Source organism: Argopecten irradians, chromosome 2 (genome assembly GCF_041381155.1).
Source record: "Argopecten irradians isolate NY chromosome 2, Ai_NY, whole genome shotgun sequence".
NCBI classification, from domain to species: domain Eukaryota; kingdom Metazoa; phylum Mollusca; class Bivalvia; order Pectinida; family Pectinidae; genus Argopecten; species Argopecten irradians.
Genome location: NC_091135.1, coordinates 71,111 through 143,199, shown reverse-complemented (window position 1 = coordinate 143,199; position 72,089 = coordinate 71,111). Strand labels below are relative to the sequence as shown.

General features: G+C 34.7%; 3 protein-coding genes and 1 long non-coding RNA gene across 4 annotated transcripts in view; 2 read left to right on the top strand and 2 right to left on the bottom strand.

Moving 5' to 3' along the window:
- The first annotated feature begins 14,816 nt into the window (after positions 1-14,816).
- On the top strand, positions 14,817-16,302 carry LOC138313870 (uncharacterized). The gene is made up of 2 exons (XR_011207280.1): positions 14,817-15,297; positions 16,061-16,302. It is a non-coding gene; the product is annotated as an uncharacterized lncRNA (long non-coding RNA).
- Positions 16,303-27,699: 11,397 nt separating this feature from the next.
- On the bottom strand, positions 27,700-49,080 carry LOC138312992 (G-protein coupled receptor GRL101-like). The gene is given in 19 exon segments (XM_069253683.1): positions 27,700-28,407; positions 29,239-29,465; positions 30,201-30,228; positions 33,341-33,355; positions 35,932-36,062; positions 36,381-37,958; positions 38,190-38,306; positions 39,111-39,260; positions 39,817-39,968; positions 40,412-40,772; positions 41,670-41,876; positions 41,980-42,105; positions 44,391-44,501; positions 45,159-45,320; positions 46,154-46,305; positions 46,770-46,848; positions 47,656-47,813; positions 48,073-48,118; positions 48,820-49,080. Coding segments are annotated over 19 exon segments (4,173 nt in total). The 5' UTR covers positions 49,067-49,080; the 3' UTR covers positions 27,700-28,281.
- Positions 49,081-55,875: 6,795 nt separating this feature from the next.
- On the bottom strand, positions 55,876-58,508 carry LOC138313860 (uncharacterized). The gene has a single exon (XM_069254124.1). It carries the CDS (start codon positions 57,239-57,241, stop codon positions 55,892-55,894), a length of 1,350 nt encoding a protein of 449 aa, XP_069110225.1. The 5' UTR covers positions 57,242-58,508; the 3' UTR covers positions 55,876-55,891.
- A 5,762-nt stretch (positions 58,509-64,270) lies between these two features.
- The window catches only part of LOC138313853 (adenylosuccinate lyase-like), an 11,699-nt gene continuing 3,880 nt past the window's right edge, over positions 64,271-72,089 (top strand). The window contains exons 1-6 of the mRNA XM_069254119.1: positions 64,271-64,990; positions 66,501-66,704; positions 66,955-66,999; positions 70,604-70,683; positions 70,925-71,096; positions 71,488-71,534. Coding sequence (XP_069110220.1) covers positions 64,760-64,990; positions 66,501-66,704; positions 66,955-66,999; positions 70,604-70,683; positions 70,925-71,096; positions 71,488-71,534 — 779 coding nt within the window. The 5' untranslated portion in view covers positions 64,271-64,759. The remainder of the gene's footprint in view (positions 64,991-66,500; positions 66,705-66,954; positions 67,000-70,603; positions 70,684-70,924; positions 71,097-71,487; positions 71,535-72,089) is intronic.

Below are 72,089 nucleotides of genomic sequence, written 5' to 3'. Positions count from 1 at the left end.
TCCATTTCTATATATTGATAGGATGACGGGATTTCATGAGATGATGCTGCTGACGTTGAACATGAATGATCTCTTGTTTTCTTTGACGTCAGGTTGTGTTCTATGTAAAAATCAAAAACAGAGTTCAAAAGATCCTTTGTTCCAATATTAGATATTTTTCCTTCTCCCAACTTCATTTTGATAGAATCCATTTTGTTAAAAATATGGCACTTTTCTGCTTCATCTTTACACATAAACTCAAATCTGGTTCGTACTTTAGTGGAGTGTTGTTCTTTTCTTTTCTTATTTCGTTCGTGCTGATCTTGCGGATTATCACTTGGCCTCTTTTTCCTTGGATTCATTTCGCGATTGATGTCTCTTATCCTACTTGTTTCTGCCATATTTGAAAATAATATAAGCACTGAAAGAATTTAGCATTCTAATCATGAAATAATGAACAGTAGGACTATGTCATTTGGAGGGGTCAGAGGATGACATTTCTGCACTAATTGGTTTGTATCAATTGTTATCTATATCAAATATCACGTCCAATCATATTTTGTTTGTAACTCGTTTGATTAAAATGTAACATACATAAGGTGTTTCATTAAAAACATTCAAGCTAATTTGGTTGTCTTCAATGAAGGTATGATGTCCCCTTTACTCAGAATAGACTGTCTCTCTGACAAAAACAAAGAATTTCTAGTCCCCTGTACTTCAGAAGGGGACGGATAGGTAATTTCCAATTCATTATTTTTTTGTGTTATCAAAAGAAAGATGTGGTAAGTTAACTATTGTGAACATTGTAAAAATCCATGTCAATAATTCATTACAGTTACATTGTTCTGATGTGTTGGTGATAATTAGAAATAAATAAATATATATGTTGTCCCCTTTAACGACTTTAACGAGCCTTGTTCTATCAAGGTATAGCATAAAACCCATTTGTCACACCCGGCCCAGTCCCCCGCCACTCATTTGGTCCCGCTCATTCTTCAGCTTGGATTTTTGTGACTGAAAGTGATTATGGATAGTAATGCAGAAAATAGCCATTTAATTTTGACCATTAGATTGACTTCATTAATTACAAGACAAACTCACTGAATGCCAGTTGAACAACTATGTCGGTGACACTAGTAGAACCGCTATCTTGTGTTATGTCTTCAAAAGCAATTTCCTGCCACCGGCTGTATTCCACAGACTCCTCTCAGCATGTCTCTCCAAATATCCAGTAGCAAAACAAGGGTCACAATTCCTGATGTTTTGTGGCTGTGGGATCTTTGATCTAAATGGGGAAATGACACGACTTGTGGTAGCGTTCTACGATAACATCATTCAAATAGGGCTTTAACCGATTCAGTCTAAACAAATATCCACCCGACGCTACTACATGTACGTCAGTACAAAAATTCGCGGACGGAGACATTGAAGCGCATTCTCGGCAGATATTGCATGAATCTACTCTACCATTCACTCTGTGCTTGAAGTGTGAAAGAAGTCCTTTGCTTTCTACCGAGGGCTTGCTGTCTGTGGACGACTTAGCGACAACAGGCGAGGAAATGGCGTGTCATGGTCATGCCAATAAAAGTCACGTCATCAACAAATATCGCCACCTACAGGGATGGTATTCCCGATAAGGTAAATTATTTATTATTAATAATCAAGCTTAATTATTTAAAAATATTTGTCTTCAGCTTCATGATTTGCAGAAAGTAAAATCTGATACTGATGGAAATTCAAATAAAAATGCATGACATCAGATCAGTTTCCTTCAAGAACGCGGAGGGATTTATAAGTGTGCTACAAAGAAATTCTTTTTACTTTCAGATACCATCTAATGATACCAAATCTAAGCACACGAAGGTAAGGCATTATAATTATATAAAATGGGTGTGTTTCTTCTTGCTCTCAAAGCCAAACAATGGTAAATTTAATTATTTATCATTTGGATAATTTTTCACTTTTGTGTTACCGTGTCTTACGTAGAGTGTTTTTACAGATCGTCAGGTGGAATCTGTCATCTTTGGACATCTTGATGCTGTCCCAGATAACCAAGAGCTCAATCGGATGTCTGCCAGAATTGGAAAAGAGTTTGAAACTCTTGCGTATTATCTCGGTATGGATGCTGCAGAGATTTTCCAGATTCGGTCAGATCACTACTTTGACACCAGATACCCAGATTTATCATATACTTACTCCGATGGAAGCAGAAATCCGGGAAGAATGCTACATATCGGTGCTTAGAGGAAGCGTTTAGACAATCTGAAATCGATGTTGATGTTCTCTTTGGATCATGAAAACATCTTGTCAGTTTTTCATTCCATTGCCTATGCCATGATCATCTACAAATACCCCAAAGCTTTGAACTAAATTGGCAAGCTTTTGGATTTTGATTACACAAAATCATATCTAATAATAGAAAATATACAACCTGTTTGTGCTAGCTCTCTGTGTAAAGCAATGTGTTTACTAAATTAATGGAGGCCCCCAATGGCCAGTTGGAGCTATTATAATACGCTCAGATAGAAACGATCAATATGATTTGTTTTCAGTATAGAGTCCAGAACATTTATTAAGTGATCAGATTTGAAATATTTTACTCAAACGTAATAGTTTTGATCCCTGGAAAGGGTACCCTCATATATATATATTCCAGAAATGTGTCCAAATGATGACCTTATGTTAAGCGTTATAAACAGTACTAATTTGATGTCTCCGATAATATATTCTTTAGTATTAAGTGATAATTTTAGTAGTAAGTGTTAGCCGAATGGAGGAAACAAGCACAAGACTTCACTGCTTGTAACTCAAATGTTCCAATTCTCATGGAGATTTTTTTATCCTTGTCTGGCATAAATGGGTTTGTTTTAACCTAGAATATCCTTTCCAGTATACGCTTGACGTCACTAATACCGTTACCAAATTACAACCAAATGTTTCAGTACATTTCCATCAACGTAATTCTTTTAAGGCTCGTAGCTACCTACTTTCATATGACGGAGCTCTAACCGCAAATTGACGTCAACAAGATATTAATTCTTGTCGAATGTAAACACATGTACAAGGTCTGTGAAATCCACATCAGACAGTGGTATCGTTGTATAATGAGGTGTGTACTTTTTTGACATCAACTTCCATTGTCAGCTTTGAAGTAAAATTTGACTGAGCTAACTGCATTCGCTTCCTTCCAATAATTAAAGAAACATTGAGGCGATATCTGTTTCTTTTATCACTTATCTTCAGTTCATTGTGAAATAACGGGATGTACAACTCAAAATTAAATAGCAATTTGACGTGGCTTATTAGTAAAATAACATAAAACATGCTCATTAGACAAATAACAAAACCATCAGCTGATCAAAATATTTACTAAAAGTGGCCAAGGTAGATCTCTATAGAAATACCTAGATCATTAAAAGCACATATAGAGCACAATTAAGTACATTTTAATGAAAATATACCTCAATCTGGTTGGATCACATGTTAAATTTTATTGAAAATTTTAGATTAATTACTCATAATTTTTGCATTATTTTTTCAACGCCAATTATTTCGAACAATTGTTATTTTTGGCATGTTAAAATTTGATACGAGGCAGAAGTTTCCGAAAAGGAGAATACCAGGTTTATCGATTGCAATTATAATGCCAGAACATCTATATCGATAGCCTAAGATGAAGTTAAAAACATTATACAAATGCACAATTCCCTGTATAAATGTTTGTTGTGCTTAAAATTGTTCAGGAAGTTATGATAAATGCATTGTATAATATCAACGGTAAGCTTATAAGAAGAATGAAAACATACCTGGAGTGAAACAGACATGTTTATTGACGTAAAAACCATTTTTAAGCAACTGCGGGGCCATTCCATATATTATAATAAATCACTTTCATTATTTACATTACGATTTTATATACTTGATTAAAACTCATGACATTACACTTGGTTTACACACCGATGAATTTCTATTTTCGGTGGAAATAATTTGTGGAATGCTAATTAACACAAATGACGTTTTTATCAACTTGTGTGGTTATATATCTCGGTAATTTCCATTCTACTTTTCTACTATTTGATTTTACACACATAATAAATATTAAGTTAAAATATAATAATGTGTCGTTGGAATCACAAAAAAATAGACAGTTCAGGTTTTAGTCTTCAAAACAGGTTTCGAGTTTCATTGTTGATAAATTAACTTGTTGTCAACTTACACATGGAATATATTTTCAGCGACAAACCTTATCAGGATGTGCAGGACAAGATTCGAATCATAGTTTTGCAGACAGAAAATCATAACGCGCGCTATTACAATGTAATGCGTTTCCACGCATTATGAAGTTTGTCTGCAAAGCTCAAACGCCTAGACAGACCATAGATTCCATAAAAAGACAATGCTTAGATATTGTATATGGCAAAATTATATAAATATAAATAAATACTTAATGAAACAGTACCAAAACCATCTCAACCAAATATTGCTATTAAAGAGAGAAGTCACTGGTAAAAGTTAACACCTATTCAAGCAGGTTTGACGAGCAATTAGCCCTGTAACATTACCTCTCTGTAATTAATAGTGACTCATGAATACATGGTCTATTGTTTCATTCAACAATGGCAGCTGGAAACATAGTTATGTACAATGTTACACTTTTAAGGTAATTAATACTCAGAATTTCCTTCGAATGTGACACGCGTTTTCTTTTGAAACGCGTTTTAGGTTAGATGCTGATCACGCATACACTTAAATACTCTTCCACAAATGTTTTGGTTAACATTGTATATATTCAGTGCACTTTCCATCCTATGTCATCGCCAATTCAGCAGATTTTCACACAGTCTTCGACACATTATTATCGAGCTAAATATATTCCTTCGTCTTTCGCCACACCCATAAACAAAATGGCGACACCTTCTGGTTTCTGCATCGTATCCGTACCACGACAGACGAGAACTGCATATTTCTTGTTCGGTAGGAAGTGGCAACATGCACAAATCAACTGAAAACAAGATAAATTTAAATATTTACTACATCATGCATTTATAATAAAGTATGTGGATTATATTCAACGCCTATGGTATCAGAATACAATACATGTATACCACACGCGGTATGAATTATCAATTAACCTTTTACAACATTTTGATTGGTGGACAGTGACCTTTGATAAGGATAGCATTTGCATCTTAACTTAATCCAATGCATCTTTTGACTGTAGAAACATACTGTACAGTTGTTGAACTTTTTGCAGGTGTTAAATTTCGCGATTGTTTAGAACAGGTACACGCCGTGATGAGGTCGCACTTTCGTGATAATAGCTACATGCATACTAAAGTTACGTACAAAATGCGCAAGCAAATATTAGCGCAAACTGTTTAGCACGAAAAGCGGTAAAATATTGTCACCGCTAAATTATATGCGCTTACGGTATTCGCATGGAGTTATTCTCACGAATCATCTTTTTAGAGTATATTTGGAAGCGTCATTCACATGAGTGTTACACTCATTTCTAATGGTAAGATGTTTGACATTATTTTGTCGTACCCCGTAATTCAATTTTGTTTGTAACAAGCTAATTTTCATTGCTTAAAACTATTTTTGTCAGCCAAGAAAGGAAAAAAATATAATGGCATTGTCAGTTTTCATCCTGTATCTGATTTGCTTAAATAACGGCGTATTGATTTTATAGAAAAAGAGTCCAAAAATTAATCTAGAGATTATAAGTAAATTGAATTAAAGGAATTACTTTTAATAGATTACCAGGTCCTCTGACCATGGTGACCTATTGCGGTAGTCTTTTGTCCGTCGTCGTCCGTCGTCCGTTAACATTTCCTTGTGAACGCGATAACTTGAGTAAATATAAACCGAGCTTAATGAAACTTTGTATGTAGACTAACATTGGAAAGATCTCGGACGGTTTGAAACTCAGCTTGATTCAATTGTAACTTACGGAGTTATTGCCCTTTGCAATTATAATTATTGAATCTGGTGAACATGACAACTTGAGTAAATATGATCCGAGCTAAATGAAACTTCGCATATAGACTATATGGCTGATATTGGAAATATCTTGAACAATTATGAAAATAAGCTTGAATCGACTCGAACTTATTTATGGAAATATTACCCTTTGCAATAATAATTATTGAACCTTGTAAACAAGATAATGTGAGTAAATATGCACCAAGCTTAATGACACTTAGTATGTAGACCTAAGATGCATTTTCGTGAACAAAAGACATCAGCTGGCTAGTAAATTACGTAACTAATTTGTATCAAATACCAGGTGACCGTTAAGGTTCATGGGCGTCTTGTTTATATTCTGGAGTTATATAATACAAAACGCTGAGAGTCTATGACTTCGTAAACCCAAATAATATTTGAAAGAATGCTTGATTAACGAGTTCAAACTAAATGTTAATTTTAATTGTAATTCGAAGGATTTACACAGTAACCCATGCTATAAAGGACACATCTAGATAGAGGATACCTTACTATACAGACTCAATTACTACTTAATGGACATCTATATATAGGACACCTGTCTATTACTGATATTTTGTTTTTGTATTCTTTATAGACAGGTTTATCTGTAAGTTTTATATACTTTAAACATATCACGGGAGGTAACCGACATGTGAAATGTTTGAATTTGAATATCGATACATACTAAGGACCTCCTGTAGGCTGGGATCGTTATCCGCATGTACTGAGATGGAGAAGATTCCTAGGGTCAGGTAGAGAAATAGAAATGTCTTCATTCTGCTTATATAACACACTCTGTAAAAACAAATTTGTGTAATTTTGGTGTGGTTCATAATCTACACATGTATACACTATAGGTATATATACTGTAATATTAAATAAAACAACATTGAGAAATTCATCAAAACTAATGGTTTTCAATAGATTACTGAAGAAAAATCACGTCGCCCGTTTATGGCACATATAACTTTAATGTTTGATCCTAATTGCACGATTATTCAAATGAATCAAATTATTATTATAAACCGTATGGACTTATCCGTTTAACACACTGAATCCGCTATCCGTCTACCATCTTATAAAATGTTACTGATAAACCTGCGTCTATTTACGTTTACGTTGGAAATGACAAAGTTTAAATAACCAAAAATAATTATATTTTGATGTACAGAGCTTAAAGATGCTCCACCGCCGACAGAGCATAAATGATATTCATCATTTGAACAATAATTGGTGTTTAATCGTGTATATATATGCCTAATTAACACAAAAAAATAACATGAAATAATTTATTTCGCCTTTGATGCATGCACAATTACTTCATTCCATATAAGATATAGTGCCACGGAATTTTTTCGGGATGCAATTAATTATTTTTCATATTTTTAACTTTAAGTAAAATTAGAAGTTCAAACTTTTTCATGGTGGTAATGATGTAAAGTAAGTAACTTTTGTACTCGAAGAAAAATACTAAATCGTCAGCTCTTGTTTTTGATAGAGAAGAAATACCATTTGTCAGCGGTGGAGCATCTTTAACGGGTTTTCTTTGTCGTGAATCACATTATAGGTGCCGCTGTTTTCATACTGACAAATTTCGAAGAGTTTTGCATGTTATTCACACCTAAATGTCACCGATATTTTGATAACTACAATACTTACAATGCATAGGTTTTTAATTTTATAAAGACAAATAAGAGCTAAAATTATTGCGCGATATTTACGGTTATAGTGCAGTGAAACGAGAACATATGATCGAACAATGAAACCAACTTCGGTCTGCAATTTCATTTCACATGATATGCTTTCACCTGGACATAGATAAAACATTAAAAGAAGAACGTTCTCAGTGTAAAACTTCTATTTTGTAGCTATTGCATATAAGGCATCATACATTTTGTCTGTTTTATATGGGTTTCACAGCTTTTAAATTCGTGAAAGCTTTGATTTGAAAAGAAATAAAATAGCATGTCAAAATTTTCTTAATTATAGATAAACATAAATTCTTATAACCACGTCAGAATTTGTATACATCATGTTTTATTACAATAATTAAATATTGCTATACATATAGTTCAGGTTTGAATTTGAATGTTGTCAAATAAACAAAATATATCATTACCTATATAATAGACAAAGTTTGAAAAATCAAAATGTATCAAGGAAATATCAGCGTAAATAGCAGTTGTAAACAGTAAACAAATATGCTTACCTCAATGCCGACTGGAAGGCTGACCGAGATAACGCATTAATCACGAGAACTAACTTCCCACGATATATAGTGAATGGACAAATTTAAGCAGTACGTCTTTGTTGTACAACTGTATAAACGTCTTGCTCCGTACTAGATTTCATTTGAATTTTGCTGGTGTATATACACATGGAGTCATTGTCATACAGGCACAAGGACGTCTGCCATTGGCGCTTTTGGCGACAAACATGATGACAATGTATAAAATCTGAATATTTTTCATTCAGAACTTTATCTAATTATAGCGAATAACACTGTAAGTGGGACTGTAGATATATACTTGTATATATAGCTTATTATAATAATAATTTACATAAACATAGCGTCTTTATTTATGGTACAAAGACGGGCAATGGTTTGGATTAATCAATACGCCTTATTATCAATGATTGTTCGGTTTTTCATTCATATAGTATTTTTCTACAGAAGAATGTTACGTTATATAACGACATATACCCTTACGTTTATTCCTTATTATGCTTAATATATGATTTTAATATTTGACTTATTCTACGGTATCCTAACCAGGATGTAGTTTCATCAACTTCCCTTGGCTTTAAGTGATCCCATTACGTTTCATTGAAACGCATTACAGAAGACAATTAAAGATGCCAATAGAGCATATAGTATACTCATCATTTGAACAATAATTGGTGTTTAATCATGTTTATAATGTTTACTTGACACAAAATAAAATATAAAATATTTCATTTTGCGTTTGATGCATGCGCAATCAGTACTTCATTCCATATAGGACATAGATCCACGGACTTTTTTCGGGTGTAATTCATTGTTTTTAATATTTTTACCTTGAAGTCAAATTAGAAGCTCAAACTTTTCAATTGTGGCAACGGTGAAACGTAAGTAACTTTTGTAACTGAAGAAAAAAAATGCCTGTTCCTGTTTGATCGAGCAAATAATATTATTTGTCAGCGGTGGAGCAGCTTTAAGGCAACCATCTTAAGTTAATAAGTTATCCTTAACTTAGGCACTGCATTCCTATGAAAAACGTTAAGTTAAAGAATGTTGGTGAAACTGTACCCGTGGTTCAATATTCACTAGCTATCTTTAAGGAGTTTCCTAACTTAATATTCTCCGTCTGAAAAAAAGCATTGCAGAAGTTACTTAAGAGATAAGACATGCATCTGAAGAAGATGAGCTTTCCATATCTTCTGCAATGCTTTCCTTTAATTTGGCAAATATTATGTAAAGCAGTTCATTACTTAAAATGGACTTAAGCGTCACACACAGTCACGCATGTTGTTACGATATATAATCGATGTGTCAACAAAACCTGCCTACAACGAAAATGGTGAGTATTCAGGCGAAGATGGAATATTTAGTATGAATTGGAATATATTTTATAACAGTTGAATTTTATAGTTATAGCAATCATCAAACAAACCCGGAACCTAAACATAAACTACGACACGTGTAAACAAAATTATGTATTTTAATTATGCAAGAAAGCAGGCGTTGGCTATTTCATCAAGGACATTAAATTAACAAGTATAACGGAAATCGACTGGATTCAGATTTCAGATGTCTTTATTGCTTTCAGACACACCTATGTGTGTTACAAGAGGTCAAATAAACAATATCATATATTTAGCTCAATGACAAAACGAGACGATGCTTGACTTTCCTGTGAGAACACACGCACCCAACGTCTGCATCTGAGTTTATCGGTCTCATTGTAATAATTATTACAGAGATATGATTGCGCATTATTTTGTTACCTAATGAACTGATTACATTATATATCTTAATCTTTTCAATAATTACAATATTATTCTGCAAATATTTCTTCTTAATGATTTGAAACGTAGCATTAAATCCATTATCAAATTATGTTTTGTTTTCAATGTTAATTGATGTAGTCATTAACAAGGATATTTGTCGCTACATGTACATACAGTATATGTATAACGTTAAAATAATGTTGTTGTATTTCTCAATGTTGGTAAAGCCATTAACACCGTTGTTCTTAACGATTTTAACATACATATAATTTCATTTTCGAGATGTATAATCGCATAATTGTTTGCTTGGTTTTTTTTCTCATTGATAATATGAATATTTTTCCATGTTAATGATGCTTTTTAAGCAGTGCTATGCCTAATACATTATTTCTAGAAAGTAGGTTTAATATCTCCAAAGAACATTCATTTAAAAACTCGGTCATCTTTAAATAAAGCACTTTTAAAAAATCTACGGTTCAAAATGACTTTTTTTTGTAAACATTCCATAATGAATATAAAAACAGTTTTTAGAATTGTGTCTAAATCTTGCAAATCTATTTGTAATATAAAGTTTATACACTGGCTTGAATTAATGTTATGGAGTAACTGAGTGCTGGTTTGACGCACTGAATGACGTTTTACCCATGGTTGTACGTACTGTAAGATAGGTATATATACTGTATAAGTCGGTCTGGGCCGCAGTCTACGTCACTCATTCATTAAGTTGTTTACAATGAAACTGACATCTTATATGTTTCATTACTAGGAAAACAGGTGCAGACATTAAGATAGTTCGGTATCAGGGAATGTAAATTAATTTATGATAATGTATGTATCTCACTTTTGGGATGAATTTATACTTATAGTGACCATTATTTAGTTAGCTTTCGATATTCATTTGGCTTTGTTATATTTTATTTACTGTTTAACACTAACACAAGTTTTTAAGGCCATTTTTGCATACATAAGAAATGTATAAGTATATTACAATAGTGCTTGCCCCTTCGGTAAAGTGCTAAGATATTTTTTCTCTCTCTCATTAAGTTTTTTTCTTCTTTTTTATGTTAGAGTGAAACTATGACAAATGATAACGACGCCTCAAAACATTTACCACATAAAGTTTAGAGAAAGAATATGTCAATGCCAAAGTATTAATAATTTCTATTATCGTCAAATTCTTTTGAATTTTGAATATTGGAATATCCATGCATCATCTTTGTGTTATTGGGAAAGCTGCCTTATTTTCAGAGCCTTCTGTTTCGCTTGGTACGAAGTAATTACTATATGGTGATGCACTGGAAAAGATACACAAGTCTATAGATAAGCTTAAAGTTATATGTGCCGTATTTTTCATACTCACGAATCAAGATGAGCTTTTAATATGTTATTCAGCACCACAAATTACCAACTTTTTGAAAATTATAGTGCTTTCAATGCATAGGTTTTAATTTTACATGTACAAGTAAGAGCTGAAAATGATTTTTGGCAGTACTGCCAAAAATCATTTATTTACATCAATAGTGAAGTGAAATGAGTACATACGGTGAGACCATGAAGCCAAAGTGTGGTCTACAATTTCATTACACATTTTTACAATGTTTTTAGTAATTGTAAAGTGACTTCTGCAGGTATGTTTTTATTTAAACATACTTAAGGAATAAAAATAACAATTTTACAGTACAAAATGTCTGTGTTATAACTAAAGTTTATAAGTCATCTGAAGCCATTTGAATGATTTTTACAGCTTTATTCATCAAACTTTATGGTTTTTAATAAATAAATAATGAAAAAATGGCATATCAAAATTATCGCCCAGTAACGGCACATATAACTTTAAAGGTCATTAAATAAGAAAAGGACTGAATAACCTAGATATCTGACCGAGAAAAAACATAATTTGACTCGCCGATGGAAGTCCTTCAAACTTTCCATGGGGCGGTTACAGGTAATTTTCATCAACCACAAAGGTCATTCAAAATACAATTAGATGCAAATCGCCTTGTTGGGTTTTAATTTCGCAGGAAATTAATTTGTTTTATTATTGCTTGTCACATCATTTCATTCATTTCGGGCGTTATACATTCCTAGACTATCTACGCATTTCATTCACGTTATTTTTCAAGCACGTCTAACTGTCAGTAGCGTTTATATATAGAACATGTGATTTACATTTACAAGGGTTGATAAGTTCATTTTCTCGCTGCATGATAACAAAACATAGCTTGTTTGCAATAAGTGTTAGTACTTAATTGCATCTAAAAAGAAGGGATTATAAAAAAGAGCATAAATGATATATTTTATGTACAGAATAACTCTTATCCGGAAACACATCACCCGTATATCGCTTTGCAAATTAGACATCAACTTATAACTTCCGACAAGTGTGATTTGTTTTTTGTGTTTACAAGCGATAGCGATGCATCCACGAGGTCTTATTCGACAATAAAATGTAAGTTTACAATGTGAAAAAATAAAACGTACATGTATGTTAATATTTACATATACAGTACTGTACATTTATCTATTGTTGATATTATGTGCGTGTCGCAATTCTGCGCACCATGAAATAACATCTGATTAGGGCCTAACAATACATCATTTTCGTACACATGCGTCTGCTTCTGGTTTGGAAAAAAAATAATTGCTACCCTACTATATAAACAAAATAGGGGTACGTTATTGTAGTTTTCCAAAATAAGAAGCAGACGCCTGTGCGAAATCCGCTGAACGATATATTTGCAAATTAAACATTTTTTCGTGGTATGGAAATGCTACAAATGACCGAAACTGTACAATAAATTTATATTTGCCATAACTAGGTGAAAATTTTGGCATGTTAATTTTTCTTCATTAAGCTATTGAAAACCATAAGGTTTGATAAATTAAGCCGTGAAAATTATTCAAATGGCTTCAGATGCCTTATAAACGTGAGTTACAACACAGAAATTATGTACTGTAAAATTGTTGTTTTTTATGTTTAGGTGGAATCTTCTCTGTAGAAATCACTTTACAATTACTAATATCACTGTAAAATGTGAAATGAAATTATAGACTACAATTTGGCTTCACGGTCTGACCGCAGGTACTAATTTCGCTACACTGTAGATGTACATATACAAATGTAATTTTGGCAGTACTGCTAAAATCATTTTCTGCTCTGATTTGTATTTGTAAAATTGAAAGTATTGTTATTTTCAAAATGTTAGGTAACTTTTGGTGATGAATAACATATTAAAAGCGTATCTTGATTCGTGAGTTTGAAAAAATACAACACAAGAAACTTTAACTGTTGTATTATTTGACACCCTCAAAACATATTTACATGCACATACAATTCATGATAAGAAAAAAACCCACTTTGAATTTAACAAATCATCGTGTAATACAATGTAAAGCAAGTACAATGAGAACATTATATAATTCATCACAAAAAGATACAGTTGTACTTAAATTACAAATATAATAGTTTTCTAGTGCACCAAAGGGAGACTAATGTGACATATAAGTATTTGAATGTGTTCAAATAAAAAGATACATATCATGTTCATATACATTTACATGTAGGAACAGTACAGCAGAATAATATGTACCATGTATTCGGTTATTCGGTTTAGATGAAGAATGGAAAAGGTATTTCCGAAAAGTGATCAATATTGCGCAATGTAAGAACGACTCAAAATGTGTAATTGCTTAAAATATTAAAAATGACATTTTTCTTTTTAAGAAAAACAATGTATAAGTGCAAATAAGTTACTGACATTAAATGAAGTTGTTAACTGCTGATACATTTATGTGGATATAAAGGAAAGAGATACTACAGAATAACACCCGAGAATTGCAGGGGATTGGCACTGTCCTGTGATTCTAAAAAAGGAACTATATCCTTCATATCCAAATACGAAGGAAGAGTATCATTTCTCAGACCTCCAACTTCTATTAATTAATACAAATCCAGTATGATCTACATTAACCCCTTAACTCCCAAGAATTTTTATCAGAGTTCCCGAAAATCCGACATTTTTTTCAAAGTGATTTTTCACCCTTTTGCATCAACAATTTTGGTAATCAACCCATATATATTTAGAAACTTTAGATCACAACCTTTTCAAATTTTGTAAGAAAAATAATGTTTTCACATTCATTATGTTACCATGGCAACCGAAACTTTGGAATCTGACAAAAAAGTTAAAGTTTCCCACATTTATCACTCTTAAGATAACGAAACTTATTTAAATGTCCATTTATCAACCTGATCATCATGTATATTATTGCAGAAGGGTTGAAAATTTTATTGAATGCCATAATTTCAATTTAATTTTGAATGTTACCATGGTAACCAACAACATTTAAAACCGAAGATTTTTGAAAATGTTAAAATTAGTGTTTTACCTGTCTTGCTTCAACTACAGAAAGTTAAATTTATATATCAGGCTTTGTAATCTTTTAACTTTCATATTAATTTCAAAAGAGGACGTGGCCAGAATGAGTATCAAATCATTATTTTTTGCGTAAAAAATGTTACCATGGCAACCAAAATATAAACTACGAAAAAATGCAGTTTTGCGCTGATAGAACCATTTCCATGGGTTTCAGTCGAATAACACATCGAAAAAAAATGTATTGTGTTGCAAAAATTGTTTGTTTGACATGTCACTGTTTACAACATTAAACATTTTTTTTGGAACGCCAACAATCACCAGTATATTTCATATCAATCATTTCCTTTGTCATCGTAGCAAGACGACTTACAAATAGGTATGCGTGTTTTCTCTCAAATTAAGATGTTTAGATAAGATGTCTAAATATATATGTACTCAGCGAAAAAATGCAATGCAAGACATACATATACTGCAGTAATTTTAAGTTAAAGCGAATAGTCGGGCAAGTGACTGTAAAATCGGTAAAAATGGTATTAATATATCCGGTATAATTTCTTATGAATTAGAAAAATAAAACTTTACGTCAAAATCGCTGTACATGCGAAGAAAATAATAATATCTATGGGAATCCTAAAAGTCCTCCCGGACGGCTAAGAGTGCAGTTCAATCTTAACGCATGCGCAACACCCACCACTCTCCGTAGTAAACAAAACATGGCTACCGTAGTTTTGAACCAAAATGTTTCCGCCAAAACAACCAACTGACTCACCTAAAATGCGAAAGGAAAGGCAATGGAGCAGCGACAATCCCAACAACTGACTCGGTAAACATTACGACGCATGGAGAGTGTTAATACAACTTGTTATAGTGAAGAGAACAGTTCAAACGAGCACGCGGCTCCGGACCGCTACTGTACGTACCTAGGCCTACTACGTACCCGGTACTCCCTGCTCAGCTGATTGTGAGTGAGTCTTCGTATTTTGATCATTATGTAAATAGTCCCTAGCAGTATTTTTTCATAAATGAGTGGTCACATATGGTCACATGTTTCATACCTGTTCCCCAATCGCGTAAAACGTAACCCTGGGGTAGCGGTTCTTTAGTGGGGCCTCTTTAGGGGTAATGAATGCCCTGTATGGTACCGGTCAATTCATACAGTTCTGATGTATATATTTATAGATTTTTAATTTGTAAATTTTTGTTCTGTACATGTTCTGGTAGTGTTATACACATACATTGTATATAGGATTTACATTGTAGGTTAATTGGTAAAATTGTATTGTATATGTTCTGATATACACATATACATATGTACATGTAGGTTTTAGCTTGTTCTTTAGATATATATATTTGGAGGACACATACAATATTATTTCTGGTCATAATAATAAATAGTGTTTGTATATTTATTACAACTGTACCTGGTTCATGTGTATATGACAAACTTTACAGAGTTGAAATGTACTGCAGCCATGTATCATTTATAATTATTCTGAATTTTTGTTGGAACTATAGATAATGAATTTTGTATCTTTTTTGAAACAATATTTGATTCTATCAAATGCATCAGTGACACATTCACAACTTATAAAATGTTTTCTCTAAAAATAAACAAAAACCTGTAGAATGAACCTACATTTATTCATTTATATATATTTGAAATTGATCATTTCAATTTTTGTCATATTCAACAGTATAAAAAAATTGCTGGTTCTTTTTTTCAGGCACCATGCATGCATAGTGACATGAATACAGAAAGTTCATCCCTTGGACCTGTATACAAGTGTATGTATATACATATACATACAATTAGCATCATATGAAGACTGAAGAATGTTGATTTGAGTGCTCTTGAAAGTAAACTTTTCCAATATGGACCTAGAAGATCATGAACAGAACATTTAAACAGTATTAATTTATTAAATGTTCCTTTCAACTGTAATCATTAAATAAAATTATGATGCAATACTTTTTCATTGTTTAACTTTGTAGAAATATTTGTTTATATTAGTCCTCTAGATCCAGTGATTATAATTCTTGCATCCATATGCCTGCCCAATTGTTTGTCAGGGCTTGTGAGATAGCTTTTCAAGTACTTTTAAAATATAAGGATTTTTTTTTACATATAGCAATATAGATAACATTGTCTTAGGATTTCTAAATTCTACTTTACAAGAGAGTAGACTCAACATATAAATAAAACCATAAAACTAGCAAGTTATCTGAAATGTTAAAAATCTTTTTGTCTGAACCAAATTTCACATTTATTGTCTATGTGTAACTTGTACATAGACCATTTATGTATTAATACTGTAGTAACAGTGATTACAAACACATAGACATAAAATGTAGTATGTAGTACTATGTACATCTGTCTTTGATTTGAGTTCTAAACAAAAAAGTGGTACCTATTGGGAAGTTGTGACTTGGGCGGAGGGTGAAATACAGAAGAAATAGCTACACATGGAAAAAAGAAAGATATACAGTACCATATGGATTCAAAGTTGCTCCAAAATCAATGAGACTAAATAACAAAAAAAAAAAGCCATGTAAACCCCAAATATGCAATGACCAGATCAATGATAAAGCACCCTTCCACTTCCAGTTATCTGTAGCTATTTCTTCTATATTTCAACCCCCCACTCAAGTTACAACTTCCCAACCTCATGATTCTTCTGTCTTTTAGCCCCCCCACCCCCAACACACACACATACCTGATTGATTGTCATGTTATTTCAGGTTCCTATTCAGGTATTATTCCTAAAAACCAAAAAGGGTATACACACTGTGTGTACTCTCAAAGGAGGGGAACCACTTCATTCAAAAATTGAATTTACAATTTCATCTTAATTTTGAAATTTTCAATTTAATTATTAATTACTGGACTATTAAAACAGTATAGAACCCCTCGGCTACAGACAAAGTACTATGGTACACATTTCTCTTAATTAATTACTTTTCTTCAACTCAATCATCTTTTTCTCCAGAGCACAAAAAAGAACAGGAAACAACAGAAAAGGAAAGTAACATACATGTAGGCCTATATGTTTTCTGGAAATATATATGATGTGTTAATTCTCACAGCATAGGCCTACATGAATGTGAAGAATTAAATATTATCAATGTTTGAGAGAATTTCCTAGTTGTAATTCTATAGCAGCTACATGGAATGTACGTTTACATATATACATTGTACGATACATACACATCATAAAAGTTTCTTTCCTTCCAGCTGGACATTCATGTCATCTCTCTCCAGAACTCAAATATTGTTTACAAAAAAAAACAACAACCAGAGACATAGATAATTTAATTAAATCTCTGCAAAAAACTACACGAATAATTGAACACATATATTGTACTTGTAAAATATCTATGTATGAGCTAATTTATTTTCACATCTTTGACAGCTACATGCATGGACGTTCTATGGAACGTTTTCGTGTGGTTTTAAATGGGAAATTATGTTACGATTATTTGTATTTAACCTTCATGTTGATGTAAAATACGACGAATGCTATGCTGCAATAATTGCCCCTTGCCGGGGCCCCATCTCTGCATCGGCCGAATATTTGTGTCGATTTCCATGTACAAGATGCTTTTATCGAAAAATGATTACAAAGCATTGTCATTAATGTAAGAATACTTCATTTGCATCAAATGTATCATCTCAAAACAACAATTTGCATACCGCATTAGTGGTTTATCACACGAAACGAAACCGACACGACTGAGAAACACATGTCCATGTTGACATTTCCACGCAGCCTCGTTTTCAAAGAGTTTGGAGAATTTATATTTAGAACTGTGCTAAATTTTACACGGGCTTCCCCAAAATTTCAATGTCAAAACTGGACACCGTAAGCAGAACTTGACCATCATTATGGTATACAATGACTTTTGGAAGGCCAAAGAACGCATTTAGACTGTTTCCTTTGCCCGACTATTCACTTTAACAAGGCAACTATTATCCATTTATTTAGTGTCAGTTTCTTTAATTTATCCACACAAAAGTATCAATATCCATCAACAAAATAAATCAATTCAGAGTAAAAGACAAGTAGACAAGTGTGCTTTCATGGACAAAAAATTGTGTCCAATAACCAAAAAGACAAGTTTATATGGTAGGAACCCCCACATTCCCCAAATATACATGCATGCATTTACAAACAAAATGCAGCGTGCATATTCGTGTGTATATGTGTGATATACTTTGCCATTATTGTAATACACATACTTGTGTATTATGTCTTTATATGTACCATATTATAGATACATTGCTTGCAGTGTCTACAAACATGTATCTTTACCATATTACATTGTATACATTGTCTACAAACAAGTATGTGATATGTCTTTACCTTATTGTAGATACACTGCAGTGTCTATACATGTATATGTTTTATGCATTGACCTTATTGTAGATTCACTGCAGTGTCTATACATGTATGTTTTATGCATTGACGCATTGACTGTTTTATGCATTGACCTATTGTAGATACACTGCAGTGTCTATACATGTATATGTTTTATGCATTGACCTTATTGTAGATACACTGCAGTGTCTATACATCTATGTGTTATGTCATGATAATATTGTAGATATGTGTACACTGCAGTGTCTATACATGTATATTTTATGTCATGACCATATTGCAGTATCAACATTACTACAGGACAGGAGCCCCCATCCACTAAATCCCCATATACATGCATACAAATGTACATACATGTACTGTGATATGTCTTTGTTTAGTTTGTAGACACTGCACCGTATATATATATGTCTTGTCCATTTCATAGATACACTGCTGTATTTACAAACATATACATGTACATGTATGTTGTCTTGATCAAATTGCAGATATATATATATATTTTATATATGGCGTCTACCACAGGCCTTAGACACCTCTTTTTACGGGCAATACTGTATTACACATTATGAGGTGTCCGTATATCTATACATGCACATGTGTGTTGTGACTTGTCAGAATTGTAGACACATACATATATCTTGTATCTTTGGCCTTTGGTTGCATCATTTATGTATAAAATATCCATGTGCATGTATCTATATATATGTGTCTGTCATGTTTTATTTTTTTAACACAGTAATTTGTGTAAAAGTTCACAACTGTATGAATTAAATCAGAAAGAACTCAAAAGTCAGATACAGGTATGGTATTTTTAATAATGCAGATTAGAAAATGGTGATGAACTGGCTGAGTTTCAGTTTCATAACATGAGTTTGGTTATCTTCCTAAGGTTGTCACCCACTGATGTCCATATACATGTAGTCCAAACTGATGTACCTGTAAGTTTTCAATAAAACAAACATTGTAAAAAACATCCAGAATCATAAAATCATTTGAATGGCAGTCCCTGGTTGTACAAACATCAAATGAAATGTATGGTACACTCTAAGTAACTAAGTATAAATTCATGTGTACACATGTTATATGTATGTAATTAAATACCCTTTTAAAAAAAAAATCTTGCTCATATTGAATACACTACAGCATAGAAAGTTACACTTAAAAATAGATCTTAGACTAATAAAGAAAAAACTTTTGGCATAAATTCCAAGGTGTGATAATGAATATAAGAAATGGTGAAAACACCTTTTTATATATATAAAAAAAATTATATTCCAAAATAAGTTTCCAAACACCCCCCCCCCCCCCCCCCCCCCCCCCCAAAAAAAAAAAAAAAAACCTCTTGACACAGGGACCTGGCACGGATTGTTTTTTACCCAACAGACTGAGTATACCTATTTATGATACTATAATTTATATAAATGTATACTGTTGGTTAAAAAAATAAAAATTTGTGCCAGGTCCCTGTGATCCATTACTGATTAATTGAACTTAAGAAATATGTTTGCTCTTACCTTTGCAGTAATACAATCTAGCAGATTTCTCAAAGTTTCAGTAATCTTCCATTAAAACTTCTGGTTGGCAGTATAATTCAATAATTGATCATTACAGGTAAGAAAAAAATCCTGAAAAGAAGATGAAATATTCATGTCAGATTTGATTTTTTTTACATTACTCCCCTCATTTCAAAAGGCTTGGACATATTAGAGATTGAAAAAACATAATACAGTATGAATAATCATATTCAGCTATTGCAGATGCATTGGTGTAATTTGGTACAGGTATATCCATCCATATATATAAAGTTCAGATACATAATCTCTTAAAATGTTTAAATTAAAAATAAAAACACCATATCCAGTTTCCTTCTGCATAGCAAGATTATTCTGGTTCCAATGACTCTAGATCTATTGTCAGACTAAGTGAAGTGACATATCATACTATAGAATGTCTAATATATGTGGTGTTAGAGTTAGAAGAAACTCTGGTTACTCTGAGCATCAGGTGCAAGATTACATGTATTTTTATTTTATATTTTTCTTGCAAAATTTTTAACTAATGTAATATAACATTGGTTGTCTAGTTACATAAAACCTCTTGGTATCATTATCTGGTATTCTCAAGTATATAATGAGAGAGCCAAGATCATTTGAATGTAACATGTATTTACAAACCTGAACTTGTAGGTGATTTGATCAACTTATCCCCAAGATGTAATATCGCCTACAAATGTTAAACATGTTCCATGTACACAGAACATATACATCTATCCAGCATATACCTAAAATATAACTTGCTAAACCATTTACAATAGTGTATATGCACTTGGGGGGGGGGGGTGTATATCTGCTACTTAATTATTTCAAAATATGAAACTGTATACTCTGGCTACATAATATTTATATTTGATGTACATTCCATATTAACTTACTCAGTGGCAGTTCCTGCTTATGACACATAAATGTGCCTTGGAATCCTTGTGCAGTTACAGTATAATTCAGCTGTCATTGTAAGTTTATAAATTCATTAAAAGAATGCAACTGTTATGTAGGCTTTGTATCATCAATAACGTCGATATCACTTCAAAAAGTTTGTTTGTTGAATATCCTAAACAGAAGGTTGGTCATGTTTTTTTTGGTAAACGATTTAGGTAAAATGTGCACATACATTCTGCACATGGCCCGTGTTACGTGTAAATCGAAAGTGGCTGTCCCGGTCAGGAAATACCCTACTACTATAAATAGATATCGCTGTCGTCAGCATCATATAATCTCTTGTTCTTCGTCAAACAATGTTTTAAAATTCATTATTCTAATGATAAATTTAGTATATTTCTTGTGTAAATTTTATCTTATATTTATATCGTTTGAGAAAATCAACTCAGAATCGATGCCCATCTTCCTCGCACAGGTGCTTGTTTTGTACCGATGACGTCAACATATTAGAAATTGTACCGGACCGCGATTTCCGTCGAAACTACTAGCAGATTTGTAGAGGCAATAGAAAACTTATTTCGGCATGTAATGAATTACAAATTTGTGTATTTTGACCAGTGGTTTCTCGGCTTTCTTGGTATGTATGGTAAATAGATATTTTGCTTATTTTGTATTAGGATTTCGTCGAAGTTTACTGTGTAGTACACATGGTACTTATTACATGTACTAATGCTACTAGAAAAAATAATGTTAGAACGAATTTTCTTTCAATATAATTAGTCACACATAAAATTGACATTATCAACTACAAAATCCGTGAAATACAAGTATTATTTCTTGCTACTTGTTGCATAATTCGAGATACAATGTCGAATCTTCGCTCCGGCGATTACGCCGTCTGACACACGACGTCAACAATTTAAAAATGCTCGGAATTAAGTTGGCATGAATTTTTAACTCATTGAAAGAGAAAAAAGACGATGCCATATGATTTTTTTCTCGAACAAAAGTTGTCGGCTATTATCTGTAGTTTTTACAGGATGTAAATAGTATCCCGATAGCTCAACAAATAAGGGAGATATTTTTTCTAACACACGCAGAAATGCGTATTTGGAGTTAAGGGTTAAAGGGCGATTTTGGTTTAAGGTAACTAACTAATTATGCACTGTTAAAAAAAACGTCAATTTATGGAAATAACAGAGCCGAAAATTTTGTTTTAATTTTTTATGCTAACACCGACACGAAAATGCGTAGAAATTGCACGTAGTTACGGTTCGGAGTTAAAAGGGTATTTTTACAATGAGATACCATAATGGTCGTCCGCAACTGAATCAGGATCCAGTGAGAAAGATTGCATATCTAGAAGATTGAAGAGTGTTATTTTCTTAAATGTATCACAATGTATGTTGATTACTTGGAAGTGCTACGCACTATGGTAGCCCTTCAGCGCACAAAGTGTCTGCACCATATTAATCAATAATAAGTGTAGATTGTCTCAAATCTAAAATAATGTTAAAATGAGTTTAAATCTTAAGGTCAGGAACGGACGACAAGGTTATAAAGTACCCGAACTGAGTTCGTATGGATTGTATTATCTAATCCTTATTCCTTCTTTCTCTTGATAATCGGACTCACTTTATTGTTACATGAGAGCATGTTTGAAGTATTGATGAATATTAGAGCAAGCTGTTCACTATCACATGTATTGATATCACAATAATGGGAAATGTATTGAATTACATATGTAAAATTTAATTCTGATCATGGCCCCCCCACACACCCGATGAGGCATATTAAAATATGTTATAGATTGTTTATTGCAAAGATATTGAAAACTGTCATATTGGATCAAATATTTTTAAAAAATGGCATAAGAAAAGATTATTTCAATACTCACAAAGGGGTGACTGGTATCAATATTCTAGATCTAACAACCAAAACACTACATGCAGATGCAGCTTTGCCTAGTGTTATTATTCACTATATGATCATGATTTTTTCCGTTTACTCCCATTCACATTCTCATAATTCATCTACAGAATTATCTAAATCCAATTACAATCTCATATTGATTCTATTGTCTAGAGTGTTGTTAATGTGATGACAACGTGCAGGTTGTCTTATGTGTAAGTTGTGTTTGGATGTAATAAATATTGGTGTGTGTATTTGTATGTAAGTTATAAGTCGGCGAGGTCAAGTAAAAATTGTGAGTATGAGATTACTCTAAAGATTGCTTAGTATACTTAGTGTCAATAAAATAACATGCTATGAGATAGTATAAACTATATACAGATATATAGATGTTGATGAGGAATTACTCCTGATAGATAATAAGTACAATTCACTATTATGCACTTGTATAATTGTCCATACTACTCCTTATTTATGTGCTAATTGATTTCCTAGTGTAAAATCTTTATATGTATCCTCCTCAATGTAAAACACATTACATGCATAAAATGTGTTAGGAAGGAAAGTTGATATCTTGTTTATATAGTTATTATAACTGTCTGATAAGAATTTGAGAAAAACATAAAGGAATTACAATACCAATTATATGTTTTCTATTAATAGTTTGTGTATTTTCATCTATTCTCAAAATATTGTTAATTGAATTATTTAAAATCGCGAGCACTGTATCTACGAATAACAAGGTTATGTTTTGTGAATCAGGATAGTGTCTCGTGAGAAGATATGACGCAATAAAGTTTTGTGTCCGTGTACTCCATCATTTGTTCCTGCATTCGTGTGTATTCATTGATAGGATGTTATATAACTATCAATGTATTGAAGTGTTATACATATTGATGGGGAAATAACTGTTTTAACTCTTGTTGTAGTATTTTGTCGATACATCAGTTGGTATTTACAATAATACATTTAATAAGGAACTCATCTGCTGATACAGAATATACGTACCCCATGTTTAGGATTTTACTAATATATTGCACTGTTTGGAGTGTATTTTCATTTCATTCGCAAGCATAATAAGTAATGGACTTTATTTTCATTTCTATTACAGTGTTTACAATATAAAAATAATCTCATACTGCAAGGACATAATAAACACATAGACTATGTGAAATTTTGATGATCTTTGACCTTTACTACCATAAAGGTCAAAGGTGAAAACTATATTTAGAAAAATGACATTCCGGTGATATACTAATCAATGATGTATAACACTTTACGGTTCTATGCAGCCAACGTTTGGAAAAATAAAGATATACAAAAAACAGTTTATCTCACTTAATTTAGTACATCAAAAAACTCCGAACAGGAAGGTGTTAATTTTAAGGGTTTATTACGTTAGATGGAGAATAAAAGCCGTACAAATACGTGGGAGAGATGAACTGTTTTAAGTTTAAGATATAAGATTGATGTATTCCTTACCGATAATATAAGTTTATCTAGGACTGATTAAAGTGTCTGACGAATTCATGTGGCTTTCTCATGACCAGTAAATTATTAGTGAATATGGCGGTAATTATTCCCAATCAAGGCAGCAACCACAACCTCATGATTTAGTATCTGCAATAAAAACATAAAAGTTTTCTTTCTCATTTGTTGTCATTATTCACTAACAGGATTTAGGCTGATATTAGATCAGGAATTGAAAGATAAACACATTTGTACAAAGTTGCAAATTGATTCAACAAACAGTCAACTAAATACAGCCTACTGGCTTAATCTATTGATTTTCAAAATTATTTTTAAAATCAATTTTGGAAAACAACAATCCAGACCCCCCAGATTTAGGGGCCACGAATTAGTCTCTTCAACAGATGTGACTGTTGCGCTTGTGTTCGATTACTTTGTAGTAACTCTATGTAACACTAATTTCTCTGTAGATCCATAATTTGAAAATGCGGATTAATTCGTGTAATATTGTGTACAGAGCATCTGTGTTTGAAAGTCCGAGTTACACCTACGCATAAAACCAAGATAACCGCATGTTATATCAGCGTCCACTGTCTCGATTGTATATCTATAATAATTCATCGCATAAATGAAGTTACGAGAAGTAGTATTGAACAAAAATATAGATATGATTATATAGAAGCAATTGTTTATGAATGAGGGTTACTTTGTATTGATGGGTGGGTGTAAGTTAAAGAATAATTGCATTATTGGTGTGGCAGTGTTGCTATAGCAGAGAAATAGATATTATATTTAAAAATGTATTTTTTTGCTTTTATATGAATAACATGTATTAGTATATTTGCTTTTTATTTGTAATTGTGCAACAATATTAAGTAGCTTTGACATTTTCTCCTTTTTAAGTCTTTAAAATATGCAAGAAATTAATGAAAACTATTCACTGCAAGGTAAACAACAATATTCTTATAGGGTTATGTGTGTTAAAATATGAAAATAAATACAAAAAAACTTACAAAGGCGTATGCGACCAAACTGCATTGCCTGTGTCACGGCAGGAACGTCAAGGTGAACTTTTAGATAAGTGTTCACCTGCATTTCCCATATAAAACAGATACTAAAACAGTCAGGGTCTTATCAAAAGGGGGAAATGACTGGCCTCAACTAAACCTTTTGTTATCAGAGGAAAGTCGGTGTCACAGGTTATTAAAATGCGCTGTAGAATGGTTAAGGTGTACCGAACCACTGGGAGCGAGTTCGAAACCCATCTGGTACAGTTATTTGCCGTAGTTTGTAATATTTATCCTGGTACTCTTAATTATTATTATAATGCATATTAATTCAAGAACGACACCGTTATAGGAAAATTGGACGAAACTTTTGACTTGGTTGGCTGGTGTGGCTTAAACGTCATATGGACAATTATTTTCGGACTCTCTTGTGTACAATACCTTGCGTATGCGATTATCTGTATATTTTGGGAGGTTACAAAATGTTCGTGTGTGCTGCTTTTTATGAAATAAATCAAATGTTAATTTTCATAACGCAGATCGTCTTATGTTTGGTGATGTAGCATTTTCATATGTCATTTTCGTTTTTAAGACATTTTGTTTTTTTTTTGTTTCGGAATGTTAGTGGGCCTTAAAGGTTTTCCGACAGATAAGGATTACGCCCTCATAAATCTTTACGTCTTGGCTTCGGTGTCCCGAATATCACGTGGAGAAGAGTTGCCACATACAGGATGTATGTCGGTTGTTCCATCTCCGGGTACCCAAACTTTTCTTCGCCCTTCAACTGGTCAAATCCCCACACAATATACACGATACCCCCTTCAATTCCCTACACCTACATCCTACACCTACACCTAACACTATAAAATTTTGATAATGTCATTTTTCTTTTTTAATTGAAAACCTTGAAATTTGATGAATTAAGCATGTGTAAATTATTCCAATTTGACATGCAAAGTATTGCATAATGCTATTATCATTATCAAATATTAGTTACGACACAAAGTGTATGCACTGTCATCGATTTGTTTCTTTTATGCCTAATGTATGTTTGAGAGGAAAACATACATACGAGAATCACTTAATAATTACTTTAGCACTGTAAATTATGAAATGGAATTATAGACCACAATGCAACTTGGCTTCATAGTCTGGCCGTATATATTCATTTCACTGCACTGTAGACGTAAATATAGTGATTTTTTGCAGTAGTTCAAAACTTAATTTTAAGCTCTTATTTGTAATTTAAATATAGTTATCAAACCTTTTGCTAGTGAATACGTCAGTGATATTAAAGATATCAAAGCACGTATAGATTTTAACAAAATGCTTTATAGTTCTGATAGACCTACATTGGCATTTACATATATATGTACACGTCTTTAACACTGATATTGCTAAATTACTACAATTTTAAAATGATATTGAAAAACTAATAAATAACAATATTAAACATAAAAATATATGAAATTCCACATTGCCACCAATATCACGGTCGATTACAATCCAAATTATATCATACATGAGATGTATATATATATATATATATGACCATAGACCCTTAGTTTAGTGAGGGCGTTATTATACACATCAAGTCACAATTCATATGTTTGTGTGATGGACATATCACATATATATCCGTGTAACACTGCCTACTTGCGATGTAACTTTCAGCCGTTTTAGTCTCGTATATCTCATCAGCACTGGACATCATCTATAATGGATTTATCACAACAGGAATTCCTGGTAGTTGCAATATTTTCTGTTGTTGCGGTATAAAATCCAAAGACGTTGATTAGTTGTTCAAATACGAATTTATTAAAAAGCTTTTCTATGAGGCGGAAGGCGATTTTCGAAGTGTCCAAAAATCGACCCGTAGAGACCGAGCTCTAGATCCTAACTGATTACAAAATATGAGACATGGATAGTACTAGTAAGACCATTTTGGATAATTAACTTCAAAGGGTAGATGAGTTAGAAAAACACAATGAATAAATTACAATAAACCATATGTTATATTATAGAGTAATTAACTGGAACAGATGTGACTAGATACATGTACAAAATGTAGCTTTAAAATATCATGTCACAAGAAGAAAATAAAGTTACGAAAGTTTGTGGAAATCAAATTAAATAATACTGAATTAAATTTTAACCAATGTTCAAAAAATACATAATGTAGCACTTACACCATAAAATTCTTCATGATAGTCCTAAGCTTGCAGAATCTCTCAAACCAGGACAATCATACCCTGACAGCAGAAGCGCATTCTTAGCTTACATGGATAGTGAGTCGATTATCTCAGGTTTGTATCAATCTGGCACATCCATGTAATCTAACGTTTCACATACCCAATGACGCTGTATCATAGGTGTCTGACAGAAGGAGATGACATACACTTTACCTATTAGAAATCCACGGAATCCAACGTTTCACTGAATTGTTTTAACACAGGTTGTATGTCCGACAGTAAATAGCAGACGGGGAACACCTAATATGACATTATATTTGTCTATATTCCAGCATCTGCTAAATATTAACATATAATGAATTTAAATACGAACGTTTGTACTCCGGCGTCTGTCAAATAGGTCACGTGACTTATTCACCATTTTCGTCTCCCAATCAGGAGAGACCTTTCACCAGGGGCCACAGGGTCTATATCTCTGTATCCTCATAACCGAACAATGCTGTGAATGTCTTACAGACGAGTGCAAATAAGATTTGAATGACCGTTTGTGATCATGGTACTTTAATCTTCCTCAACAACACCTTCACAAGAAGGCCAAGATCACGGATATCGTCCAACTGTTCCGCGTTATCAGGCACCCGACGATGGTCCATTGTAAAGCCTGCATCTGTCACTCTCTGTCAACAGAAATATTATTAGAATAAATATCTTCTGTGACAGAAAATTTAGAGAAATATCGAATTAGGATAATGTGCTCTTGTAAATCTCTGCAAATAAAAATGTAAGGACAATGTTACTTACACTTTGTATACATAGTTTGTGAGAATGGCGCACACGTATCCCTCTATAAATAACATAATTAGAAATTATCACATTGACATCACATCCAAATGAGATTGATACGATAAGTAAACATGATAATAAGAGTTGTTTCCCGTTCTTTGTAACGCCGTTATGCCTTGACAGTCAACATAGCCTGGCGCCTGTATGTAATACCATGTATGTATACTAGAAAGAGACAAACGTCACCAAGACAGGTTATATCATGGTACTGTCGAGAAAATCTACATAACCAAGGCTGATATATGTATTGCTTTTTGGGGATTTCGTAATTATTGCATCTACGCAAAGGAAGTTTTCAATAATAAGCTTGTGACAAACTCATACTGTTATGAAAAAAATATACTGTTATGATAAACATATACGGTTATGATAAACAAATACTGTTATGATAAACAAATACTGTTATGATAAACATATACTGTTATGATAAAAATCAACATCACGTTTTGATTTGAAACTCAAATGCAAAAGTGTAGGAATAATTAAAATAGCATCCTTTGTTGACTGCGAAAAGTATTCTTATCGCTATATGTAAAGGTTAACATAAAGTGCAACAATACTAAAATCTCAATGCACCCATTCGCTACAGAAACCATATATTCAAATTATCATCATACAGTACGAAGCTTTCATTGTGACAACAATTTATAAAATGTTTCACTCACGTCATTCTTCAACTGTATTTCTACTGACTCAGTAGTAATGCTCCCGTGGACGAGGTCTTGTTTGTGAAGGTACAACAAACTTGCAGCAAGACGGCGGACGATGTTGAATGCGTCCCTGACCTTTAGATCTGTTTCCGGGTTACACAGATATCTATGGAGAGACATGCTTCCTCTTCTGTGGCGAAATGTATTCAGCACGTCCAAAACCACATTGGTCATTTCGGTTTCTAGATTTAAAAATGAATATGAATTAAAAAATTCAAATATTTGAAGAGGAAACAACTACTTAATATTATTACTGATACGTTTAGAATTTAATTTTAGAAGATTTAAATATTACTCATTAAAGTGAATAGTCGGGCAAAGAAAATCAGTCTAAATGCGTTCATTGGCCTTCCAAAAGTTTTCACATATTAATATATAAATATTAATTACATGTTAATATTTTGACGAGAGATTTTATTTTTCTATTTCATAAGAAATTATACTGGATACATTCACACCATTTTTACCGACTTAAGCCATCCTTGCCCGACTGTTCACTTTAATCACACGTGTTCTAACGGCGCAGAAAAAGATTGAATTTACTAAAAAAATACCTAAGAATAAAACATTGATTAAGGACGTAGTATCTGTTATGTGAGTGCATGGATATTTACATTTTCAACGTAAAACGCCAGTATTACTATCATCTACAGCAGAATACACACAAGTATGTTTCTAACGTTTACAGGGAATACAACAAAATAAAACTAAAATAAAGTACCTGCTTGGTACTACGGGACCACATGAGATGCGTGCGCAGCTTCATAAATATTCATAGCGTGCTTACTTCAAGACTGGTCAGGAGGAAGAATTTTCGTCTGCCAGTTTACATAGTTTTTAGTACGTTTTCCAGCTTAATATCACTTAATAGTGATGCTGGTATGATTTTTTATGTTTAATAACTTCGGTTTGCGAGCTTGTTTTATCACTTTAATAAGTGTTAAACTCGTAATTAACGAACTTTGTGACCAGTGGTCAAGCTGAGCATTCGTGGTTCATGGCTGAGAAGCCCGTCAGCGGACAACTTCTAGAATTTGATTTTGTCGGAGAAATTCTTGGAAACATGGAGCCTTTGCCAAGGCCTAAGTCTAAAGACAAATCCAAGTCTCCAAGTCGGGTCAATACCCAGCCAGGAGGGCATGATGGTAAATCCCTAGAAGGGTCAACAAAGGGCCACGATAAAACCAAGATGGCGACCACATTGCCAGTGCCTCACGCGCAATCTCAGGCGCAGCCCAAACCGGGAAATTCAAATCCGTCAAAACGGCCTGATAGTATCGGACATGATGCGCCGCAGGCGAGTGTTTCTAAAGAATCAAGCGAGATAAATGCTATGTCAGCCATGATGACAAATTTTCAAGCAATTATGGCATCCCAGCTTCAAATGATGAAGGACATGAGAGCCGACATGCATCAGTACAGGGCCGACGACCCTCAGTACATGGAAGTTGATATCGACGATTGTGACGATGCCGAGTCTCTTGATGTTTGTGATCAGATTGATCAGTTTTTGAACAATAGTGCGGATGATGTGTCTTCTAAAGACCCAGCTCCAGTACAATCATCTAATGATGATATCCCGGATTTTTTACGGGAATTGGCTAACGACTTCAGCACCAACGATAGTACGGGCCCTGACATTGAAAATGCTATGCTAGCGAAATTATTGACAGATATGTTAACGAAACGTATGTCGGACGACAAATTAAAAATGAAATTGGAGATGTATCCCAGGCCAATGAACATGGAAAACCTTCAGGCGCCAAAAGTCAATCCAGAAATCTGGAGAAAACTTAGCACGGAGAACAAAAGTCGTGACGTCAGAGTGCAGAAAACGCAGACGAGAATAGCTAAAGGGTTAACTCCCTTGGCATGAATGATAGCTCTCCTCATGGAGGTAAAAAAGAACACAAACATGGACGTTCGTGCTTCAGTTGACGAGCTACTCAAACTGGCATTAGACAGTTTCACGCTCACGGCGAGCGCCACACAAGAGATAAGCCAGAGGAGGAGAGAATTAATTAAACCAGATTTGAACAATCAGTATGCATCGTTGTGTTCAACACACAATCCTGTGACCACAATGCTTTTTGGGGACGATCTCCCGAAAGCTATGAAAAACATTCATGACACAAACAGAGTGGCTTCTAACATTGGAGGATCATATGGATCGTATCGTGGCAAAGGACAGTCGCGATACATGAACAAAGGGAAGCAAGCGTTGAGATTTAACCCATATTATCATGGACAACGTGGTGCTTATAACGGCAACCGGGAGGCTACAACCCGAGGGGTGGCTACCAAGACAAAAAGCACTGGGGTTCAAAAAACGGCAAGAAGGGACCGGACAGGAAGTAGAGCCTGTTGCTCCGGTCGTGCCAAACAACGAGCCTGATAATGTACAGGTAAGTGATGATTCTTGGCACTATTTTTTGACTGATGTAAAACAAACATTACCTAAATCTGTCAATGAGTTTCAAGCAGGAGGTTTAAGTAAGCACCTCCAACAATGGGAGAAATTAACAACAGATTTTGTAATATTAGAGGCTATTAAAGGCATTGACATCGAGTTCAAACCAGAATGTATCGATTCTATCGAAACAAATAAGCCAAATCAGTATAAATTTGATACAATTGTAATGAATCAAATAAAATCTGAAATTTCAAAACTTCTTCAGAAAGGTGTGATTGTAAAATCTTCACAAAACTCTGGTTTTTTCTCAAACATATTTATTAGACCAAAAAAGGACGGAACTAGTCGTTTGATTCTAAATTTGAAACAATTGAATGAAATGATTGTATATAGGCATTTCAAAATGGATACTTTGCAAACGGCTATAGATCTGATGACAAAAAAATTGTTATATGGCCTCCATAGATTGGAAAGATGCTTACTACTCAGTACATGTAAGGGATTCTGCGCAATTATATTTGCAATTTATTTTTGAAAACCAGATTTACAAATTTACAGCATTGCCCAATGGGCTTTCATCAGCCCCCCGGTTGTTCACTAAAATTACAAGACCATTTTTTTCTGAACTTAGAAAGAGAGGGCATTTGAATACATCTTACATAGATGATTCACTTTTACTAGGCGACACAATTAATGACTGTAGGTTGAATATCATTGACACAGGAGGCACCTTTAATACAGGATGTTGCACAATGTATAGGTGTTATGGTTTCAAGTTTCCCTGGTGTAGAATTTGGACCTCTGTACTAGATCTCTAGAAGCAGACAAGATAAAGGCCTTGAGGTACAGTAAGGGTAATTATCTTGCACCAATGGTGTTGTCAGTTGACAGTATGTCTGACTTGCTTTGGTGGGTACAGAACATAGAAAATTCACACCGGTTAATATCACATCTTTCACCAGGAACAATATTAACAACCGATGCTTCGAAAATAGGTTGGGGCGGTGTGGTTGTGAAGACAAATAACAATACCTCATAAAAAGCAGGTGGTAACTGGTCAGTGCTAGAGACACATGATCACATAAACTATCTCGAACTCAAAGCAGCATGGTTTAGTATTCTATCTTTCTGTAAAGATGTATCTGATGAACACATCAGATTGAACATTGATAATACTACTGCCATTGCATATATAAATCATATGGGAGGTAAAACGCCACATTGTAATGAACTGGCAAAACAGATATGGTCTTGGTGCATACCTAGGAATATTTGGTTATCCGCTGCTCATATACCCGGTTGTCAAAATGTAGAGGCTGATGCTGAAAGTCGATTAGAACACGAAAACACAGAGTGGAAACTCGACACACATATTTTCCATGAACTTACCTGTATGTGGGGAATGCCAGCGATTGATTTATTTGCCTCAAGGTTAAATACTCAGTTAGCTAAGTATATTTCATGGCAACCTGATCCTTTTGCATTTGCAGTTGATGCATTCTTCCAGGAATGGTCTCAGTATGTGTATATATTTCCCCCCTTTTCCTTGATTGGAAAAATATTGCATAAAATATGTGCTGATAGATCAGAGGCAATCCTCGTTGCACCCTTCTGGTCAACACAACCGTGGTTTGCGAGATTAACACGTTGTTTGATTGACTGTGTTTTTATGTTACCTAGGGGGAGTCTGAGCCATCCACACAAGAAACCATCATCTCTCCCAAACACCAGACTGATGGCATGTCACATTTCAGGAGATCCATCTCGGAGTTCGAACTATCGGAAGAAGCTGAAAGCATTGTGTTGTCGTCATGGAGACAAGGGACAATCCAACAATATGAAGTTTATACAACTAAATGGATACAGTATTCAAGTGCAAGGAACATTGGTCCCTACTCACCAACTGTTGGGAATGTGATAAACTTTTTGACGGCGCTATTTAATGAAGGACTAGGATATAGTGCAATAATCACAGCACGATTAGCATTGTCAGCTTTTATTCAGGTTGACGGCCAATCGATTGGACATCACCCATTGGTGAAACGTTTTGTGAAAAAAGTTTTTCAACGGAGGCCAGCGTTACCGATAAATACAGTTATATGGGACCCTAAAGATGTGTTCGACTATTTAGAACATTTAGATGACTCTTCCCTAAAACAGTTGACATTCAAAACAGTATGTTTACTGGCTTTGTTAAGTGGGGACAACGTGCCCAGTCATTACATTTACTAGACATCAATAACATGTCTGTGACTGACCATTATGTGAAGCTCCGTTTTGGCGATGCACCAGGCTATCATCAAAGTGAAATAACTCTAGAGAAATTTCCATCAAATATTAAGTTGTGTGTGGTGACAACAGTGAAAAAATATCTCCAGAAGACAGCCAGTGTAAGGAAAAATAAAACTTGTTTGTTACTCAGTTATCAAAGACCATTTAAAGGTGTTTCAAAGGCAACTATATCCCGGTGGATTAAAGTAACATTACAGGCAGCTGGAGTGAATATGAGTATTTTTACACCGCACAGTACAAGGGCTGCATCTACATCAGCAGCTTTGAGGGCACATGTACCACTAAATACAATTTTAAAAACTGCTGGATGGAACAACTCCTGTACATTCGCAAAATTTTACTCGAAACCACTTCAAACTGAAAATGGTATATGTAACATCAAGACTGGCACAAACCTGTTATAGACTGCTGAACTGTGTTGTATTTCTTTAATTGCGCTGGATATATTTGGGATCATTATACTAACTGTACTTTCATATTATGATTTGTGTTGATCTATGACTGTCACTTGTGATCAATAGACTTTCTCAGATATTCGTGGACTTGTTAAAATAATATATAATTTGTGAAGACGCGAAAGACATTTGTTGATACAGTTTTTATTACTGTATGTGTTTTTTCATCCATTAAATTGTTAAACTTACCATTGTTTTTCCTTTATAGTTTTTCGTGAACACTCTCTTTAAACATCTTATGTGGTCCCGTGGTACCAAGCAGATGTGAATGACAGAATTCAAAAATTAAATGAGACTTACCTGTAAGTTGAAATTTGATTGGAATTCTGTCTTCACATCTGTTGGTACGAAGGGATCACATGCCCACCACTTACACCCACCCTGGTTTCTATTTTTGTCTATGATTATTTTCCAATTTTCTGTAATTGTGATCCCTTGAAAAGTGTTCACTCAACTTTGAAGAATGAATATTTATGAAGCTGCGCACGCACCTCATGTGATCCCTTCGTACCAACAGATGTGAAGACAGAATTCCAATGAAATTTCAACTTACAGGTAAGTCTCATTTAAGTTTTGAATTATCATATATATTTACTGACAGTGGCATATCAGATACAATAGCAATAGCGTGTGACACAATGGTATGGTAAGTAATAAAATAAAAATATATTTGAGAGAAAATAACGTTACTATGAAAAGAGGACTTAGTAGATCTCTATCACATATTTAAAGGGTAACAAACTGTTAGTTAAGAATGTGTACTTTGTTACTAAACTACATCTAAAACGTTTTTATATCTGTAAATTGAAAAACTGATTTAAAGCACCAGCTGAAATAAAAATAAAGATAAAGTCCTATTAAAATCTGGACATGCATTGCCTTACCCGATTTCACACTTCTTGATGAGGAATGTGGGCGACAACCAGGATACAATAACCACTTCAGTAAGGAAACAAAATACAGAGCAAACCACTCAACCACTAAAGTCTTTATAGAATACTCGAACACATGTAAGCAGAACGTTATCTTTCTCAGAAGAAAATAAATCACAACGTTATGCGCCTTCAAATTATTTCAGACACAAACAAACAGGATAGGTGTAACCAAAAATGTTCTCTAGGCGTGAATTGCCTGAGCAATTCTTATGTGTACCTGACCATAAACATTTGCATAGAAGTAGACAAATGTTATGTTTTGTAAAACGACAATCTTTGCAACAACTATAAGTTTGGTTTATACACTCCCTAGGGGAGGCATTGGTTAATCTGATACTCAGTACTGGCGCCCAAGTAAAGACTTGGGATGATTGTCTGCCATACCCTTAAAGTGTGGATGGTTCTGGATGGAAAGCTCATGATATGTAGCCCTGGTTAATACGAAAGGCTAATAAAGCCAAAGGCACTGAGTATACATGTATATATATATATATATATATATATATATATATATATATGACATTCTGCATTATGTTATACAATCATACAACACCTGTCTCCTGTTCCACGTGTTAGCCAAAGTGTAGAGGAAAGGATTTATTGCAGAGTTAAGGGGGAGTACTAAAACCATGATCCAGGCGTAGGTATCACCCGACACACTACCTCCACAGGATGTCCATATACCTACAAAACAGGTAAGATAGTATGAAAAGGGCGTCCATATTCTTACAAACTGATTAATTGTCCTACAAAGAACCTCCATGTAACTACAAAATAGGTCATCAATGATTTAACGATAATCATACCGTATCTTGTTGCAGCAGCATCTACATCAATAATCATCTATCAACCCGTAGCACTGTCAAAGTTTAAATAGAATCGAGAAGAATGACAAACCACTGCTATTTATCGATATCTTATATCGGATATTGAAGCATACAATAACTGAGTTATTCCTCTAAATATTTATTACTCTGATAAGTTAAAATAACGGTTACGTACCAAGGACACCAATAGGAAACCAGCAGAGGAAATCCGTAGCGATCACTGCCGTGAGTCCTCGAGCTACTCTAATGTCTGAGTTGTGTTTACTTGTTGTTCTTCTTAGTGACCGATGAGTTCGGCTTTCCCGGAAGATGACAACTTGGCAAACTGCTATTGTTAGGAAAATGACAAAATTCAAACCAACAAAGATGGCAACTGAATATTCCGAACCTGGCGTGGCTGTACCCGACAACGGAAGTGCTAGACATACACCGGATGAACTATAAAACTCTCCACGAAAGTAATCCTTGTACATTGTCACCGGAAGTAGAGCAATTAAAACACCAATAATCCAAAGTGTGACAGATATCAGTACTGCAGACTTCATTTTAAATTGTCGTAAAGAAAACGGAAAGACGATCGCAATAGTCCGGTCAAGGGATATCAATAGAATCAAGAAAGTAGATGTTTCACTTGAAATCATGGATAAGACTCCACTCAAAGTACACATAATGCTTTGACGCCAAGACTTCTCTTCCCAGACGTATATATCTCTGTACAAAGCATCAGCTACGCCTATAATAATCATATAAACACCCATTAACATGTCGGACAAACATAAGTTGATGACAAATATGGAGTAACTTTTCGTCAGATTTATCCGATCATATTTCAATCTATATATCAAAACAGAAAGATTTCCAAATGTTGCGCACACGGCCATGATCCACAGTGCAGCTCTCAAAACATACAGGCGGATCAGATCTGAACATGAGGAGATGTTGTCTCGTGGTGCAAAGCAGTTGGCGTCCGTCACTGAAACTGGTCTTGTACAACAGAGAGTGTAAGAGTCAACATAAAGTGTCTCTAGTCTAGATAAACCATCAAATATGTCTTCCTTCAACTCTATATAATTTTTACTCAGATCTAGAGTCTTTAGGTCAGTAAGGGGTTTAAATGTTCCCGGGCCTATCGTTTCTATTTGGTTTGAGCTCAGGTTCAAACAGTGCAGAGCATCACAGTCAACAAAAACGTCAGATGATAATTTTCTAAGTTGTAAACCATATAAATTTAGTGTTTTAAGCAAACGTAAACCCGAAAATGCCATGTCTTCAATATTAACTATAGGATTATCAGACAATATGAGGGATTCCAAGCTCGGCACCATTGCGAATGTTTCAGCAGGTAAAGTCCGAATGTCATTATAACTAAGGTCAAGAAACACGAGCGATTCTAGACCAGTTAATACCGAGTAGTTACCAAAGAAAAGAGAGGCGATCTGACAATGATTCATGGACAGAGATAAAATGGCAGGAAACGTAAGAGGAAGATGATTTGTCCATTCAGAGAGACGGGTTCGAACATTTAATCCTTTTATCGTTTTCGGTAAATCGTAAAATAACTGAGAGTTGTTGGCTTGATTGTCCACACAGTGGAAGAGTAAGCCACGACAGGAGCAGCTGTCTGGACAAATGACGTCACAGTGACGTTCGTCGTCAGCTCGTGGACATTGTCTGATACCGTCACAGACTTGTTCCAGGGGGATACACGTCTTACTGTTTTGACATCGGAAATATCCAGGGCAGCCGAATGAATCTATAAATTAACAATTGCTGTCGCATAATTTAAATGAAGTTAAATTCAGTTATGTTTATGCATTCATGTACTTAGTAGTATTTACCAGATTGATCAATGTAACAAGCTGGGATTACTATCGATATCACGGAAACGAATAATTAATTCATTTCTTACATTCAAGACGTTTACAAACACATGACGTCACAATCAATATTTATTTACAGTCCGATATACACGTTTTGTACCTACCACACTCCCGTTCGTCCTCCGTATTAGGACAGTGAGAAATACCATCACAAAGGAACCTGGCGTGGACACAGTAGGAGTGCGGACATTTCACAAAGTTAACTGGACAAGTGAAGTTTTCTGACAGAAGAATAAATCAAGATGTAACGTTTGTGTTGTGAATATTACAAATACCTTAAAGATGCTCCACCGCCGACAGAGCATAAATGATACCCATCATTTGAACAATGTTGAATCGTGCATTTATATATCTAATTAACACAAAAATGAATTAAAATAATTTATTTTGCTTTCGGTGCATTCCATATAGAGCATGTACCATGGAATTTTTCCGGGATGCAACAAAATATTTTTAATATTTTGATCTTGATGTAAAATCAAAAGCTCACCATTTCAATTATGGTAATTGTGTGTTAGTAACTTTTGTAACTGAAGAAAAATACTAAATAGTCTGCTCCTGTTGTTGACAATGGAAAATTACTACATATGCATTTGTCAGCGGTGGAGCATCTTTAACTAACATTTAGAATAAAAATCAATGTTCCTAGATTAAAACTCTTTTATTTTGAATGTGTAGGAATGCTTGATTGACACACACCATATGGTGCTTTATTGAAAGTTACACATATCTTACAAGATACAGGGACAGATATAACGACAATACATATTAAACATTATAAACCACTCTCAATGACTTCATGTTGCCTGTTTATTTATACAAATTACTATAATATTTTTTACAACATTTGTAATGACGATGTGAAATTGAGTTGACTACATATCTATGCTTTAGGCGTATGACAAATGTAATCCGGGATTAGGGAAATCGAACACTGTTACATCTAACGGAGTCTTGGTGTAAAATCTGTCTCATAAAATGTTATTCAAGTATCCTAAAAAAATTGAACGAACATATTCATTTACCACAATTTTGTAGATGAGTCAAATCCAGGCATGCACTGGGTTCTCCAGTGACATCAAAGTCCATCAGACATTGATGATGTGGGTAGTACGTCATACCGTTCTGACACATCATCTGGGGCTCAGAGTACTTCAGGTCGATTAGATCATCATCTTAAAATATAAAAAGAGATAAATTACAACGTGAACAGCAATATTATTATTAGATCGCATACATTGATCTCATGGACTTTTTCACCGAAATAAGATATTCTCTGTTTAAGTTTTGCAAGGTGCTCTGGCTACATTATGTGGATTTACTTACCGACAAGGGCACGGTGACTACATTGTGGTTTAATAATCACATAATACGTGAATAGTCTCCTGTTTAATGCAAAACCTGTGTTTACATTTTTTTAAAAGTAGATCCATTGGATAAAAAGTTGACAAAGAACAGTGAAGCTGTTCCTTTATCATTGATACCAACGACAAACGCTAATTTTCAACTTCAGTCATGATAAGATGGCTTGCTTTCATTATGTTTAACATCACATGAACGACCATGGTCAGCCAAAAGATGGGTCAGGCGTAAAACGAGAAATCCGGAGTATTTTGGAGACAGACAGCGACCTTTATACGGTAAGTAACCTGAACTTGCCCCGAAGGTAAATGTCCTTAACCGGTCTACCACTACAGTCTTATCTATAACGGAAATATTCATATCACATACCTTCCTCACAGATTGGCGGCGAGATAAGTAAAATTGTCTTTGGTTTCTCGTTAGACCTTGGCTGAATCCAGCGGATCGGTACATCACTACCCGTCAGGACAGTCGTCTTACCGTGACACGAGGGATGATCTGTATCCTTTACATTAACACACCTGTACAGAACGACCATTCACCAAATTTTACGATGTATTAATGGGTATTTTTCTTATATTTCTTGATATATCATCATTCAGTTTTTACGGAGAGGTCGGTTCATCAATCTAATTAAATCCCCTAAACTACATGTACGATGCTCTACGTTACGCTTCAATACAAGATCTAACAACTCTCCGTTCGTAGTCAACTCAGCATGACCCCTATGGTTAGCCAATCAGCGTGTCGCCTATCAAATCTTCGGTGTGATCGATTCTTTCGGAAGTATAAACGCTCCACTAGTACGTCCCGAGATGTTACAATTCTAGGTCAGGGGTCATTCGGAGGTTCATAAGTATAATCTCTTAAGCACAAATACAATATGTTTAAACCAACCAAATCTAAATTGCTTGTGTGAAATGTTACTAAATATTTACAGCATCTCTTCTATAAAACTACCTACCCAAAATAGTGGTCACAGCTATTCCTCACTGTGGCACAGATGGTAAAGTTACGCATGCGACGTCCATCTCGATCACTTGAGAACAAGATGGTTGGCGGTAGTGCAGACTCGGTACGATAACAAAATTCCACATACTGGTAGCACTGCCGAGACCGCCTTAACAGTTCCTTCAGTATGTGTTCACTTTTATACTGTATTGGCACAGCCTGTGTGGTAACCAGGTTGATAAAGACAGATCCTGCTTGCTGAATGGTGAAGAAGCAGTCCTCGTTGCCAGGTGATGTGTCTATGTAAGCGGAAAACGGCCACGTCATCATCGACACGGTCGAATTGTGATAGAAGCAGGAGACTGTTTCATACCCTGACAATTGTTCAGAAATGAAAGTAAATTTTAATTGAACTCAAATGATAAAGCCCCTGAATTATACAGTGAGTATATGTAGGAAATATTGGGTGCAGAGACAATGTCATATTTGTATTTGTACAGAAGAAAATGTTGCTGATTGCTTAGACTAATTTTTTGGACTATCTGGAGAGTAATATTCTGATAAATACAGTATAATTAATTCATAGCTTTAGTGTTTTAGGATATTTCTGTAATGGTTTCAATACTTTCAGATTTTGATTTTATTCTTAGGCATTATCGATAATTAATTTGGGCAACATACAACATGGTATAGAAGTCCTAGGATGTTACTTAATCTATTACGCAAAGATTGTGGAGAGACATACGGTTATTGATATTACGATATAGACTAATATAATATTTTCCTATCTAGAGGATGTGACAACGACATCATAACCCCAGGAGTAATTCAGGAATGAAAACTCGAGGTTTGACGAGGGTTGGACATTCAGGGAATTCACCGAGGGTTGTGATTTTGTTGTCATACCCTCAGGTAGGGAATGATTCTTTTTCTCCCATATACAAAAGAAAAAGAGTAGATAATAGCCTTAAAGAAGCATTTTCACCGCGACATGAACATGATTCCGTTGTCTGCGCGTAAATATTGATGACGTCATCGACAATGAACGCCACGACCACACCGCATGAAGTCATGACGTCACGTAATTGTCTTCAGATTCAAAAGGTTAGCGCGCGCAATCTGTCATACCCTAGGGCTCACACGGCTATAACCTGTGACAAATCAGTGAATGGTGGGAGAAAAGACAACTCTGCAGGTAAAACCGGACATATCAAATCAAGGTTTTATATCCAGCTGAAGTGAATGCACAACTAAGATATAACGGTACACACCACTGCCTCCCAGATGTACTCGTGCTGTCGTGACGTTACAGGACTTGACGGGACACAGAGTTGAGCACGAGTAGGTAGGGTTACCAAGGAAACAGGAGTTCTCATCACTTCCGTCATGGCAATCAGGGATTTTATCACACATTCTATATATAGAAACATGACGACTGGAATAACAAGGCCAGATGGACTCGATCAGCTTTGGATGACCTTGAAAAAACAACAGGATGAGTGAAACAACTAATGAGACATTTTCTGTTTAGAAAAGTTTGGTTCAGGACACAAAGAGACTGTACATAACTTCACATCATACCGTGACACGTGGATGTCCATTCATCCGACCCGTCCCAGCATTCCAATTCACTATCACAAACGTCATAGTCTGGAATACACTGTCCATTGTGACACGTCCACTGGCCAGACAGACACGGGGCTTTATCTATAGAGTCAAAAAACTTCTGTCATTTATTCAGGTATAATTCATTATAGGATAAATAGGATAAATATGTCATGGCCCGCTTTAACAATAATAGACGATAATATATATATATGTCTTCATACATACAAAGATACAAGTCTTTTATAAAGTAGTCAGAAAAAGAAAAGTAAAACATATGAAAAATATGTAATGATAATGTAACACTATCAGTAAACATGTAAAAATTGTCATTTTCATCAGACAAATGACAGGGGGGTGGGGGTTAAATTGTTTTCTTTCAGATATTTTGTAGATGTCCCGTGTATTCCGTCTTTGCATATTACAGAGTTAACTCCCTTGTGGGTAGGTATCAATTGTTACGTCATTATTTCGTGAGCGCAATTCACGTTGTTTTCTCCGAAACGTATGACGTTACACTCCCAAACACATGACGTCACAATCAATACATACCCGCAAGTGCAGATAACTCTGTAATATGCAAATTCGGAATATCGGCCTTTCGATTAGTGGCACCAAGTTACCAGGGAAAAACAATAGTTAAACTCTTGTTAAATGTATGTTAAAGACGTAAATATTATCGATGACCAATATACAGAGGACTTATGCAAAAGTGGTTCCAAATATCATTTTAAGGTCGAATTTTAAGATATCTGTTAGGTTAGTAACGGGTTTAAATGCTGGTATCATGGGAGAAACCCGACAATGCCAAGAATATATCAGATTTGATTTACACTGAATATGTCATAGTGTCCCATCTCAGTCATGTATTTTGTATTCATATGGGGTAAAATGACGTCACGTGATATCCACGATTAATTAGCCGTATTAGGTTAGTATAATTCTTATTAGGTTTGGATGATCTATTTATCAGGTCAGGGTACGCTTCGAGCCGAGAGATAGTAACAATGTGAATAATACCTCTGGTGACTACTTTCAAAGGCAAAACAAAATTGGTAAGAATATTTAAGGATTTTTTTAGCATAAATGGAAAACGATTACGTATTCGAGTCATTCAATGAGTTCCGAGTCACTTGTTGTCCACACATACTGTATTTAACAGTTATCTAATTGAACGATCCTTCGACAGCAGTAAATATACTACCTAATATTATCAGGTATACAGTTTGTTAGGGACCCAGTATGGAAAAATAGTGGGTCAAAAAGACCGAAACAACTTGTTTTAAAGAACATGTTTTTGTCCATATTAGGTCACTTACAAACTGTGAAGCTTTTCTAATAAATATTAGATATTATAATTAATAAAATTAGTACATTGCTGAACTTTAAACCATTGTTAATGCTATCTTATAACATCTAGGTTCGTCAGATTCATCGTAATAATCACTGTAATAATCACACACTTAGTTCAGTGAGATAAATAAACCCCGACATCCTGTAATAAACGACCACAGTCAGAATGGATACAACTGGTGGTGAGACATCCTTACCCTACAACTGGTGGTGAGACATCCGTACCCTACAACTGGTGGTGAGACATCCTTACCCTACAACTGGTGGTGAGACATCCTTACCCTACAACTGGTGGTGAGACATCCGTACCCTACAACTGGTGGTGAGACATCCTTACCCTACAACTGGTGGTGAGACATCCTTACCCTACAACTGGTGGTGAGACATCCTTACTCTACAACTGGTGCTGATGACAACCTTAGTCTACAACTGATGGTGAGATATCGTTACTCTACAACTGGTGCTGATGGCAACCTTAGTCTACAACTGATGGTGAGACATCCTTACTCTACAACTGGTGGTGAGACATCCTTACCCTACAACTGATCGTGAGACATCCTTACCCTACAACTGATCGTGAGACATCCTTACCCTACAACTTGTGGTGAGACAACCTTACCCTACAACTGGTGCTGATGACAACATTACCCTACAACTGATCGTGAGACAACCTTTAACTATAAATGGCTACACTCTTTATATACAAATATATACCATGTTTCGTGTTTAGAAACAGAACTGCAACATATTGCTATTTTTCTAACTGTCTTTACCGACCTTTTAAGCAACGTTACGTTACAGTTCTAAATGAAATGCGCCCTCAAACGTTTAATTTTAATTAATAAGTGACATCTTTTTCTGGTTCTGAAATAAATTTCAGCTCCTAACATACATGATTTTTAATGCTATATTTTCGTCAGGTTTTTGGCGACACTTATCATACAGACACCCTGTTTTATCCGACACATTTCCTCGGTCCATCTGTATGACGGTAAATACAGATTTTCTTATGTAGTAACGTAAATATATCTTACAGCAGTTGTGTTCGTCCGACCCATCGTAACAGTCCGGGTAATAGTCGCACACTAGATTTAGTGATATAACCTTTCCATTGTCACAGCTGAAAAGGGATCCATCCGTCTCGCCTGAAGAGAAAGAAAAAATCAATCGTCTTTTATTGCAAGGATGCATCAACGTGATTCTATTGTTTCATGAAACTCAGAAGTGTAATTTATGAATGAAATGTTATGGGTATTAGATTTTAAATATGCACATTACGGCAATTCACAGTCTAGCTGGAATGCGAGATGCTCGATGACGAAGATGTTTGTTGCGGGATGTGTTTATTTCGTTTTGATTGCATATTTCAAGTATTCTATGAGGCTTGTGGTTACGGGAAACAATGCTAGAGCTACCAAATTAAATTCCTATTTAACGAAGTAACTCTATATGTCTAATGTTTCCTATGTTAGGTCTCGCCATTTTTTCACACCAAACTTAATATGAAACGCTTAATTAATGTGGTTTTCTAGGACAATCTGAATAAAATACCTTTCCATATTATCTCTCGGTTCGATAGAAGCATCTGAAGCGGTGTGAAAATGAGGATCTGTATTGAAGTAAGATTGTTTTCGAGTCATCATTTAAGTTATTAAAATATTCACAATTTTACACGAAGGTGTATTCTATCTCTTGTGATTAATGTAACAGTTAAACAATAAGGTCTTTAATATTTATTTGCAAAGTATATAATAATAGAGATGATAAATTTTGTTCATATGGTGAATAATGTTTTGTCTTACTTGTTGGACACTTGTCTTCATCTGACCGATCCATACAGTTAGTTCTGTGATTGCAAACAAAGTACGACAGTATGAATTCCTTTGTCTGACGACACTGGAACATGCGGTCAAGGACGTTTGTAGATATTGTGCTGACATCGTCGGTATCAGGAACACGTGTAGCTGAAATATCAAACCGATAGCTATTTCAATGTGTTTTAAAGTTCCTTGCTTATTTTGAAATGTTTGATAAACTGAAGAGAATGGCGTTTTATTTCCCCCAAAATTAATAAAAAAAAGCCATTTCTTTTATATAGGTCTGTTGTAAAATTGTACCTACATGTAGCTATAAATATATGTAAAACGGTAATATATAAGCAATGCATTTCATATAGAAAATATGATTTTTTCATAACAATAAGTCTATCAATGTGTCAGCCATCATTCTCATTCCCGACTCGTGGATTAAATCGTAGTTGATAAACAGTTTTCCTGGTCTAGCTTAAACAATGTTAATGCAGAGACCCCAAAATGAGTTAATTATGTATGTATATGTATTAAACTATCTTCCTATAGCATTTGTGGTATATATACAGTAGATACCAGAGCTTTACAGACAATCATCTTATAATGCGCTAGCGCGCATTATGAATATTGTCTGCAAAGCTCTGGCATCTATATAGACCATAGATGCCACAGGTAGAAAGGTTAAAGCTTATAGAGATGCAGTGCGCTGAAATAGGATTGAACTAATTTTATTTTCTGTGTATCATTTATATAACAATTTTGGTGATTGCGCGAATTTATCATTGTTAAATTTCTAAAGTAGCTTAGCCCAAGTATTGATAACACAGTGATAGTAATCACGGAGGGACAGAGGGTGTCGGTCCATTGTAGTGCAAATGGGCATGGAAGTGACAATAGTCCCTGGAGATCGAGGGTGGTTGTTCAATGTAGCCCAAATGAGGATACGGCAGTGATAGTAATCCATGGAGATCGAGGATGGCCGTTCTTACGTAATTGTACGGCATCATTCTTAATCCCTGTTGTGTTGAGACAGATGTAATGATCCATAGAACAAAGGCTGTATACCCAGTTACTGAACACGTCTGCAAACGGCGTGATGCCAACACAGGTGCTATACTCATCCCCATAATCGTACCCTTTCCTGGTGAAAAGTAGGTCAAATATTCAGTAGATTTATAGAAATTAAATTAAAAGAAATAAAGAAATAATATTAATGAATTAAGAAGAAATATTATTCAAAGATTGAGTTGATCAATGATAGAAATAAGCAAACAAGTCTCAATAAACAGGTTAATTTATTGATTCCTTTGAATAAAGGCATCTCTTCAATAACAAATAAATAATATTGCAGTGTTTACTGAAGTGTGACCTTTACTAGCGGAACAAGGATAAATCTAATTGATATTAGAATGACGCTTGCAATTGTAAAGAAGTGATGCCAATAGTGTTATACACGTAGACTTATTTCATTTTGTAGTCACAATTATGTCTTTCTTTTCAAACTGCCGCCATGATAAAGTCACAAAGTAAGTAATATTACATTCATCTTGTTATTTTAATGGAAATATTAATAAAAATGTAATCAAAGATGACCATTTTTCGTACCAGGCGGTGAAGGTAAGGCGTTTAGACTTTCCCCTTATGAAGTGTTTCCACTGAAAGTTCCTTTCCTCGTTATTGACGTCTGGTAAACCCCGAAAACAAAGGTTAAACATAAAGAAAAGTTCAGACATGTCATCTGTATTGTCTTACTTGCTAACATGAATTATTTTTTATCATAGTGATAATAAAGTTTGTCACATATTTGTCGCATATTTGTTCTCGTTTATTTCCTTATATTTATTATGTAAATATCAAATAAAGCGATATTATTATTGGTTGTTTGGGTGTTTTCGTTACTAATAAAATTCTCCTGATATTCCAGATAAACATGTATAGGGGTTCGAGTTAATCAGGATCAACTGGCAATCTGATTGAAATACAGATCCTTATAACCACTCCGTTCAATAGAGGATCTGAGAAAATCCGATTAAGGGTCATGTTCGGATGACCTTTATACCACTTGTAATTCAGATCAGATGCATTTTCTGCACGTTGCTCTGTCAATTGACAACGCCATTTCGCCCCTGCATACAAATACGATTAGCTTTATTGTGCTCTTTGGGCGAGATGACTACGTACACGGAAATAATTCTGACAAATTTTCAAACTATTTCGTCCCCTGAAATTCACTGTCAAAATTTTGCCAGCAGCAACTTGATTGGCCGTTTACAAAGGTCATCTGGACATGAACCCTAATGGGATTTTCTCAGATCCTCTTATCTAACGTAGTGATAATAAGGATCTGTATTTTAATCAGATTGGATCAACTGAGAAATTCTTGGCGCATGACGAGCAAGAAGCACTGTGTGCAATAATCTGATACAAATGTAGCTCTTTATGAGGAACATTGTCAACTGCTTATATAAACTAGTGAGAAAATAATTCTTACCAATCAAATAATTCTGAATTCCTGTACTAAAGACTGGACGGTCATAATATTTGCGGATCAAGTCACTGGCGACCAACTGGTCTCTCCAATCAGAGATGGTGATATGTTTACAGGGGGCATCACTGCCAATTTTCTTAACGACAGATAAACACCCTTTTCTGAAGTTAACATATTAAAAAACGTTAATTGTCTATGTTGTTGAAGTATGTTAACAATTATATTGCCATGTACAGTGTAATAACGAAAATACATGTATGTTATTGAAGAGAAACGGGGTGTAATTATAACAATAGCAGTCTTAAATGTAAATGAAATACAAATGAATGTTAATATAATTTTGAATAATAATGTAGAAATGACTATTTTGTTTTCTAATTAACCACACATAAATTGTAATTATAATTAGGTTTTACTCACCCAGGAACATAAATACTAGTTTTCATGTTATTGTCTTCACATTTGTCTGCAATACAGAAAACAAAATAGTCATTATTATGTGGATATAGGTACATACATACAAATCCTTATTATGTCGATATAGGTACATACATGTACATATATGCCCTTATAAGCATGCTACATGGAGGTTTTAATACTTTGGTGAACAATCAATTATTCTTCTTACAGCTAGAAGAATTTTATTTGTTAGAAGTAATACCGCATTTGTAACTTGACCCTGAATCAGTTAAGATTGAATATTAGTCTTTTTAATTTGAAGCCGTTGCTAGAGTGGTTTCCATCCAAAAACTGTTCCATTGTGTTTTTATAATCCATCTAAAGCTATATATAGGACCATTGACATGTTGATAAACAAGGTCATGAATTTCGTGTATCTTCGCGGGCAGTAAGATATCGCGAAGTTTTAATGGGACTAATCCACGTACCACGTGATACCTGATACCATTTGTGTGGGGCTATTGCTTCTGTTGGTGATGGAATGGCGCCAAAAGATGATTTCCCGCGCTAACATCCTTTCGGCGGGAAGATTACAAATTGTTACGTTCCATCAGAACTGGAGATACTAGCCGCGGAAAACCTTATCGGGTAGTACATGGTACGTAAAATATTCCTATTGAGTGAAAATAGTTCAAACACAGATAAATAACATCATAGACGTTTATATCCCGAAAAGAAAATATTTTACTGTAATATATAGTAACTCACCGTAAAGAACGATAACTGCTGTTGACTTTTGGTTCCGCTGAGATCGACAAATGTAGACTCCCTCATCACCAATGGACATATACTTAATCTGTACTAATGACGATGACACGTTATCAAATGTTGTGTGTCTGACCTTAGTCCTGTATTTCCACCTGTCCTTGTCTGTCTGTATGTTAATTATTCCAACTCTGCCTGAGTAATACCAGGTTGGCGGTGACAGGTCGTTAGAGGAACAATTCAATTCCATAGTTCCCTGAAAGCTATGTACTCCTCCACCAGTCACTTCAAGTGCTTGTTAGAAAACATAAAATGACGTTTAACACTCTTACATTTCACTGTTACAAAAAATACCAAGCTGCAGTGGCTTCAATACAAAATTAATCATCATATCCTAACTACTAACACCTTTCGCTTCAAATCACATTTAGTTATATCGCCTTTATGTACTCTTTGTAATTCGGAGAATGAAACTATTCAACATGTACTGTGGGAATGTGGTGAAGTAAAAAAATTACTTAAAAGCCTTAGAATTTTTTTAGATGCTCTTTCTATCCCATTTTCCTTCAATAAGCAATCCTTTATTTTTGGTCTGATATCTGAAAACCTCGACAACTGTAAAGCTGAAAATGAAATTCTTCTCATTATAAAAGAATATATCTATAAAATGCGGTGTTTTCACAAGTCACTTACCATAAATGGGCTGATTTGTGCTTTGAAACAATTCTACAATTTGCCAAAATATATTGCAAACGGTAAACGTGATTTGGAAAAGGAAATATTTGAAATATAATGGGGAACATGGGGAAAATTGTCTAAACTATAGTAGATATTCGTCTCTCCAAAACCACTCTCCAATGCTACCACAGTGTTGCTGATCCATCTTTTAAGAATAAGCAGATGTTTTTATTTATATATCATCAAGTTAAATTTGTATAAATTAACATTGATAGTACCATCCTCTTTCTTCCTTCCTACTCCTCCCAGATCTACCCCTCAAGCTCCCCTTCCACACCCCTACTTTTATTTCTCTCACCTCTCTATACTCTATTATTCACCCAAAGAAATGTAATTAAAGGAGTAAGAAATGATACTTTTACTTTATAAATTACATATAATTACCTCTCACTACTGGAAGAGGAAAGCAATAGGTTAGGTGAGGCACCCTCGTCAGCTACTATATACATTGTCTGGAATCTAACTGTAGTTGAGAGGTAAAATTGTGTGTTTGTTCATATTAATATTCTACACAACTGTACTGTACAAACAAACATACCGGTATTCATGTGCTTCTTAAAACAGGGTTCAAGTAGTCAAGAAAACGCAATTTAAGTCCTAAATAACTTTGCAAGAACGATGTATCATATTGAAATATATTTAGAAATTCTGTTATATCTATGTAAATGATGGAAAGGCATAGCCGTTACATTGCCCCCACCTTCATAGGATTTGGTCCCCAAATAGGCTCATAGTAATATACAAATTCTAAGTAAATTATCAAATTATTCTAATAAGTTTCTATTCATAAACACAATTACTTTAAACTAATTCATGCAAATCATCATTCAATAAAAGTTCATTTTTCTTCGTCTGAAAAAGATTATATAAACAGTTTCTGGTCGCGCACAAAATTCCTTGTCTGGCTCACGATCTGATATATCACACGCGTTTCACCTGAAAAAAAGATTATATAAACAGTCTCTGTTCGCGCACTCAATTCCTTGTCTGGCTCGCGATGGGAAATATCACACGCGTTTCTGATAAAGTTTCTTATTGATGGCACTCAGCATGCCCTCCAATTGATAATATTGGGCCTCGTAGTAGAGTTCATAAAGTATTCTTGTATCAGAAGGTAGGGTCCTCACGTCGCACGTTGCTCCATCCCTCAGGTAGTTAAGTATAAATTTAAAATGCGATGGATCGCGGTCGATGAAATATGTTCTCTCCTGGTATGCCTCAAATAGCCTTGGTTCACATGCGATGGCTGCCAATGTGGATCCTGGGTCGTTCTTTAAGGTCACCAAACTTGTCTCAAAATGTCTTCCCCCTATGTTCAGGACAATACGGGCGTCTTGAGTTCTTTTAAGATTTGTTTGTACTCTGATGGTTTGAGATAGTTCAGGAGGCGGAGCTGTTGACGGTTTCGCCATTACACACGCGTCTCTAGATTTGACTGGAGATATTCTGGGACATTCTTTGGGCTCACTGGGTTGCTCTTGTTCTTCGGTTTGCTCTTCTGTTCTTTGTTCCTTTGTTTGTTTGGGTTGCTCTACTGGTCTTTGTTCTTTATTGTTATCATCATCATTTCCAACATCTTCTTCTGGTTCCTGTTCTTTATTGTTATCATCATTATTTCCAACATCTTCTTCTTGTTCCTGTTCTTTAGTGTTATCATCATCATTTCCAACATCTTCTTCTGGTTCCTGTTCTTTTCCAACTGTGCTACTTCCCTTCATTTGGACATCACTCTCACTATCTTCACTGGAGCTTGAACTGATGTATCGTTTGCTCTTAAATACTCTCCTTTTCCTCTTTGGTTTGACCTTCTCGGGCTCGGTTATTTCAATATCGCTTATATCACTGAGATCACTGGCTGGTCTAGTAACGATCACTCGTCTATCAACTTTTACCGGCGAGGGTGGTAAGGGTGGTAATACCGAAGGAACCTCAAACTCAGTACGGATATCAGGGAGGGGGTCTTCTGTTCGCCTTTTCTTTTCGGTCGGTTCGTCCTCGTTAGTGATGGTTTGACAGGTATACAGTTTTGGCTGGATATCGCTCTTCCACTTGCGGAATGCTGCCGCAGCGAGTTCACCTCGTTCCCCTATAGGACTTATCATCTCGATGTCTTTTGCCGCTATGTCCTTGCATCCATGTCGATAGTTACGCCTCGAAAATATTGATAGGCACTGTAGACATTGATAAACAAAATGACTGTGTTTCTCCTGCAGATGTCTAAGGATCCGGCACTGCTTCCCGTAGGTAACATTCTTACATATCGTACAGGTGTACTGAAAAGAAAGAAACAGTGATGAAGCATTTTGTCAGTTAAGACATTGGTTCATTCTATGATTTTTTTACATCTCTATTTCTTCTTTTTCAGGTACCGGTTTGTACCAAGATGTGTGACTTCCAGTGTAGGGTTTAAGCCGATCGTGATGGACGACTTTTGGTTTCGACTTTGCGTTTAATTTAATTCTATACACTAAGTCGTTCAGTCTTTTTATAACAGTGAATGGTCCTAACCAAGGACGGGCTAACTTTGGACTTATCGAAGGTTTGCATTGAGGAGAATAATACCAGACCAAGTCACCAGGGTTGTATATATGCTGGTATATCTTGTGGTCATATTGTTTCTTTTGAATGTCACTAGCCTTTGTCATGTGTTGTCGAGCTAAGTCATATATTGTCAATAGCTTTTGTTTCAAATCATAACCATAATCAGTTACACATACATCATCTGTCTCTGGAGAACCCATCATCAAGTCAATAGGCATTGTCAAGTCTCTGCCAAACATAAGCACACATGGTGGATACCCAGTACTTTCTTGTTTTGCAGTGTTATATGCCATGGTAAGTATGGTTAGATACTGATCCCAGTCTTTTTGTTGGGTATTGACAAATGAAGCTAGCATGTTTTGTATGGTACGATTTGCACGTTCCACAAGACCATCTGACTGAGGTCGCATCGGAGTCGTTCGTGTTTTCTCTGAACCCAGAATACGACACATCTCTTTGAATAAGTTTGACTCAAAGTTTGTACCCTGATCAGTATGTATTTGTCGAGGAATTCCAAACACAGAAACAAATCTTTCAACAAACTTTTTGGCAATGGTTTCTGCTTCTTGATTCCTTACTGGTATAGCCATCATCCACTTTGTGAAGTAGTCGGAGATCATAAGTATGTACTTATTCCCACTATTACTTCGAGGAAGTGGACCTACAATGTCCATAGCCACTCTTTCAAGAGGTGCTCCAACATTGTATTGAGACATAGCAGACTTTGGTTGTTTTGCTGGTCTTTTACGTGAGGCACATACGTCACATTTCTTACACCATTGCTCTATATCATTTCTCATACCATGCCAAAAGAACCGTCTCTTAACTCTAGACAGTGTCTTTGTTATTCCTAGATGTCCTCCTGTAACGCTGTCGTGCAACTCTTTCAGTACAAAAGACACTAAGGTTCTTGGGATTACAACATGGAACTGAATTTCTCGCCCGTCGTCACTTTCCCATCTTCTACATAACATGTCATCTTTCAGTATTAAGGAATCTAGCCTATTCCAATAATACTTTAGCTCAATAGATTTTCCAGCTACATCACTCCATGTTGGTTTCTTATTTTCACGTTTCCAACATCTGAGAATATCCAGAATCGGATCTTTCTCCTGTATCTGGATAAGGTTTTCATTGTCTAGTCTGCCTATATTCATAGGTTTACTAGTGCCGGCATTACCAATGTCTTCGCAAGTTCGGACTAGTGCACGTGTCCTTTTCATACTTGCTACCGGTAAGACGTTGGATTTTTCATGTGTTCCTAAACTCTCATTCTGTATTCCCTCTGTCGTATGACTGTCAATGGTGTCATTCCCAGTATGAATATCTTGGCAAGTAAATACATCAGGGAGACCGTTTTCCAAGTCCTCATGGGCAACGGGAGTGTAGTCACTCTCACAAGGAAATAGTCCTAAACCTGGGCTTATAGATTTACTTGTACCGTCAAGAGGGCATTCTATTGACTGGGCACTCATTATACCAGAGTCCTTACAACTTTCGACCTTAGAATTGGTCGTTTGAGTAGTTGTCTCTTTTAGGACATCTTGGGGCTTATCTGTCTTTTCCTCAGAGTATCGAATTTCTGCTCGCTCGCAGTAGGAACAATTTTCAGAGACACATGGTCTCCTTGACAATGAATCAGCATTGCAGTGGATCCTTCCTGCCCGATGCTGGATTTCAAAGTCGTATGTGGCTAGAGTTTCGAGCCAACGGGCCATTTGAGCCTCAGGCTTCTTGAAGTTCATGAGCCATCTTAGGGCACCATGATCACTTCGTACCAGAAAGTGACGACCATACAAATAATTGTGGAAGTGTTTGATCGAACTTACCACTCCCAACAGCTCACGTCTTGTTACGCAATACCTGCGTTCTTGTTTCGAAAAACACTTGCTGTAATATGAGATCACCTTCTCCTCGCCATTCTGTGTTTGTGACAATACTGCACCTAATCCCGTATTGCTTGCATCTACATCAAGGACAAAGTTGTCATTTGCTGTAGGATATGCAAGAACAGGAGTGATTGTCAGTAGCTTTTTAAGTGTTTCAAAAGCCACTTCACATTCTTTGGTCCATCTAAATTCTTCTTTCTTTTCTGTAAGTTTGTGGAGGGGGCTCGCGATAGTAGAGAACCCTTGTACAAACTTCCGATAATATGAACATAGTCCAAGGAACGACCTAACATCTTTGACTTTTCTTGGGGTTGGCCAGTTTTTCACGGTCTCAATTTTCTTAGGATCTGTTGAAACACCGTGTTCGCTTATGATATGTCCTAAGAAAGATACTTCTCGCTGGAGGTAAATACATTTGCTCTGGTTGAGCTTCAGATTAGCCTCTGCGATTCTCTTGAACACTTGGTCTAGACGATCGATATGTTCCTCAAATGTTTTCGAGAACGTTATAATATCGTCTAAGTATACAAGGCATGTTTTCCAAGTTAACCCAGAGAGCACTCTTTCCATCAGCCGTTCAAAGGTGGCCGGGGCATTGCAAAGACCAAATGGCATAACTGTAAATTGCCAAAGTCCGCTACCTTGAATGGAGAAGGCAGTTTTTGGTCGGTCTTTCTTCGCTACGCCAACTTGCCAAAAACCAGACTTTAAGTCTAGTGTACTGAACCATGCTGATCCGGATAAAGCGTCAAGGGTGTCATCTATTCTTGGGAGAGGTTGACTGTCTTTAATCGTACAATCATTGAGTTTCCTGAAATCGCAACAGAAGCGAATAGTACCATCAGGTTTACTCACCATTATTATGGGGCTACTCCATGGACTTGTAGAATGTTCTATCAATCCTCTTTCTGCCATGTCTTTGATTTCTGCTTCAGCAGCAAGACGCCTAGCAAGAGGTATGCGATAGGGGTATTGTCTAATAGGTTTTGATTGCCCGGTATCTATAGTGTGCTCCACTAGATGTGTACATCCTAACTCACTAGATGATTCTGGGAAGATAGCCTTATGTTTACGTAACAGTTCTTTCAATTTCTCTATCTGTTCTGGGGTGAGGTTAGTTGTGGATTTATTAAACATTTCTTTCATATGTTCGGGTAGCTCTGTTGTTTGTTCTACTTTATTTACAGAAACATATTCTACCCTTTTTACGTCAGGTATATCCACTGACTCATATGTTGCAGCCACTGTATCTCTATAGACAGTACAAGGTTCCTTACTTAGATTTATAATTCGTATAGGAACTCTCCCTTTATCTAGATCAACCAAGGCCTTGGCAACCAATAGTCCACTTTTCTCTACGAAAAGATTATTAGGTTCAACAAGACCGATTGTCTCCTTTATCATATCTATTGGCTTCCCTGGAACAATCATTTCTACCTCCGGAGGGATAGTTACGTCTTCTGTCACGGCTATTCTACAACAAGATGACAAACTGTTCTTGTCTCTAGCATAACAATGTACCTTTTGTCCATTTATCTTGATACACTTCTTGCTCATGTTGATGTCACAGTGGTGAGCATTCAAAAAATCAACCCCGAGAATCCCATCATTGCTAATATCAGCTAACAGAACATCTTGTTTCAACTTTTGTTCACCTAACTCAATATCTACACTTATCTTACCTAAAAACGGAACACTGTCGCCAGTTGCTGTTACTAACGTCATGTTAACAGGAGTGATACATTGCCTTACCGAAGTAGGCCAAGAATCTGTTAAGCTCTTTCGTATAATCGTAACATTGGATCCAGTGTCCACTAACATTGAAATTTGTGTATCTGAGACTTTAGCTAACACGAACAAGCCTTCATCCGTCTTAGAAATACTCGCACTTGTTGATGTGTTGGACCTTAGTTGTTCTGCTGAGTTCCGGTCCTTGAACTCAACCTGTGGTAGTTTCCCTGACACATATCGTGTCCTTGTTCATACTGACGGGATTGCTGGTTGTTCCACCTTTTCTTATAGTTATTTGAGCGGTTCTGATCCCAGTTTGAATGTCGACTGTTATTCGACTTGCCATGCTGAGATTTTTGCTGCCCAGTCTTGCTTTGTCCAGACTTAAGATCCTTTACTTCCGTCGCTAAGCTTGATACTTGTTGTGCTAATTTGTCAAGTTTTTCGTCAGACGTACTTGTGGTTTTCTTATGTTCAACCACCCTAACTGTCTGTCTACCCCTGGATTTGTCGGCTATCCTATGTGCTTCTAGTCTAACGGCTATTCTCTCTGCTTCACTGATAGTCTTAGGACCTACTTCTCTAAGTCTTAATCTAACTTCTGTGTCGGTTATAGCATCTATAAAATAGTCTAAAGACAGAAGTTCTATCATATCCGAAGCGGCATTTGGATAGGCTTTCCGAGTTAATCTCTTTATAGCTTGAGCCAGTTCTGGTATGGTTTCATCTTTACCCTTAACTTTGCTTTGCAAGCTAGATCTAAATATTTCAGCCCGGTTTTCAGATCCAAATCTTGTATTTAAGGCGTCAACGAGACTCTTATAATCACGTCTTTGTTCGTGACTCATTTCATTTAAAAGAGCTCTAGCCCCACCAACAAGACTTCCGGCTAAATGCAAAGATTTGGAGTCGTAACTCCATTCATTTATTTCAGAAACAATATTAAACTGTGTCAAATATTCCTCAAGATCATCAGTCCCATCATAAGTATGAGGTTTCATCTTACTATGGCCACTTCTTGAGTTTGAGGTATTTGATCCTGTTTCAGTGCGAAAGTTGGAATTAAAATCTACACGTCTATCAGATCTATGATAACGTTCGCTATCAGGGTTGTTCAAACAATAAGCTTGCGGAGTACTAGCGGTTGGTCGGCGATCTAGATTGTCAATCGAACGCGCATAGGAAGTCACACATTCTGGTTCAGGACCGGCAATGTTAACACTTTTTGCTTGTGTCAGAGAGCTATTGCTATTAATCTGACTTTGCAAATTGTCAATCCTATCTTCAAATTCATCAAAACAACGTTGCATTTTACGTTCTACATTATCCATACCTGTCTGTAATTTTGAACTCAATATTTCTATTTGTTTTTCAATAAGATTTTGCATTTCAGCGCCATCTCCAGTACTTTTATCATCCCCTATAGCATGGTCTCTCTCATATACCTCAGTCTCAGCCGATACATTTTCATCGTTCCCCTCAATGGAACTTAAAACTCTGAAACTAACTACATCTGTATCGTCCATGTTATATGTTTAAATTTGAAATCAATAAACCAAGTACGCCACCGATTCCAGATAATATTAAAATGTTGAAGTATATTGTGTTTCAACTTATCAATTTCCGTGTATCCCCGTTTAGGAGTAATTTGGAATATATTGAAGTTTAACACATAAGGGATCATATATATAAATATTTCACTTAAATGCAGATCCCACCGCTGCCACCAAATGTCACGTCTGCTATTCCTCGTTCCATTTTCTATGTTTGTAGATCTTTGCTCGACGTGTCCCGGGTCCGTCTGGTCCTGGCTTTTGGTATACTTGGTTTTAAATTAGGAAATTGTACTCAAAAGATAACCCAAGATCAGTCAGAATTTCTATTCTGATAATAAATTTTATTAAGGATTAGGATTAACACAATTTCACAAGGTAGAAAATACTTAAATATCTAATCTCTATAACATGGACACTGTTGGCGATTATTGGCGAATATTGGCGAAATTTGGCGAAATTTCCAAATTAGATAATATCTATATAGTTACCGACTCCGAGGATATGAGAGTACCGTTTTTATAAAACTAATACTTATATTGTAAGAAAATACTATGAAACTTTGGGATTGGAGAATAAAAATGGCGATCGGATCTAAAGGTTTGTTTACAAAGTGAATTTCATTGATTATTATAATTGTTCTTTATACAAGAACTCTAATAATCACCTGTTCGTCACGTCCCATTTTTGTATTACACAGGGGTATGATCCGCACAAGGTATTGAAGGCTAACTTGAGAGGTTCAAGTTATCTCTTGAGAGGAGTAAATCGCTCTGCTCGAAAATACCGCGGGTCGCAACTTTTATAGTAAAATTTTCCCGCCCCTAATTCTGATTGGTCAATTATAGAAATGGATGACGTAATTAAACTCGGAACTCTTTAACAGTAATATGGATAAAATCCGAGAGATCCGAATGTAAAGTAAACAATATGGCGGAGCAGATACTCGTAGAGTTGAATAGAAATGTACGATGTGGAATATTAAGTAAAATATGATAAATTAAGCTATATTATTGGATGTGATAGTTACCTGGTACTCTCTGTGTTTAAATCATTCACTCCTCAGAACCGGTAAGTAAATTATATTAGATAAACGAAACAATAATCGCAAGTTACTTAGCCTAGCTCAATATTTACTTCAGTAAAATAACCAATGTATACCGTATAATACAACTATTCTAGAGAAATAACATCCCTAAATAACTTTGCAAGAACGATGTATCATATTGAAATATATTTAGAAATTCTGTTATATCATTGTTTTCCTAAAAACTTTCGAGGATTTTGCAATTCATAATTTGGTATGCAGTTTTAAAAGTTTGATCATTTCTCTTTTGTTACAGAAAGAACTTGTACAGGGCTATTAAAATATTCCAAGATAACTGGTAAACTAAGAGGATTGGAAGCGTTCTGGTCAGCCACGTATTTTCTACGGATCGGGATGACAGAGTGTGCTAGTCCGGGCCAGTTTAAGAAATCATAAGGAGACCGTTCCTGAACTTCGAACTGAATGGATCCAAACTGGTGTTGTGGCATCCAATACCACAGTGAGGAGAATATTACACAATGCATGGTTGAAGGATTGTGTTTGCTATCAAAAAACACTCTGAACAGTTACCCATTCTCAGATGATGTTGGCATTTGCACAGAATCACGATAATTGGATCTGGGTGGACTGGTCAACAGTTCTATGACTGATAAGTGAAGATGCACTCTTTTCCAAACAGATGGCAGAACGTTCGTGAGAAGAAGAGTGAATAAACAATTAAATAACGAGTGTGTAGTGCCTACAGTTAAGTTTGGTGGGGGTGGAGTGTGACTGTTTGGGGTTCTATGTCTTTCCAAGGGTCTGGATATCTAACTCCTTTGAAAGGTAAATCTCAACGGAATAAAGAACATTGACATTTTAGAGAACATATAGACAAAAACCATCAGCACATCTGCTAGGCTACGGTAATAACTTTTTTTCTTCCAGGAATGATGGTGCCCCATGCCACAGAGCCCGTATAGTAAACTGAATGGAAGGTATGAAAACAATTTTCAGTCTTTGGAATGGCCCCCACATGCTCACATAACCCTGACCTGAACCCAATTGAAAACCTGTAGAGAGATCTGGGTATGGAAGTCCGCAAGCATAAGTGCAGAAACCATTGGGTGGAACTGGAAGCTACATTGTAGCTAGCATGGGATGAGATAACCTAAAATGTACTAGAAAGATGTAGAACATTGATCAGTAAGTATGCCAGGACCGTACACTGGCAGTACTTTAAGCACGTGGAGGATATACCAAATATTAACAGAATAACCAAGATTTTTTGATTTTTAAAACAAATATTCTAAATTTCATTACAATACATTAACTCAGGGCCATTGCATTATTATGAAAAATTGTAAAAGTATCTTAGACAATAAAATATTCACGGTGATAACTAAAAGAATATTGAAAATTATTTTATTTTTAAATTAATATTTACAAAAAATAAATGCATGTGTAACAGAACTTTGTGAGGCAGTTGTACAAAGAATGATCTGCAGATAATGATACGTGTCTGTAACAAAAACTGACAATGTCTTGTATTTCTTTCACGTGAACAATAATTATTACTATAGAATACTAAACAAGCCGAAATGACATCGATCAATATTACTTTGATGTTTCAACTTACGACCACCCGTAAGTACATTGTTTCTAGTACCTACAAGTGCTAATGTCCTTTTCAGTCTTAAGTTGATTTTAACGGTAATTTTGGTCGAAATTTATATTTCTGGTTTCGAAGGCTAGTATTCATATTCCTGATTGCAACAATGATACACTTTACGGCATTCCTACTTTAGGTATATCTTCTAGGAACTACTCTAAAGAAGTTTAGTCTATGTACATGTACATTGATTATAAATTTGAAAAAAAAAATGTTGATAAAATAGGACAAAATTCTTCGGTCAGGTTAAAATATACGGAAAATTTCTAAAAGCGGTGTATAAATCCTTTGTCATTTCACGCAGTTATCTGAATATATTTTTGTGATATATAAATATTTTATATATATGTGTTGTATATTATACTGCGTACCATCTTTCACCTTAACCCGACATTATGTTAATAACTGTATATTTGTTTAATAGTCAGCATTAGAGTTATATAAGATATCTGGTTTTTGCTGTGCATCGTCGTTTACGCGTGTATGCTAATTAGAGAAAGTGCGAAATGTGGGAACATGTAATTTATACAAGTGAGGCGTGAAGGGAAAAGATTATACAAGAAGAGGCAATGATCAATGTTGAACTGTAAAATTGGTTACACAAGTAGGAGTTTTTACTTCCTCTAATAAATGCTTATTTACTTCTTAATTTTATTTTTTGTTGGATATTTATATAATGTAACGCTGTTTGGTCTGTTTATGTAAGCCTCTCGAGGTATTTGGAAATTATGGTTGTAAACTTATTAAAGTCATACTGAAAATAGTTAAATTAATATTGAATTCACAATTAGTATATGTTCATTTTCTGAAGTTCACGAACAATGAATTGGAACTCGGCAATTTGAATGTGATTCCGTGTAATATCAGTGATGCGCATGTTTTCTTATAAGAAGATATTTCCATTCAAATTTATGCTATATAAATATACTGATATCATAAGCAATATACGGAAAAGACACGTGACTATTACTTTTTTAAAATTAAAACTGAAGCTACAAGTATGAAAAAAAATGAAACGCACATTTATTGTACTGACATTATATTGTGTACAGATGTATTTAATTGGGCGAGTGATTGTCTTGTGAGAGTTTGTATGGAGTTTGGTGTGAACGATTTGTAAAGGTCGTGTGAAGGTCATATAACGGAGTGATTTATATGTACATGTTGTTAGAGTATATTGGCGTAACATTCACATGCTAAAATGTTTAAATTAAACTGATTTTTACAAATTTCAAGCCGTTTTCTTATATATTAAACATGAAATTTAGTGGTTCTTCCTATTACATCGTATGTAGATGTAAAGTATACATAACAAAAATTCATTGCTTTATATAGATTGATCATTTAATCATAACTTATAAAATTGTAAATGAACAGTTGACAGGGAATCTTCCGTGAAGTTTCTATTAACGCTTTATATACAAAACCAAGTTATTTTTGCGGCTTTAATATGTTTGAAAAATCATGGCGACAAGTTAACAGTACCCCTTTTCTAACTCCTGAAAAATGCAAAACTAACATTGCACTTAATAATTAACATTAATTAATTCCGCAATAATTACAATTTAGTACCGAAAGTCTAAACTGTCGTATAATACATCGACACAAAATTTCAAGCGCATGCTCCAAAATGCTTTCTAATCTAACATTTTGAATATAAGACGATCGGTATCTAGTTATATATATCTATTCTATCGTATATGATTTCAGAAAAACACATCCGGTTTATGAAGACGCAAATGTATTTAGTTACACCAAGAAAATGTGTTATCAACTTGGATGTTTTGTGGCGATACTAAAGGACTATATCTTCAACTTGGGTCTAGAAATCTATAAATCTGAATCTAGCTCCTCCCTAGTGGTTATAATTTGAATAGTAAGTTCCTTGAATATTTCCTCTTTTATCCTACTTTCCTTGCTGCAGCTTCTTCGTTCGATGTCTCTATGACGGATGTCCATATTTCCTCATAGCACGCGGACCGTTAGTTTCGCCTTGACGCCTGTCCTCATATGATCATGCTTCAAGCACCTCCGTGGTTAGCCTACTATATAAAAAGATATTACATTCAATTCTTGATACAAAACAGACACGTTCATCAATACCACAGACGATGTGCATGCTTCCTGTCTTTATCACTGAAATATGCAAATTCCGATGACACTTGACCTTAGTGTCAATTCAACAGGCTATACTAGAACCCATATATTACTTATAATTTTGTCCCGAAAACGTTTTATCAATATAACTGTTTATTCTTTTTCAATGTCTTAAAAAAATTTTCTGTTTACCTTTATTAACATTTCGCTTGTTGTTCTCCTTATTTCTACATTCCGGCATGTAACCGCGAACCATATACCTGATCTCGTTTTGTCATACAAGCTTAATTATGTGTAACATATTTTTAATGTTCATGCTGATTATTCAGAGTATAACAAAATTGCAAGGCCCTGTCGGATGTAAATTAAATTTGCTTGTTATTAAAAATGTATTGGCATCAAGAACACAATAATTTACCTGGTTCCAACAGCAATTTACGTACATATTGATTAGGTTTTGAGGAATGAATAGTCATCCTGCTATCGGTAAGTGTCGTCTGCTTATTGTGACTGATCCGTTCATCTTCAATTACGTCTACCTTTACTGAAATTATCTTGAAAAAGATTAGGAATGTGTCAAATTACTTATTTGATAATGCCATCTAATATATCTTAATTTTGGACTTGTGTAATTCGTAAATGAGTTGTATTTGTTTGTATTTTTTATGTTTTTGTAAGTTAACCAGACTCCCCAGAAAATGGTCGTGACGTCGCAGAGCTAAAACAGCACAATACTTGAAGCATGACCTTGCTATAACTGAATCAGGAAACACCGGTTGTTATCTACACAAAACCGCTGTGATCTCCATATCAAAGTTAGAATGATATTCCATAACACATTTAGGTATGCCATTGATGAGCGACCCACAGTCATCAAAAACTTTTTTAGGAAATTTAAGATCGATATTTGTAGAAAAACACATCATTTTCAACAGGAAATTATACGCATTTAGATTTATGCCTATGACAAGCTAAAATAATTCGTCACAGTATGGAGCCAAACAAGTGCGAAAAAGTCAACGGAAAGGGTTATAGTACCATGTCGGCATTCAGTTTATTGCCACGATATAACGCTCAAAACAGGAAGCAGCAGAAAATGCAAAATATCGTACATCTGCATATTTTGTTATTTTGTTTTCACTACCCTGACAAAACAAACAACGGAAAGACTTCCAGCAAACCAAACACGAAATAACACTGTTCGTATTTGTTTTTATTTTGAAGCTGTTAATTACGATTTCATGATAATGCATATCCTCGAACAGAGTATGTATAAGGTTTTTATTTAACATATATTGAAAATCTTTTTGTATTAAGCATTTCATGCCTGTTATTGTGATGTTTAACGATCACGCCTATTTGCCAAGGTGTAAAATATTTGAATCGAATTGAAGATTATGTACTGGTATAGAGAGTGAGTTTTTATCTATTATGACCTGGTTGAGAGGGCACTATTGCATCACAGTATTGTTTCGTGATGGGATAGTGCCCTCGCCTTCGGCTCGGGCACTATTCCATCCCTCTCAAACATGCCATAAATGGGTTTAAGTACATCACTCTCACACTGAGATACCACGTATTCCATGTCCATCGTATCATAGAAGACACGTCAAGCGACATCTACGCAACGCTATCTTCATATCCACACCTCGTTGTTTACATTAAAAGGTAACAACATATGGGAATTGTCGAAGATAATTTGCGTTTACTATTAAAACTGGTCTTCAGCATTCATGGAGATCCAATATAGAAATAGAGTAGACCTGCACTTCTGTTAGAAAAAGAAACATTTCTTCTAACCCCCCAGCCAAACATGCTGCCTGTCCGCCAATCTTGACGTCTTTGGTCGCAGGGCCACGTTATAATGGCGTCCATGTAAAAGGTGAACGTCACAATACATTCAACGTTTCAAAATTTCGCGGCCACTTCAATATTTCCCGGCTCTGGCCCGGCACTATTGCAAATATTACCCATGTGTGTTAGCCAATCTCAGTATCCGGTATTCAGTAACGTTGATGTACTTAATCATAATTAAGGAACAAAGTAAAATACCAAAACCAATATGACATCTCATGTTTCCATGTGATCACTACAGTATTGATGAAACTATCTATCAACACAATGTGTTCTTGTGGAACGAAGCTTATCACATTTCCACACTATAGGTAATACTTCTCATCATACATATTGAGTAGAATGGAGTAGGTTCCGCCTCAACCCTTAAGTAAATAGTGAATTTACAATTAATCCTTAATTGGATTGTTGACAGGTTCAATGCCTCTGTATATAAATGAACGTGACAAGAGTTTGGTTACGGGTGGTAAGTAAATTGGTTTACCCAATCTATGACGTTTCCAGCTTAAGCATAGTCAATGAAGCATATCATTATAACGAAATTTAAATTATTGTATGGACGCCAAGAAATTAGATTGTTTACTCTTTGGCGATTTGGAATTATATCATTGTGTAGAGAGTAGAGGTTTGCTTTTCACCACAATGTCAGCGGAAACGTTTCCCATGGGGAGAGAGATATACGGCGTTATGCTGATTACAAGTGACAGGGTGATCAATAATTTATTAACCGAGCACGGAGCAATATATCCGGCCTAACAAGGATAGCTATACCGGGTGCAAATACATTACGTGTATCTAATGCCACAGGTACCTTCGGAATATTGCAACAGTACCAGAATTAATGGATTCTCCGAGAAATCGTCAGAATTATGGTAGTCGACTTTCAAATATCAGTAAAGTGGATGTCAATGTTTCTCCACTAGACTTGAACAATGTGCCTCCAGAACATCTTAAATACCGGTCTCCTCTCGTGTCCCGGTATGCTGGTCCAGAAATGGCGTACAACTTCAGCGAAATGAAGAAGTTTACAACGTGGAGAAAACTTTGGACATGGTTAGCCAAGGCGGAGAGGGTGAGTTTTACATAACATTTAATAGAAATAAATGTAGAAGAGTAAAAATATGGCAAATTACATTTGGAAATTCAAATTACATCACATATGGATTTTAAATGAATTCATTTGCTTGAAAATATAACAGTACAGTGCAATGATACTTTTTGAGCTTGAAAGGAAACGTTCAAGTGGCTATAATGTTTAATGTTAAATGCATATAAAATGTTGTCATTCACATCTGAAAACTTTTTTTATTCGTCTTATGAATATGAACATTGCACCTGACATATGATTCCTCAAAAACACAAAATACGTTAGCTTTTGCCATCTTCTTGTGTTGCTTACCGTGGTATGACTGTCAATATGGACACCGAGGTAATGATTTAAACACATTTATGTTGACAATAAAAGATAAAGTGTATTCAACTGAAATTGAAAAAAAATACATACATGTATGTAGCATTTCCATGATCGCTTATAAGACATCCCCCTGTCGAATATCGCCATTTTTTTCCAATCTACCAGTAAAACGGGCTCGCTCTACATCCTTGATACGTCTATAACTACACCTTGTCTTGAAACATGTTGCTTTATTATGTTGTTTTCAAATCTCAGACGCATGCTTTAGAAATTCTTATTTAAGTTATTAACCTTAATATGCATCACAGACATGAAATTGATGCTACAAGTGAAATTAAAACTCTTGGTGCTACTGTTTTGGGACGTGATGTGACAAACGTATACTGTTTCATAAATTCTTAACTACTCCCTGTGCCAAAGAGCCTATTTTTAGCCGATTGAATTTACATTTAAACTACGCCTCATATATTTTTATGATGAAAGTTGAAATCGATAAAATGTATTCCATCTCTGCACATAAATCTAAAATTCTCTTTGATTAGATAGTTATTGAGTTTGATTTTATTGGCATAACATGAACTATAATAAATCATTACTGAGAGATCAATATTTTTATAGTATGCCTGAACGAAGGGCTCCCATTTATAACATGATGTCGTCATACAATCTATAACCGAAATTGATTTTTATAACAAAAAGTATCAATGGCTTTACTTTGAATCCCTGATAGAATACTGCAACTCCCTGCATCAGCATAAAGGCGGGATTCATTCCATTTTAAAAGCGATGGATAAAATCGTAGGAATATACACATATGTGTCAGATCTAAATACTGCGAACGACTGTCTTGTATGTTTGGTATAGTTTTCTGGTATTAGAAACTGCTCGTATAAACCATGTTAATCCATGAGATGTATTATTTATAAACATTTCACCTTCATTTACCAAAAATCATTGCATATGAATGCATTTGCTGAACATTTCAAAATCACTTGATGTCCGTTCATAGTCTTTCCATTTTTATACGTTTTGTGTTTGACATTTCAGCATTTTCATTTTATATATGACCACCCTACTGTATTGTAATATCTTAGAAAAACTTGACCATCTTTGGCGACATAGGTGTGTACAATGCAATATTTCAAACATTTTAACAATCTGTCTTCAGCATTTGGGTCTAGATATTACAGAGGAGCAGATTTCACAAATGGAACAAAACATCAACAATATCGACTTCGAAAGAGCAACACAAGAGGAAAAGCGAGTACGACATGACGTCATGGCGCACGTTCATACATTCGGTGCGTGCTGTCCTTCTGCATTACCCATAATACATCTGGGTGCCACTTCCGCCTATGTGGGGGATAACACTGTATGTATTTTTCAAAATCTCAAAATAACTTTGTTTACGTTATTACTTTACAGACGATTTGCAAAAAGTACACGACTATATCATATTGAAATATCCCATTTCTCCAAAGATATTGTCGCAATATATTTGCTAATAGAATATATATTTCTAATCGAGATACTCAGAATTGATTTACTTGAAACGATTTTTTTCTCAGAAAGTTTTCATGAAAGTGAAAGCGAGCAATATTAATATACATCTTATATTACAGGACCTTATAGTAATGAGGGATGGTTTCGACATTTTATTACCCAAAGTAAGTAACATATTAACTTCACATTAAACATTACCTTCGTAATCTTTTTATTTCTTTCAATAAGTAATGGTAATTTAATGGTCTTTGTGATAGAGGAAACATTCGTTTTATTACACGTTTCACATTGATATTTAAGGTGTGTTTTCGGCCACCACTCAGCCCTCACGAATGTCAATAAACACACACCACTGCATATTGTATTGTCTCCAAGTGACATGATAATGCATCAGCTTGGTATATTTAATTTCTATTTTTTGTTGTACCGTATTTAACTTTTTTTGTTGTCACCATACAAGCCGTAGTCTATACAAGTGTCTAGTAGGTGTAGATCCAGAGTTAAGGTTTGCCAGTTCACAAGAAACTGCATATGAACGAAGATGCTATTTTAATTTTAATTATTAATCTACCCGAGTATTTTCAATACAAATCATCTAGACGAAATGACATGGTTTTATGCCTCTATGGTTACAACCTTCCATCTCACTCGTGCGGTCATGGTTCGATTCCTCAGTGTGATCCGTGTTATTAAGGAACCTGTATCTTTCGTTACTGACTAATAAACCTCATGAGTACACATGTCAATCTCATATCGCTTATGTAGTGATCGTTCAAATAAATGTGAATATTTTAATGCAGTCGTAGACACATATTCGAAACATCACACTTTGACTCTCTTTCTTTTTTTTTAAATTTATTTTGTATTCATTTTCAAAAGCTTTGTACATACAATAAACATATATGAAAGATGTATGTTGGAGTTATATTAAGTTAATACAAAAAGTAAGTCATGTATACTCATAATATAGCATCAATCAATGGACATCACATTTTACACTAGCAAACTCACTGATAATTTATAGAGGATAAGTTCTCAACATTGATATTTTAAGGTAATAAACGTTGTTAAATATACAGAGAGATGCAGGACACACACATACATACATACAAGGTACCTCTGTCAAGACCTTAGGTCAAATATTTATTTTACAAGTTTTTACTGGTTTTTGTATATGTTTTTTAAAAGTTTTAAAATTTAAGATTAGGAGCCAAAGTTGTATTTCTGTTAAGACCTGTTGTTTATTTTTTATATTACTATTGCGTTATTAAAATTTTTATGAGCTTTCAGTTCAAATTTTATGTGGTGTTTTAAACCAATAGACAAAGATCTGCTTCAAGACATTTACAGTTATAAATATATTGTTTTGTTAAAAGTAAGATTAAGTTGTCTTAAATTAAAATGTGAATGTTTATTGTTAACTTTCTTGCCAAATATAAATTATTGTTTACTGAATCTAAGTCCTAGATTTTTTGTAATAATTGCTATTCTCAGTTGTTCTATCAGATTTGATGTTTTATCACAGTCCCATAGTATGTGTGTTATGGTTTCGGGAGAAAGTTCTACAAAAATATACACATGTTATTATCCGCTTTACCTATTCTTAGTAAAAATGTTTCCTTAGTAGTCAGGATTCTATGATTTATTCTATATTGTAACCATTGAAGTTTTGATCTTGTACATGTGTTAAAAGGGTGTTTATAAATCTTTTTCCAATCTTCTTCATTTATATTAAAAGTTTGATTCCATTTATTTTGAAGCTGTAGGTTTAAGTCCTTGGTTTTGAATTAAAATATTGTATATGTATTTGAGCTCCTTTTTTAGAATTTAGAATGACTTTGAGATTCTATAGGTATATTGGGTAATATTATCATTCTAATCTGGTGTCGTATTTTGATTTATTGTTTCTAAGCAAAATGTTGAATGGCATTTTTCAAGCTTGGTATTTTAAAAAAGTTAGTTGCCGTAATACTATATATATCACAGAATTCTTCAAACTGAGAAATGATTTATCTGGTTTTGTTATGTTATTAAATAATATAGAACTCCTTTTTATACCATGCATTATTAAAAATTACTTTTTCTATCCTATTTTGATGTAATTATTAAACCATATTGGGTTTTCAAGAATGTTTGTTTTATATATTTCACTTAAAATCAGAGTTTTACATCAGGCGTTTTAAAAACATCTCCGCCAAAAAATAATATAAGTACAATTATAAAGCTTTTTGTTTAAAAGTTCAATCCCTGTATTTTGCCAATTTATGTTTGTCTAATAAAGTTTCTAAAATGATGTCCCAATTTCCAGCCTTAGTATAGATTCTTCGTATCCAAGTTGCTTTAAGAGCCGTTATAAATGACTTCAGATTGTATACATTTTAAGACCACCCTTTCATCATAACTTTTGATGATTATGTCCCTTTTCACTTTTTTACTTTTTCACAGGTTTACTATTTCCACAAAAGTCGTAATAAATATTGTTGAATACATTTATATATCGATCGTCTGGATTTGGAAGTGAGATAATAAATGGTTTTTAAACTGTGATATAAGTAAAGATTTAATAACAACTATTTTACCTATTGGTGTAAGGATTCTTTTTTTCCAGGCTGAAATCAATGATTTGTGTTTTACAAGTTTCTTGTCAAAATTTAACTTAATTATTTGACTCAAATCTACATCGTATTCAATGCCTAATAGGTTGAAGCGTGTTGACCCCCATTTTAAATTAAAATTATTATTGAAATTGTTATTACTATATTTCATACTGCTAATCCATACTACCTGGGTCTTGGTGTAATTCATTTTTAATCCTGATATACCCGCAAAAAAGTTTAGAAATTTTAGCGTTTGATCTAAAGATTTTTCAGAGCCATCTAAAATTACAGATGTGTCATCAGCAAACTGTGTAAGGAGAATTTCTTTGTTTTCAATGTATATACCATTTATGTTTTCATTATTTCTAAGTATTGATAAAATTTCAGCACATAAGATGAAAATATAAGAAGAAACAGGATCACCCTGACGACATCCCCTTTCAATATCAAAGAAATTAGATAAATTGCCACCTATATTTACAGCCGATTTTGTATTGGTTTGAAAAATATTAATCCATTTTATAATGTTGGAACCAAAGTTAAAAGAATCAAGAGTTCTATTTATAAAGTTCCATGAAACAGAATCGAAAGCTTTTTCGAAATCAATTAAAAGCAAGAGGCCAGGTATATTATTTTCCTCAGTGTATTGCATAATATCGTAGATCAATCTTGTATTTTCATCTATGTATCGACCAGGAATAAAACCAGTTTGATTGTTGCTTATTAATTTAGATATTACCTCTCTTTCTTTAGAAGGAAAGACTACATGTTTCTCACGGAACGAAGCTGATTGAGGCTTATGTAATTAATACCATTAAAACTTGTCAAAGAATAATCTATTTTGCGGGATAATGTCAAAATAAGAAATGAAAATTTAATAGAAGAAAGTTATCGTGTGGAAAGCATGAATTTTAATTATATAAGTAAAAGATGACAATCGCTATCACGACAACGCGACAACGCGACAAAATCACGCACAACGCGACAACGCGACAAAATCACGCACCAATACCTATTTCCATTAGCGGGTTATTTTTGTCGTGTTGTCACCCCCGAATATATGATAATGCAAGATGGCAGAATGACATTATTAGTAGTAATATTTATTGCTAACCTATGTTGAGTGTTGATACAACAAAAATAATGGTGGTATCTCTTATTTTTTCCATAGCTTGCCAGATGCATACAAAGGCTATCAGTGTTTGCTGAAGAGTATAAAAGTCAGCCCTGCCTCTCCTACACACATCTTCAGTGAGTATGTTTACTGATGTACGATGTACAAAGTTTGTACTGTATTTCACACATATACCCACAGTGGGTTTTTTTTAAATAAACATAAATTAGTTTTTTGGAAAACGTCTCCCATACAGAGAAACCAACAGATTGAAGTTTAAAATCAAAACGATTTTTATGAACCTGAATTGCTGTTATGTGATTTTAAAATTAACATTATTCCATAACATACAAAATCGTTCGTTTTTTATTGATTTAGACCCGCACAACTAACTACAGTGGGGAAAAGAGCATGTGTTTGGGTACAGGACCTTTTAATGGACGTTAGGAACTTGGAGACAGTGCGGAACAACATCCGGTTTAGAGGCGTGAAGGGGACCACAGGAACCCAGGCCAGCTTCCTGTCACTGTTTGATGGTAGTGATGAAAAGGTAGGTCATGATAAATAACTGTCTAGCCGTATCCTTAAAGGGAAATAAAACATGTGGTTTGTTTGTACTATATTTTATATACATACGTACTTATTAAAAAAATATTACTATCCAGATACAATGCAGATATTTGGTGTCAGGATTGCTTACAATACACAATAATGCCGTTTGGAGCGAGCACCTAGGAAATTTACAAAACAGTGAATAATAAAAAAAAAAAAAAAAAAAAAAAAAATCCACCTCAACTTCTGTTCAAACTTGGTCAGTTGCTGTAACATACGTATTTTTATAGTTTGACTCATTGTTTATTATTTGTGTTTCAGTTGTTAACCATCGTGTGTAGTCACAAAATGTAAACATGAGGTTATATGATTTCCTTTTTACGTTGCAGGTCGAAATATTAGATAAATTAGTCACGGAGGCTGCTGGTTTTAAAAAGTGAGTAATCTATATATAATAATCAACCAACAATATATATATAAACAACCACACTAAACAAAATTCATGTATCTGCGATATATGGACATGGTTTAAAGAAAACATTTATAGATACCATCAAGAAAAGCTACAAACCTGAATTCTCTGTAGCATTACGTCCATATCTGGAGTTCTTGCATGATGAAAGTTTTGCGTATATCGAACTTTCAATTATTACATTTTAGGGACCGTCAGTTGTTCAAAAGGTTAGCAGCTTAATCACATGATTAGAGAAATTTTCATTTCACTTTTGCTGCAAAATCTGTGATTATATCTTCACCAAAAAAAGAGTGTTTTGGTAGAAAATGAAGTTTTTAATCAACTTCTAAAATTCTCTATAGCTAATAATATATTTTCAAATTCAAATTATGCTATCATCTGAAAACTCTCGTTTAACAGTCATAAGCCCAAATCACAATTTGAACAACTAAGCCCTGCAGATACTTGAAATGTCGGTAAATCCATGTTGATTTTTTTCGAAGTGGCGGAGATTGGTCCACCATTTTCTTTTCTTCA

Coding starts and splice junctions, on each gene's coding strand:
- LOC138313860 (XM_069254124.1), bottom strand. CDS start 57,241: ATGGACGATACAGATGTAGTTAGTTTCAGAGTTTTAAGTTCCATTGAG.